This window comes from Gossypium raimondii, chromosome 2, assembly GCF_025698545.1.
Source record: "Gossypium raimondii isolate GPD5lz chromosome 2, ASM2569854v1, whole genome shotgun sequence".
Lineage (NCBI taxonomy): Eukaryota > Viridiplantae > Streptophyta > Magnoliopsida > Malvales > Malvaceae > Gossypium > Gossypium raimondii.
In genome coordinates, this window is record NC_068566.1 from 46,718,051 (window position 1) to 46,790,139 (window position 72,089).

Consider the following 72,089-nt stretch of genomic DNA (forward strand, 5'->3'; position numbering starts at 1 on the left):
GTATGCACATAAATTGAATCTAATTTTGAAAAGGTTGGATTAGCTGGACTAAAATTGGATGATGCAAGTGGGTATTCGACCGAATACTTGCAGCAAACTCTAGACATAGAGTAGCGTTTGTATAGAATGAAGCCAAAACAGTGTAGGGTGTCATGCTAAGGCCTATAGACATAGGCCATGCAACTCGAAAGAAATAGGTCACTTTAGGTCTCTTCTAAGTAGTAGATTAAGTACGATTTTGTTGAGGCATTATTGGAAGTAAGGGTAGATTCGTAGTATCTTTGCCATAGCATTCTTAGTTATTTATTTATTCGCTCGCATTTTATTCACGTCATTATTCTCATAATTGTCATTGCATTTTTACTCTTGCTTTGCCATAACATTTTCCAGTATTAGTCAATATACATTTTGCACTTAACCTTATTATTTTAATTTACCATTGTGTACTTAACTTGGTTTTACCGTAACATTAATCATTATCATAACTTGACCATTTCTATACATAATCTGATCCTTGTGGAGACGATCTCACTTATCACTTTATTACTTGATTCAACATCCACTTGCACAATTTACATTCCATTTCACACGCGACAAAAACTCTTTATGCAACTAAGTCTCTAGCTAACCGTTTAGTGTTGAAACAATGTCTATTTACGTTTCGCATGAACGAATGTAAACTTCTTAGAGATCACATTAGTCAATTTATTACTCTTTTGAATGATATAAAGAATGTTAAGGTAAAGATTGACGATGAAGACCAGGCTATGCTATTATTGTGCTCTTTACCATCTTCATACAAGTCTTTCAGGGAGACCCTAATTTATGGTAGAGACAAACTCTCGTGCGAGGATGTGAAGGGTCATTTGTTGATTAAAGACAAACTAAAAAATGAGTTTGAATCAGATAGCAAGGCTGTTAGGCAAACTTTCGTTTTGGTAGCATCAAAGAAGCGAGACAAAATGTATCGCTATTGTAAAAAATTAGGTCACGTCAAAGCATATTGTTATAAATTATTAAATAAAAGGGCTATTGAGAGTAACAAGGAAGACGTAGACGATGCTAATTTGGCCGACGAAATCGATGATAATTTCTTGTTAGTGTCAACGAACAATAATTCCAAGTAGATCCTAGATTTGGGATATTTTTTCCACATGTGTCCCAATAGAGAATGGTTCTCTACATACAGTTCGATTAAAGGTGGAGTTGTGCATATGGTAAACAATTCATCTAGTAAGGTAATTGATATTGGTACTGTTAAAATTAGTATGCACAATAAGACGATTAAGACACTCTCAGATGTCAGGTATACACTTGATTTACGAAAGAATCTCATCTCCTTGAGTATTTTAAACTCTAAAGGTTGCAAAATCAACATCGAGTCGAGCAGCATTAAGGTATCTCGTGGGGCTTTCTTTTTGTTAAAAGGTAAAAGGACTAACAGTCTTTATATTCTAGAAGGCTCTACAGTGACCGGTGAAACTGGACGTCCCTCGTCCATTACAGAGTCGAAGTGAACTTGTTTGGAGCAGAGGCATCTTGGTCATAGAAGGAAAAAAGGTATAACCATTTCGTTGAAGAGAGGTTCTCTTTTGGATGTAGGTTTTGAAAAGTTAAGGTATTGTATTCGAAAAAATCAAACCCGGGTTAGTTTTGATTTAGCAATTCACAAGTCGAAGGCTAGAAGTCTTCCGGCTTCTAAGCTCAAATTCGACTCAGTTAATTCCCTGCATAGTTCAAGATAGGCCTGTGGTGGGCTTTGACAAAGATGGCGTTGTGGAAATAAGAGTCAATGTGGAGATTTGTTAAGATGAGTCATATTTCAGTCAAATTTGAGAGATAATTTCCTAGTTAAACTTTGTTTATTTGTTCTAGTCGAACTGTAATTAGTCTAGATTGTTTTATTATTATTTGACCTATGAATTTAGCCTATAAATAGACTCTTTTACACCCTTAGAAAATACACCCATTAAAATATTAGAACTCATAACACTTTTGGATAATTTGTGTTTACATTTTGAGGGTTCTTTGTTTTTATCTCCATCTTTTGTACTATTTGTTCTTTTGTCATTATAGTAAAATTACCTTTGCCCGTGATTTTTTATCCTCTTTGGAGGGTTTTTTCCATGTTAAATTTGCGTGTTCAATTTCTCAATTTCTTCCGCTATTTTTTACTTGTTCGTTGCTTAATCGGGTCGATCCCCAACAACTTAATTTTATAATTTTATCCAATGTATTAGCTAATTATTCTATTTCCATCCAATTTATCCTAATAGAGTTTGATTACTAACCTGAGTACTAAATTTCCTTTAATTCTCTTCCAAGCAATTAAAGAACTAACTTAATCTAATTATCGAGCTATATTTTTATACCAATAATTTAGGCAAAATTTATTAAGAACAAACCCCAATTATGGCTACTCAAGGTAACTAGGTATATTCATATCCTAATTACAAATCAGAATTGACTCATTTAATTTAGATCAAGAATTATTCATTCGAGACCTAAAACGAAAAGCCATTTTCCAATTTCTTTAAGTTTTAGATTAATAGTTGACTAGACTTTTATCAATAAAGAACAAGAATGAATAAGTAACCAAATCTCTATCAAGAATAAAAAGAAATGAAAATAAAATTCAAAATATTCAATTAACTATGTGTTGAATCCATTGCAATCCTAGAAAGAAAACTTAGATCATGAAAGCTTTGAAAAACATCTTGAAATAAAAACAAGAACTAATCATGGGAAAAGAAACAAGAAATAAAATAGATGGAGAAATAGTCTTGTTAATGATTTCCGTCGATCCTTGATGCTTAAATGCTTTAACAACTTATCCTTTTTTCCCACACCTGTCTTGAGGTTAGGTCTCTTTTCCCCTTTTATATCCCATTAAAATTCGCAACCCCTAAAAATTGTCAAGTAAATCACCTTACTCCAACGGACGAATCTTTCGCTAGAGTAGAAAGTTGTCTATCACTATTTACATGATGTGCACGCTTCAACAGACAAATCTTCCGTTAAAGCAAAAAAAAAAGTTTTCTTTTCATAAATCAAACTATTTTTTCTTCATGCTTCGTTCGGACCTATAATGGATAAAAAGCACTTGAAAATGAGTATGAATTAACATTAATAATAATATGTAATTAAATTAAAACAAAAATTAAATATAAATACAAAATATTCATAAAATCTACTAAAAACTAACCTACAAAGTAAACTAAAATCCTAAAATTCTACTAGAATAAGAGTAAAATAACTATATGTTATTAGATGAAGAAGAAAGAGCATAGGCTAGCAAAGAAGATGGAGATGAAAGGCAGAAAGCTCTTTGTGATGGGATGATACTTGTGAAATTATTTTGGTTCAAAAGTTGGATTTTATTAAGGGAAAATTATATTAGTAGTCATTCAACTATTACTATTTTTTATGATTCAATTCTTTAATTTTGTCTTTTTTATCATCAGTTGGCTAATTGTGGTAGCATTTAAAATTGGCGTAATAGTAACTTTAACCTTAAACATTTATAATTTATGTCAACTTAATCTTGATTCTAAAAAAATTTAACCTTAAACACTTACACATTGTGCAATTTAATCTCTTTTTTTTTGCGCTTTGCTTTTAATTGTGACATTGAGGTTAATTTTAAAAGAATGAGAAAAGATAAAAAATTATTATCTTGGGTTTTTTAGCATTTTTATATATTTTTAATCTAAGTTAGCTAATAATTTTTTTAGCTTTTTAGGTGAAAGGGTCACAAAGAAAAGCAAAACTGCAAAAAGACTAAATTACATAATGCGTAAAAGTTGAGAGTGAAATGTTTTTTTAGAATCAAGACGAAATTGACATAATGTATAAATGTTGAGGGTTTTTTAAAAGCTAACATCGTTAGCCAACTAGTGACTAAAAAGACAAAAATGAATAGTTGGGTGACCATACTATAACTTTTCATAATTGAGTGACCAATAGAAATTTACTAATAATTAGATGACTATTTTGTAACTTTTTATAATTAGGTGACCCAAAAAATTACTAATAATTAAGTGACTACTAATGTAATTTACCCCATTTATTATTGGTTTGCCAAATGACCTAACATAATGAGCTCATTCTATACTATAATTTACCAATATCATATTTTTATAATAAAAGAAGGTAATCAAATGCCTTTTAACTTAAAAAGATCTTACAAAAGAATCACCCAATTTATCTTCTAACAATATGTTTTAACATGGAATGTAGGAAAATCAATAATCGTGAACTCAAAATTTCCTCTCAAACAAGTTTTATCTAACCAATCAACAATCATATTCCTCTCTCTTCGAATAAACGGAAACTTCACCATTTGAAAGTATTTCTTAACTGTAGTAATCTTTCATACCAATATCATCAAATAAGAATCCCCAAATCTATCCGTAAAACACTCTACTGCTTACCAATGTCATTTTTGATACACTACAAATGGAGAGAATAAATGCCAGAATATGAACCTTTGAATTTTAATGCCGAACACAAAACTTTTAATCACTTGTAGATATCATCTCCTCTTAATTGTAACATAATTAATTACTATTTTTGACAAATAAAATAATTTGAAATATCACATCAATCAATTAAATTAAAAATTAAATCCCATCCTTTAATTTACTACTATGTCTTTGCCTTCGTCAAATTCAACAAATCTTTAAGAAATCTCCTTGGAATTTCGAGTTTGAAAATAGTATACATGGTGGTTTTTATATTTATCCGGAAGAACAATTTGTACCATTTAAGTGGAGTGAAAGGGAAACATACTCTTTCCTTGGCTTTTTCCAATTAAAGGTTCTTTCAGCACACAGTTTGTGAATTGTCACTTACCTTGGAATACTGCAGCTAATGAAACAATCAATTAAAGCATCCATCATATTCCCTTTGGGATCTTCTTTTTATCCCCTAAACTATATATATAAATATATTATATTATCTCGAATATCATTGTACTATAGAGTTAAATTACATATTATCTTTTTACTTAAAAAAATAAGTAAATTAGTCTTTTCTGTTAAAATTTTTATCCATTTCTAATGTAAAATTTGATGTGGCTGATGAATAACTAAACAGTTTCACAGGGCATGCAACATGTACCTATACTAACGTATATGAACTATTCTTTAACAACAGAAATAGATGAATTTTTTAACAAAATAACCAATATGTTTTTTTATCTAACATACAGAGACTAATTAGCCTATTTGTTAAGTAGATGGGACAAAATGCATTCAACTCTTAGTATAAGGGCCTCCATAGTATTTTTTACCTATTTTAATTTAATAGTTTTTAAATTATATATATAAATATAATTTTTAAAGTTTACAAGTACATGATCACAACTCTATGCATTTCACCTCTCCACCAGAAATACTCTTTGCCCTTACTATACTCCAACTTGGTAATTTTCATCGCCTGTCCAGGGTTGAGCCCTAGGATTTGACAAGGAACTTAAAGAGCCATCTAGAGACGCTTTACGCCCAATCATTCCGGATAATGCTTACATCCTCTATATTATCGCGACTGTTGGCACAAAGTTAGCTGATGCTTATTCCCAAGATACCATCATTGCATCTTCTCCTGGAAAAGAAGTTCACAACCCGTGGGCCTTCTACCTCCACACGTCATTGCTCCATTAGGCTTTTTCCAATTGTGGAAAATTCTCCATTGCTGCCTCCCATAGGAGTCTGGGTCGTGTCTCAGTCCCAGTGTGACTGATCATCATTTCGAACCAGCTACTGATCATCGCCTTGGTAAACTATTGTCTCACCAACTAGCTAATCAGACACAAGCCTCTCCTCGGGTAGATTCCTCCTTTTGCTTCTCAGCTTACGGGGTATTAGCAACCATTTAACTATAAAATTAAACTATCACAGCACAAAAAAACTATGAATTAGATAAATTCATACTATAAACTGACAGAAATAAAATTTACACATGAAAATTGTACAAGCCCAATTTGCCCGGGCCCACTACCCAACTAGCCAACCCAATTATAAAATAACCCCAAAACCTCAGCCCAATTCCAAACCTACCTAGACCTAGCCCAAACCCGAAGCCCAGTACCCAATTGGCCCAATCCAATAACCAAAGTCAAGCTAGGGTTTCAGAAAAGAAACCCTAGCGCCGCATCTAGGCGCCGCACCTATTGACCCTTGGCCTTCTGCCACCGCTGCCATCACCTCGCACCAGCCCACCGCCACTATCCCATCATCCCACTTGCGCCGCCAGACCTGCAAACAAGCAAGAAAAATAACAGAAACAAACAGTAGCAAAATAGGCTATAAAAGCCGAAGGAAAATGTAACGGGAGGGGGGCTTTTTGGTTTTTTGATTTTCGATATAAAAAACCGATTATAAACAGATTGTAAAAGGGGGGACTGAAAGAAAAAAAGTTGATTTTGGAACAAAAAAAGAAATAAAAGCAGAGATAAAAGTTTTAGCTTCAAAAAACCTTTCTTTTGTTCAATTTTTTATTTTTACTTTTGTTTTGTTCAAAAATATATATGTATATACGCATATGCAGAAAAAAAAGTACCTTTTTTTGAATTTTCGGCCACCGTGTACACAGAGAGAGAGAGAGAGAGAGAGTTTTCTCTCTGTTTTTAAAGAAAAAATGATGAAACTGTTATTTTTTAGTTTATTTTTTAATATTTATATTAAGCATTAAACAGCGCCGTTTTGCCCCCCAGATCCGCGCGTCGACCCGATCCGACTCGGAGGGTCCGCGTGTTTTCGCTGAAGGGGATATTTGCGCAATTGATCCCTCCGCCTTTGCGTTGTTTTCAATGCGATTTCTTTATTATTTTTTATTTCGACCACGAATTTTCGCGCCTGTTTCAATTTGGTCCGTAGACCAAGCGCTTGGATTCCGATAGAACGGCACCGTTTCAATGACGTGGGAATATTTCGCGTTTGATCCTCATTCTTTTGTAGCGTGTTTTAATTACCCATTTTTATTTATAATTTGAGCCCCTTAAATTTATTCCTGATTTCGATTTAATCCCTTCCGTTTTATTTTATTTTATTTTATTTTATTTCTTTTTAACTATTAATTTCTGTTTTGTTTATATTTTCATTTATCTTATATATATGTGTATACGTTATTTTAATATGTGCTATTATTATTTATTATTATATATTATTATTAAAACTATAATAATAATAATAATAATTATTATTAGCATTATTATTAATATTATTAAATACCTTTTTACTTCAAGTTATGTTATATGTATATACATACATACAATTATTTTAGTATACATACGTGCGTACATCCCATGTTTCATATATGTTTATATGTACATATTTATTATTATTATTTTACAATTTCAAGTATGTATATAAACGTGAATAAGTTTTTATAATATATGTATGTACATATTTTTTTTAAATTTGTATAAGTATATATATATATATATATGCACATTGTTTTATCTTAGAATTTTTATATTCATGTACATACACACGTTCTTATAATGTACATACTTATATTTTATATATTTTTGTATTTTATAATCCATTTATATATATATATGTAAATACTTATATTTTCATATTTTATAATTCATATATATATCTTTTATTTATTTTCTTCATTTATTTATTTATGTACATATCTCATTATTGTTATTTTATCTTGCTTTAGTTTTGTCTGTTTAGTATTTGTCATGATGCCTGCACGATTGTTTTTATATCAGTCTTATTACTTATTTATATTTTGTTTTGCTCGTGATTATTTTACTTACATTATCATCATCATTCCATTACACCCATTTTTATTTCGATTTCAAAAAAGAAATTTTAAAAATATAAGTAATACTCGGTATTTGGGATCTTTGAGAGAATCGAGCCCTAACGTATTGGGTTCTGATTTTCTTCGTTGAATCTAAATAATCGAGATTACTCTTTTAAAAATGATAAAAAGCTCATTATCGGGAATTCAATATGTTATGTCCTATCGCATTGGATATGACACATTGTTTTCCCGAGATAAGGATTTTTTCTAAAAAATAATAAAGGTAATATTCAATGTTTAGAATTTTGAGAAATTGTGCCCTAACGTATGAGGGTGTGATTTCTTCATTTGACTTAAACAATTGAATATCCTTTTAAACTTTATTACACGAGTCTTTTTTTTTTAAAACCTAAGTTTTAAACGACCTCAGAGATTAAGAAAAGATTAAGTCCTAACTTACTGGGCCTGATCCCTTTGTTTTTAAAAAAAATTCGAGATAACTAAATATCTTTTAAATAAGCAAATTATTTGGCATTCATTCACGTATCGGGAATTCGAGACATTGTGTCCTAACTTACTAGATTTGATGCCTTTTTTTTCGATTAACGTGAAATATGTTTCGTTTCCCAAAAATTTTCAACATTTTAATACAAGGATCGTATTTTTAAAATTCTTCAAAGTTTTCAATCTTCGACATTAAGACATTAACTAATCAACTAGGTACCAATTTTGGGTGTTACGAGGGTACCAATCCTTCCTCGTACGTAACCGACTCCCGAACCCATTTTTCTGAATTTCGTGTACCAAACTCGTTATTTTAATAAAATTAAATTGTTTATTAAAAACAACCACTTTTACGAGGTGACCGATCACACATCATTAAAAAAAATTGGTGGCGACTCCCGTTTTCGTTTTCATTTTCAAAACCCAAATCGACCCCGTTTTATTCAAAAAAATGGTGTCAACAAAAACAACTCATAATGAGACTCGAAAACTAACAAATTTATTTATATGGATCTCGAATTTGAAAATTCTAAGACACTAAAGGTACTAAAACCTTGATGGCATAAATAAATATAAACATAGCTTTCAATGAGTTCTAATCGAGAAAGAAAAGGAGGTGGGGGAATATTGGACCCACAAACCTTCAATGTTGCTATATATTATGTGGTAGAGCCATTTTCTCTTTTGTTTCAGCATTTTACTTGAAATATTGTTCCACCGGTACGTCGTTAATTCAACCATAAATAGTAAGGGTGCGGGACTCCACCACTTTTCTTCATCGTCTGCACTGTTTTTATGATATGACTACTTTTATTGATCCATGTTGATTCAATGCGGGCTGCTTATGGAATATATGGCTTCTTGCCCAACCCATTCCTTTTCCAATCCCCTTTTCTTTTCTTAATTATCTAATTATATGATATGAATATCTCACCTCACTGTTTTTGAAAAGCACATAGCCTTTGCTTTTTGCCACCCATATTTTTTTTTTCCATTCACATGATTGATTTCAACATAAGATTTTGTTGTCTCTCGTATAGTGGGTAAAAAGCTATTAGTTTTGATTTGGTTGAATTTGGATTCATTCAACTTATTTTTTTTTTTTGGTATTTTGAATTGAACCAATTTCAAGTTTGAGTTAATTTTAGGTTTGAGACATTTCACGTGGATTCGAGTCATTCATATTTGAGATTTGGTTTTTTAAGTTAGTTTATTTCGAATTTTAATTTATTTCAGATTACTTGTTCGAGTCTAATTTGAATTCAAGCATGTGGTTATTTGTTATTAATTTTTAAGCTAAATCAAATTAATCAGATTAGATTTTCAAATTTGATATTAAAAGCTGATCCAATATTTTAAATACTCTCCTGTTAAATTTTGATCCGTCTAAGTTGATAGCTAAACTAATGAAAGAGTATAATTAATATAATATCGATATTTTAACTACTCAATTATAATATTTTATAGTTTGAAAATTAATATATTTATACTATTATAAAAATCAATTTTATGTATATCTTGAGTTAAAAGTCACACTAATTCAGTTAAAAAATATTAAAAGATTAAAATAATTAAAAATATTATTATAAGGGTGTTTATGTACTAATATGACTATGGTATAAAAAAATCACCCACTCTTATAAAAACATTACCAATCTCATAAAAAAGGAAAAATTGCATAGAAAGTCTCTATAATACTATGCATTTTTAGAGCTTTAATTCTTACTATAATTTGATAAAGTCTAATCTACTTTTTCAAAATATATATTTGGAGATATTTTAGGTTTAAATTATTTTGGGTTCAAGTAATTCGAATTTGAGACTCAATATCTCAAGTTAGATTATTTTGGGTTTTAGATCGTTTCAAATTACTTTTTTGGGTCTAATTTGGATTCAAACTAGCGATTATTTGTTGTCAATTTTTAAAGTCAAATCATGTTAATTCAAGTTAATCAGTTCGGGGTTTCGAATTTGATATTTAAAAAATTGATCTAGTATTTTAAATACACTCTAAATTCAATCTATCATTTAACACTAAGCTGGTGGCTAAATGGATGAAAAAACTCGATTCGAATGTAATATTTAGAGTTTGGAAACTTCCAGTATAATTAACCCTTTTATTTTATGAAAATATTTTTCAAAAAATATATAAATATGAATATTTCACCTCACTGTTTTACTGCTTTAATTTTAAAAAAGAAAAATTGGTATAATAATAAACCAGGAGGGTGAAGATGAATTTTGGTGTGGGATTTAATTGGCCATATAAGATTTGCAGCTAAAAGTTGCAAAAAGTAAGGCCTTTTACAACAATGGCAGAAGGTGAGTCAGGTTGGCCTGAGTGCCTGACTCGAATTGGCTCAGTTATACATTTCTTCACTAGTCAGCACTGACAATTTATCCATTTCCCATCATGTGTTGAACCAACAATGAGGGTCAAAACTATAATTCTATTATTACTACTAAAAATCAAACCCCAAACCAAAATAGTCTAATTTCTATATATATGGTTTAGTAATTAGGGTACCCACGAGCGATAGCAGTAATTAAACTCTTCATCGAAAATATTTTCTAAAGAAGTAAATGATTAGTCATAAAATATGCTCTGTATCCATGAATGGAGATCAAACTCTCAACCATAAAATATTTGTATCAAAATATTGGTGGCATCTATTTGAAGATTCAATTACTAGGGGATTATATGAATTTCTTTTAAATCAACGATTGAAATAAAAATAAAAAGGAAGAAAGAAATATCAATCTGTTGTTGATCAATTAACATGTTCTAGGTCACAAGCACAATTCTCTACTTTCTACGTGATGTGGCTTGATCAAACAGTTATAATATTCTCATTTTTTTTCTTTTAACCACAGTCGTTGATTTAAAAAAATCTCACTATAATAAGATCTCACCTTCCGATATTACCTCAAAAAATATATTTTTATGTTGTGGATATTAATGAAGTGCTAGGTAGAGTTGGAAGGAAGAGATTGTTGGTGTCAAATTCAATGCACTAATTTAAGATATTTAAAAAGGTGGTTGAACATCAAATGATGTGGCTTATTTTGTGATGGTCGAGTTTGTTCCGATGTTATTTCTTAAGATCAGATATTTTTCGTTTAGTATGGCTTAATTTTAGTCAAGCATTCAAATTAGTTCTTGAAATCCCTTTCCTATGTATTGATTTACATAGAGAAAAAATCTAAATGAAAAGTGAAAAAAATAGAAATTATCTAAAGAGCCCTTTAGGTGATATTTTTTATCATTTGGACAAATATTCTAAATTCCATATCTTGAGGGTTGGAATCTTACTCGATCTTGACATATCAAATTAATTGACTTAAAAGATATTCTAAATACGTCGCAATTTAATAAATAAAATAATTTTAAAAATGATAGATATATATTTTTAAAAATGATAAATTGAGCTATTCGATTTGAGTTAAATATAAACTATTTTTGGTGGTGGTCCATAGGATTATTCGCGATATTCAATCTATTGATTATAGATATTATTCTAATTATACATTATATTTATATTTTCCTAACCAGTCTAGTGATTATATTTATATTTAAAAGAATTATTTAATTTTAACTATTTAATGTTATATATAATATATAATTTTTTGTCTTGCTTTAATTATAATTTTCTAATCTATAATTTTTCAAAACAATACAAAAACACTTCGTAATGTAGTGGAAAGTTAAAATTTTATTATTACACGACATAAATTAAAATATGTTTAAATATGTTTTTTATTTAAAATTTGAAAAAATATAAATAGAAGTAAAATTTGTATAAAAATACAAAAATATTTTCCCAAAAAAAAAGACAAAATGATAGTTGGTTGCACGCGCCCAAGCGAGAGTGTAACAGTGAAATCGAAAATAGATCTAGACAGAAGAAAGGAAAAGGTCAAATTGCAGTTTCGGTCCTATAATTTGTAGTTATACACTAATTTCTCAATTAAAACAAAAACAGAAAGAGAAATCTATGTCTAGCATTATGGGTTTTAGAGAAATTTTAAAAGAAATAATAATTAAAAATTAAATTATAAAACTTGACAAAAACAAAATTAAGGGGGATGAATAACACGTGTCGGAGAGACAAACCAGGATCAGGTCCAAAATCCGGCCCCTACAAGCTGACCTGGCGGTCCACTCTTTCCCATGGTCCGGACTTGCACAGTTCAATGTATTGCTGCCACAATGAGTCGGTTCTTTAGCTTTCCATATTTTAGAACTTTTTTTTATTTTCTTTTATTTTTGCATTATCAATGCTGATTGTCACAATCTTTGCTTTGTTGCATCACTTTCATTACTTGGAAAACCATTCCCATGACAACAACAAAAATTAAACCACTTATTACTTTCAAGTTCTTTTTTTCATTTATTTTCTAATTATGAATAAAAATATTAACTTTTATTTAATATCAAAACTGATAGTTATAAATACTGAACTAAATAATTAATTTGTTGACATATAGTTTATATATAATGTTAGTTAAATCTTAATTTGGTTGACACTAGCATTGTTACTAATGCATGAGAACACGGATTTGAGCGTGTTCAAATATTTTTTATCATCCTATTTAAGGATTATGAAGGAGTTATGGGGAGTTGAGGCATTGTGACTTTAACTTTTTAGGTTTGAGTGTCACCTTATGTAAATTATGGTGTAGGTTTTTAGTTTGTATTTTGTTTTGGTTTAACTTAAACCCTGTGCGGGTTTAAAAGTGTCTTTGTATAGGCTCGAATATATATGAGTTATCAATTGTACATGTTTATTCTAGTGTTAATGATCTGAATGTAATTTTTTTTTTGCAATTGAATGTTGGGACCAAAGCTGCATAGTATTGATGTTTCGATTCTTGAGTTGTTTAAACAACTCCCTGACTGTGCCCTGGCGTGCATGCATCTAGGCTATGTAATCAACACAAATAGAATAAAAAATATAGCGGTTATTTGCAAGTGTGACAAGCCAGTGATAATATTTTTGTGTTACAACGGAACACAAAGTATTTCAAGGATCGGACCTAAGAAAGTTCAGGTGATAACGTGATTAACAATGAAAATGCATGCAAACAAGAAATCTAGCTAGCTACTCACTAAGTATTATATTACGAAAAATTATTATCAATGGTTAATTACACTATCTAATACCAAAAAGGACTAAATTGCAAAATAATCAAACGTGTACAAAAATCAATTCAAAGAGCTAAAGTGTCAGTTGACTTCCATGTTGCTAATTAATTCTTGGATTAGGGATCTAAAGGGTTCAAACTCCTAACTGATAAAATTTTACCTTTCTATCACCATTTTACCAAATTAGACAATTTAGTCTGGTTTATCTCTCGACCTCACTAAATTAAATTGGGACGATCGAATTGATTCCCAATAGGTTCTCCTCTTGGCCTCACCTATCTAATTGTTCACCTAAAGGTGTCAATTCTAGGTTTTGAAGTTTATTCAATTTAGTCTAATTTTTACGATTTAGTCTCTGATTCAAAAACTAAATATGTTACATTTCCATCAACCAGCCACCATAAAATTTAGTTATTATCCATAACCAACACAACAATATCAACTAAATACATACTCAAACGATTCATTGAAGAAAACATAAAAAGCAAGGTTAGAAAGATCTTAAGGGCTCTTTATGAGTTTTTTGGAGAAGATTATAGCAGCAACAATGGAGAAGAAAACACATCTAAAGTTAGAATTTTTACATTTTTAAAGGTGGACAAAGCTGAAATATATTAAATAACTTGAAGAGAAATCAAAATACAAAGTAAAATTTGAGTATCTATTTGCAAAAAGAAGAAAAGCTACAATAACTACCACTACAACCACTAAGCTCAGAAAAGTACAGAACTAAAACATAAAAATGGTGGAGAAGCTAACTACTAAGCTAAAAAGATGATTAAAAAGGTGGTTCATTTAAGTTTGATAGCCAAAAAAATCTTTAATACAAACAAACTTTAAACCTTAAAATTGACAAAAATGACCTTGAAATACATAGGTTGACTTGGGTTTGTGTTGGACAAAAGATTACCTCTATAGTATTTTTCCCCCGTTAAGTAGTGGTGTCGTGGTATCCAAGCTTCAGTGTTGCAACACTCTTGATTGTGGCACACTCTTGGCTGTAAGGTTTCTCAAATTCGCAACATTGATTGGTTGGTGGTGCGGCATCCTCGGTAGTGTCCATGACTTATTCACTTCAACAACCTTTAGTGATATCGCGCCCTTGGAGGCTTGGTGTTGCAGCTTTAGGCTCGATGTCGTGACACAACACCCATAGTGTTGCAACAATCTCAACAGTCAGCTCTAGGTTGATTTCTTGTTAAAGTATTGCACCTTTGAGGTAGTGGAGGCTCAGTGTTGCGACACTCTAGCATTAGTGTCGCGGCACCCATGTCAAATGTTGTTATCCTCAAGGTTTTGTCATTATCGTCTTCCTGCACAACTCAAGCACACCGTTAGATTCCTAATGGCACCATTTAGCCAATTTGAGTATCAAAATGAGTAAAACCAAATAAAAAATATAATTAGTATAGAAAACTAAAAACCAACAGAAAGTATAGAAAAGACTTTTAAATTGCTTGAGAACAAACTCATTAAGTGTCCTAAATAGCCTAATTTTATGTATCAAATTATGACATATCACTCCTTATTTAAACAACTTGACTAAACAACTCCATGTTTAAACAAGCTATCTAGACAAACTTTTGAACAACAGTCTAGACGAGACTTTAGGGCAGTTTAAATGATATTGGATGTAGACATTTTTGACTTGGACCTTCATGGTTGTTTTCTCCATAAGCAAATGTCGTCTATCAAGTATTGTTCACAGTCTTGTTCAAACTCATGTATGAACATTAGATTGGATTAAACAAGAAGCAATCTAACTGCTTTTAAAGTAACTATACTTGTTACTTAAAAAATGTATTTATTGCATTATTTTCTGTCAAGTATATTTTTATATATTATTTTACTCAAATTAGTTTAATCGTAAATTTAAATTTGGACATTGAGGGCCTAGGTTCGAGTTTTATTATATTTATTTTCTATCAATGTCATTTACATCCTCAATAGAAATCACTTCGATTACAAATTTCCAAGCAAGCAAGATTGAATCACCTTTTTGACAAGCTTCGAGTTTGAGTATTTTTTACCAAAGGAAAACAGCCTGATTTGAGATGTTACAAAGCTTTGCATAGAATTCAGATAAAATGTTAATCTTTTCCATTCTTAGAGTCCTTGATCTTGTTGTCAACATCTAAATTGTGGACCACTTAAAAATATTGGTCAATTTATGAGAAGTTTTGAGAATAGTCCAAGCTTATCTAGTAGTTGTGCATTTGGAGGTTTGCCTGAACTCATGATGATCAACTTTGCGTAAAATTGCATTAAGGGATTGTAAGTTTGCATTAGGCAGTTTTTCTTCATCACTAGTCCAAATTACTTAAGGTTTAAAAGTCCTTACACCAGATACATCAATAGTTGATGGTTCTCAACCAATCAGAATTGAGTGCCAAGCTTTTCATTCATAGACTTGATAAAAGCTCACATCTTTGCTTTCTAGTAGGCATAATTCATTTTGTTCAGCATGGAGGGGGTTTAAGACTAATTACCCTTCCATCTCAATTGATAATCAATGATAAGATCTTCACTTAGTACTTCAAATGTCTAGCTTTGATACCAATTATGAATTCGTTGAATTTTTCTTTCAGATTTTTGTTTAGTTGCAACTAGACGGACTTACTAATTGTTATAAAATAGGGATGGAAACATAATTTTGGTTACATAGTTTTTGAAACTTCCTACGTCTATAGGGCAATTCCTAGAGAGTAATCCACTATAGATCAACAAGTATAATGTATTATTAAGTTCAGCTCACTCACCAAGTTGTAATATCATTCATATACTCAATCTAGATCACTTTCCTCACAAAGTCTTTTCCCTTGAAAGCTTAGTTGTAAACTGAACAACAAGAACAATTACTTACAACAAACATGCACTATATCATAAACTATAACTAGCCTTATGTTAAATAGGTGTTTAATGGCTTACAAAACTACAATCAATTTGGATCTCTATCTCCTCAAAATAACCTTCGAATAAGTCTTAAATATGAAATGAAATTGCCAAGATCTTTTTAATGTAGTCTTTTAAGGAAAATAAATCTCTTCAATAAGGAAACTAAATCAATTAAAAAATATTTAATATATCCTTACTTGAATTGTGTTTATCCACATTTTGTCTTCAATAATGTGCTGTTAAAAATCCTCAAATATGTTCAATTAAAAGTTCTAACAATTTTGATCATAATATGCCAACCAAACAAGATAAGTTACAATGGCCTGTCAAATGTTTGTTAGGTTGCAACTTGAGTTGCATCTAGCCCTTGTAACTACTACCAACAACTATTATAAATACAATATACTCAAAAGTATTATACACGTAAAAAATAAGTTGAGCAACTACAGCACATGATCAAACCAACACAAAATACAACGAACAAAAATTAGAAAAAAATCAGACAAAACTCATCCATGGCATATGCAAATGTTAAGACTGAAGACCTACACATCTTAATTGTGAATGGTGAGACTTGAGCTTGAGAATTCAAGAACCAAATGTTTAACTAAAAATGCCAAACCCATATTGGCTTCATCTACTATTATTATGTATACTAGATCATGACACATCTATGATGCGAGTGAAAAATATATGTACAAAATATATATTTATATGAGATTTATTTAAAAACCAAATCAATCTTTGGTTGAAATAGTAAAGTTGGTTTAAAAATTGTAATTTTCTAGATCCAAATATCATATATGAATTTTGTTGATTTTATATAGAAATATAAAAGACAAAAGTATCCACATAATAATTTAGTTTACTTTGTATTAAGTAGACCTGATCATGGGTCGAGCCAATAGTGGAAGGGTTTGGGCAAAAAATAAGCCCAAAAATGAGCTTGGAAAAAAAAGCCCATTTAAAAAATGGGCCAAGCCTCAAGTAAGCTTTTTTTTTTGCCAAGGTCTGGCCTAGCCCGGCCTGAATTTGCAAAAAAAAAAATTGTTGCTATTTTTCCATAATTTTGCTACTATTTCACTATTATATTACTACTATTTTGTTGTTATTGTTTGGATATTGTATAACTCTTGTTTTATTATTATTTTTGCTACTATTGTTATTGTATGTGGGCGGGCTGGGTTCGGGTTTTAGCTTTTTTATTAGGACTGAGCTTGGACAAAATTTTAGACCTATTTTTTTGAGTTGGGTTAGGTTCGGACCTATAAAACGGGCTTGAAATTTTATTATGGCCAGGCCCAAACCCGACTTGAATTGGCCCATGATCACCTCTAATATGAAGAAAGATTTCAATTATTTTTTAATTGAGTAGGTGCTCGATTAACTTGTGAGATTAATTTAATCAAAAGTTTTATTTATCCTATAAATAATATATATACAAAGTAAAAAACCTATATTTTACTAGATAAAATTTTAATAAATTTCATGAAATTGTGTTTGGAAAGTTAAAATTTAAGTTGTTTAGTATTAAAATTAATTTAAAAATTAATGTTAATAAAAGGTGTATTTGCTTAACTATGTTGACCAAAGCATATGTATATAGTTTTTTTAGTACAATCAACATACAAATACAAATATAGATCTCAAAAGCAGTAAAATAAAATTATTACAGCACAATCGAGTATAAAGATATTTGAATAAGTAAAATTAAATTATTATAGCACAAACAAACTAAAAGTTAAAAATATCTATATAAAATTGACTAATTCGATTAAAATACACATATAATATTAATACATAATAAAATTTCAAAATTTATATATATAATTACACACGATAAACTTCAAACCGAATACTTAAAACTTCGAACATTTACCTTCACCAACAAGCTAAGGACTCATCCGCAAATACATAGTTTTCAGTTTTAGTCAAAGAAAGGGTATTATCTCTTATTGCTTTCTTTGGTTTTTGTCATAGTCAAAACTTGAGGATAAATATACCAATGCTGACAAAAGTTAAAACGCAAAAGGTTGAAAACAAGGACAAAAGACTGCGGATAAAATTCTTGATGACGCAGTAATTACCTCCCTAGTCTCCTCGGTCCTCAATTCACTGTCTTTTTAAACCTCTAATTCTAGTTTTATTCTTTCTCTCTGTTAAAATTTAATTTTTAATTTTAATTCGATTAATATAAGTATTATTGTCAATGCAAAATGATGTGGGTTCGAGTGCATTGAAGTTCACTATCCTCCTGTTTATAGGTTGAGGTAGGACTATGGGTAGTTCTGAGTATTGTATTAAAAAGAGCATATATGTGATGACCTAATGGTCAATGGTGTTCACTGCTCCAAGTGTGACATGGGTTCAAATCGTGCTAGTTGCGTTGGTTGTTCGGGCTTTATTCTGTTATTGTAATTCAAAAAAAGAGAAAGATTCATTGTTAAAAAATAATATTTAATTTTTTATTTTATTTTTATAGACTTTTGTTTTATTATTATTAAAGTGTGTAACTAGAGTTAAAAGAGATTCCATAGTTTAAAAATATATATAAAAATACTTTTAAATAAACAGTTAATTAAATTTACTAGTAAGCAATATTATAAAAATATACATTAAATTATATCATATTAATGTAGCTAAAATGATAATTAGACCGAAGTTTTTAAACCCCTTTCATAAACTTTTAATGTAAAAATAATAAATAAGTTAAATTAAATCATGTCGAATATTTTCTTTTAATTTATGGGTTGAAAAAATTATGAGTAGATGTAAATATTGTATAAAAATTATATCAATTAAAAAAATCTTGTTACTAATTTTTTAATTAACCTATCAATTTTCAAGGGCTTTCAGAACCAAATTGATAATCGAACTGGTTAGATCACTTGTTCTCAGTTTGGCTGATTTTGTTCAATTTCAATTGAATAAATTATAAAAATAGAAAAAAATTGGTTAAATCGTTGTTTCAACTTATTTTTAGTCTAATTTAATTGGTTTGATTTATCAATTCAATTGGATTATAAATCAATTGATCCAACCTTTTATTCATACCTTGTTCGATTCTCGATCCAATCGATCTAGTTCTACAAAATAGTTCTAATCTTGTAGGATACAAAACAGAGTTTGAACTCTTATTTTATTATTATTATTATAAATCTTTAAAGTGTTAGAGTGGGATATAATCACTATTCGCTTATGTTATATAATTACAAATGTATAAAAATTATATCAATAAAAGAAAAACTCTTATTACTATTTTTAAATAACCTACTAATATTCAATATTTTTAGAATTGGATCGACAGTCGAATCAATTAGACCATTGATTCTTAATTTATCTAGTTTTATTTGGTTCAATTGAATAAATTACTAAAAAAAAGAGAAAATTGATTCAACCAACTCTCAAGGAAATATTTTTGTTTGTTTTAATCGATTAGACCGATGGGTTCAACCAACCCAACCCTTTATTCCGGATCAATACCTGGATTGATTCTCGATTTCGGATGGAGTAATCCAATTTTGTTATTAAATCTTACTAGGTTGAATTACAAGTATACCCCAATCTCAAGAAAAAGAAAAAGAAAAACATAAAAAAAAGGAACTAAATTATTATTAAAAATGCGATAGTTTCAAGCTTAAATAAATAAATAAATAAAAAGAGGCTCCTCATTTTAGTAATCCATACCTTCTCTTTCATTTACAAATCTCTCAGTTTCAGAGCTCACTTCACAAATCTAAAAACCTCAAACTCCCTCGAAATCACCTTTACAACCCAAAGAAATGTATCTTCTTTAAACCCTAAATCAAATTTCACTTACAAATTTTTTTATAGAAAAATTCCATTTTTACTTCTCTCCATTTTTGATATGTTGTTATAATATTTTCTTTTGTTGTTGCAGCTATCGATTCGTTTTTTTTTTCGATGGAAAGAAGCGGATTGTGATCGAGATCGAGAGAGGAAAGCAAAAATGCGGGTGAAGGAAATGCATCCGTTGTGTTGTATATCGTTAGAGAGTCCCGGCGTCGGTGACCAGTCACCGGAAGTTTCGTTCACTCGAGCTAGGAGCATGCCGGCAGGGAGTTTATCCGGATCTGAAATAGTTAATGCGACTGCGAGGTTGACGGCGGGAGGATCCGAAGGGACTGTCGCTGGGATTCTTTATAAGTGGACTAATTACGGGAAAGGATGGAGATCCAGGTGGTTTTTGCTTCGGAATGGAATGTTATCTTACTCGAAAGTTCGTCGGCCTGAAGCTCTTAACCTCATCTCTCCGACCGATGATGTCAGATTGATCGGTGATGTCTCGAGCAATCGGCTTTCGAGGATGGATAGTTGTAGCGGTAGACGGAAACACCAGAAAACCGTTGGCATTGTTCATTTAAAGGTATATATATCAGAAAAAAAAAGAAAATCGACTTTCAAAAATTCCAAAAGAAATATAGAATTGAGCCTATAGAAAATAGATGATCAAAGTGATCCGTTTTGGCGGTAATATAACTTGTTTTTCGGAACGTAGTTAATATATTTTGATTCAAGATACTGAACCGATCTGTTACCATCTAGCAATTATGTCATTTTATACTAATTTTGGGTTTTTGCATCTGAAGATATTAAAATAGCAGGCATTGAAAACTGAGCTAATTAAATAACCAGAAAAGAAAAAGTAAATAGAAGAGCAAGAACCGTAGGTGAAGAGCAAGAACCGTAGGTTGCTTGCATTGTTCGGCATGAAGTTCTGCATAATTTGTTCAAAGGATCTTCAAAACAATTTTGCCGTGGACCTTCTTTTTCTCTCTCTTTCTTTCTATGTTGTTTTGTGATTTTCAATTTCATGTTTAACTGGTGAAAAAAGTAGAATAATTATTTTTAATGTATATTTTTACAGTTTTAACTGGTTGTTTATGTAGAGTGGGTCACATCAGCAGGTGGGCTTGGAGGGCTGTGATAGGGTATGGTGTAGGTCTAGGATTTAAGCTGTGGTCACATCATCGTTTAATCGGTTATCGATAGATGATTGAAGTTTTCAAAGCCATCAAAAACGATTCAACAAACTTGAAATGTGATCCTTCCCTTTTCGTTCCTTTATTATTTCATCTTTTTGGTTTTCCCCCTCACTTCCCACGTTTTATCATGCTCACTCTTTCTCTTCAGCTAAGTGCATTCCCTTTGCTTGCCAGCCGCTCTAGTTTTCTTTCTTTCAAGGTGATGAGGGAAGTATGAAGAGGGTTTCTTTATTTTTTTTCCTATCTCTTTTCAAAGGAAAAAAAATGATGTAATGTTGTAGAAATCAAACGGTGATGAGGATGGAGTATTTCTCTGAAATGTCGAAGTGGGTTTTTGTTTGTTGCCGTCCTTTTTTTGAGTTTTGCATATTTTGTCTCGTAATAGGGAGGTAACTTCTTTATTTTTAACATTTTACATTGTCTTATTTCATAGTTTTTATGGGTTTTATTTTTTAGTGAAATAAACATTGAGAAAAAGAAAAGGAAAAAGATCAGCGTGGGGACTTGAGACTTTTAGGTGGGGCTTGACTGGTTAAGTTTATAAAGAATTTTATGGTTGGACAGAACAACGTTTAGAAACGGGAAAACTCAAACGATAATATAATAGTAATATTTATTTTGAATTTGTTTTAAGTATATTCTCCTATGGTCGAGTAGATCCAAATGGCGATTCTTCATCTTTGTTTTATCCCTAGACAGTTGTAATCCTCAAAAAGTAGCATGGGATTAGGTGATGAAGTTTGGGTTTTGTTTTTCTGTAGCTAAGAGTTTGTTTGTTTGTTGCTAAAACAAGTTTTTCTTAGAAACTTACAGTACCTTTTTTCTTTTCTTTTCTTTTTTCTTTTTTTGTATCCATCTGGCGTTTGATGGTAATTGGGTTTGGCTTCTGCTGAGGTTACACCTTGATAGCCTAAAGGTTGGTTCTTGGTTGTCTAAGCTACAGATATGTTGTTTTTCTTCGGGTGATTCCAGAAAATTTCCAGCAGTAATGATCCAATCTTGGTGAGGGATACAAGGATTTAATTGAGCTTTTCAACTTGCATTATCTTGAATTGATTGTATTTCTTTTCCTTTCTTTGTTTCTTGAAATGGACTTTTTAGACATGTTTTGACTCATGCATATAAATTCGTCTTGATCAATGTGATCATGCCTCTTTAAGGGAACTCTTGCATAACTCATGGGGCTGTTAATTGGATTCTTGTAGCAGATCTCGTCATTTCGGGAGAGCAAATCTGATGACAGACGGTTTTACATTTTCACTGCAACAAAGACCCTTCATTTGAGAACCGATTCTAAGAAAGATCGGGTCGCTTGGATACAAGCTTTGGTATCAACCAGGAGCCTCTTTCCACTGCGACCGCTAAATGATAATCTCTCTCTTGTCCCCCGTGATTTGTCTATATCAACTGATAGGCTCAAGAAACGGTTGCTTGAGGAGGGAATCAGTGATAACCTTGTGAAGGACTGTGAGCAGATTATGCTTTCAGAGTTCTCGGAGATACAAGGACAACTTAAAGTACTTTGTGAAGAAAGATCTATTTTGCTTGACACATTAAGGCAATTGGAGGTAATGTGAACTCACTAATAATAACAACTATTTCTCATGGTAGATGGACTTCCCTTAATCTTAATTATAAATGAAAGCCCAAGTTGATCAACAAATTCCCAAATTCCTAATAAATATAATTGGGGGGGGGGGGCGGGCGGGGAATTTCTAAGGAGCGTCTTTTATCATCTCATCTCTTAAAATGTTGTCTTAATTAATGTTGATTTTAGGTATATCATCTTGTAAATTGTTGGTTCTTATATGAAATTGCATAATAACGTCATTTCTTTGTGGTTCACTGTACACATAATGGCACTAAGCTTTATTGTTTAATGTTAATGGTAAACTGAGATTGTGTTTTTGTTGCATGTGCAGGCAGCTAATATTGAAGCTGAAAGCTCTGGAATTCATGATGGAGACTACCAGTTGTCAAAGCATGAATATTCTGGTATAGGGCGTGGAAAATACAGTGGTACATACTCAACTATATTGTTTAAATTATGTTAGTCAAGGAAGGTAATCTTAGTCATTTTGTACATACCTATAGTCAAATGATGGTAGCACTTCATGGATAAACTAATGTCATACAGTTTCATCATGCTTTCTTGAATAAGAAATACCCTTGATTATCCGATGTTGTAATGGCAATTTCCTGCCATTTTGCTCTTATTGATCATCACCATTCTCGTTTTACTTAAATTTTAGGTTTAGAAATGTTTCAACTAATGTTGTTAAGGGTGCAAGGCACACTATATGCTCTAGAATTGTTGCATTTGTATAAGGCATAAAGTGCAAAAATCCCTTGCCTGATTAAAGTATGATAAAAGATGTATTTACATGTATTTTTTTATGAGTGTGTATAAGCTTATACAATTTTGATAAACTCTAAAGAGTGATCGAACTTATTATACAAAACATGCAAAATTTTCATCTTCTTTTGTTGGCTAATATGCTTGATTTCCTTGTAATCCCATGTTGAATACTCAAATATTGATAAGTAGAGGTTTGATATTGTCTTTATATATATATATATATATATATATGCTGTTGAAAATACAATTAATGGAAAAAACCCTTAGAAATTAAAGAGAACTTTGAGCAGAATTGCTTTATTTGCACCTACCGCCCTCAAAAAGTCTGCTTAGACACACCAGATGTGTGCATTATCAAATGTGCCTCACCTGAAAGAGTGTGTAGAGGTTGTTCTGTTTGATGCTAAGTCACACACACCTTAACATCATTGGTTGTATTGAGTTATTATCTTAGTGTTAAGATTTGTTTCCTTTTAATATTTTCTTGCCAAGTTCTCTTTAGTCTGACATCTTGTTTGGGTTTTCAGAAGGCAGCACAACAGAATCATCCGGTGATATTGAGAAACAAGAGCTTGAGGATGTGTCTGATGAAGATGAAACCTCCTTCCATGACACAAAAGAGCATTTTACTGAACCCGCTGTTATTTGTGGGTCTGTAAGAGGGGCGGCTGATCATGCAGATAATCAGAAAGAAAATGAAAATCAATTAGATGATGTGGAAAGGATGCATGGTGATAAAGAAGATTGTTATTCCAGATATGCTCAAATTGAAAGGAGAAAAAAGCTTCCAGATCCAGTTGAAAAAGAGAAAGGGGTTAGCCTTTGGTCTATGATCAAAGACAATGTGGGAAAGGATCTTACACGAGTTTGTCTCCCTGTTTACTTTAATGAACCAATATCATCCCTTCAGAAATGTTTTGAGGACCTAGAATATTCTTATCTTTTAGACCGAGCATACAAGTATGGAAAAGAAGTACGTTTTTCATACATTTCATCTTTAATATTTGATGGCTCTCTTGATATATGCACTGTTTTTCTTAGGGTAAAACCAAAATTTTATCTTCTTTTCAACAATTTTCAACATGTGGACTTCTAGGATTTTAGAAATGGCTGTTTGCTCTTGGCTGATATTTCTAGAGTGACACTGCAAATCTGTCAAAATGTTACTGAAGATACTTCAGGATCTCCACTTGCAACTCTCTAAACATGGATCTTATCTCTCTTATTGGATGGGTAGGAGTGTTAAGAAAATGGTTACCTAGTGCAGAAACGTCTAACTATTTTGACTCAGTATGAAAAGGCTCATCATCCCCTCTGTGTTTTGCCTTATGTTGGGCTGAATTTGTGGCTGTTCTTTTGGTCTGTAGAAGCAGACAGTTTTATACCTTATGCACTTATATTTTTCTGGTCAGGACATAATATTTGGAGCTAATTAATTGACTCATTTATGATTGGACCAAGGTTTTCCTTTTAAAAAAGTTTATACCCATATTATCACCTTTTATAAACAACATCATGAAAATTATGTATTAGCCATTTTGGCAAGTTGTCCCTTGCTCCCTTCTTGAGGGAGATGTTAGTTCATTTCTGAGTGTACCCCTTGGGTTTGTGTGCTTTGTGACTATTCTTGAAATCTTAACATATCCTGTGCTCAAAATTTTGGATTCATTGCAATGCTTATTAAGTTTTTGTCAACAAAAGATGGCGCTCTTGCATTTATGCCTCTACAATCTAATTGTATCCTCTGTTTGGATTTTTTTGTTAAATTTTCAGGGGAACAGTCTCCAGCGGATTCTTAATGTTGCAGCATTTGCTGTTTCTGGGTATGCTTCCTCTGAAGGTCGACACTGTAAGCCTTTCAATCCTTTACTAGGAGAAACTTATGAAGCAGACTTTCCTGACAAAGGAGTTCGTTTCTTCTCTGAGAAGGTCAGTCTTCAAGATCTTTCAGTACAGTTAACTTCATATTAGAATGGTGCAACCTTTATAATGAACTTAATTGATAAACTGGGAAACCTTATTTATTTATTTATTAAATTAAGGTTTTTCAATTCTCAGTAGTCTGGAGATACAACTCAGTGCTTCACTTTCCCATGCTCTCTGATAAATGAAATTAAACAGCCTTGAGAAGTAAATGACATATCTTGAAGTAGAGTAGATGCTTTTAAACCACAAAAAAAGGGGTTTATTTTCTTCTTTTAAGAAGAAAGTGGAAAGCGCTGTCATCTTTTTATTGTGGATAATGTTGTGAGAGAAAGGGTCTTGGGTAATATTTTGAACCATTTATCTGGAAAACAACAAGTCCTTGGATAGTTCCAGGAAGGAATATTTCAGCTTCAAACAATTATCAATTTTAGGTTATCAAAACAGTGAGTAGAAACAGTACAAAAGTGTTCTTTGAGAACTTAGGAAGCAAATGCAAATTATACTAGTTCTATAGGCCTTTGCAGTACTTACCTTTCCTAGTTGTTACTTCTGTTTATCTTGAAGCAAATATTTGCATTCCATAGCATAGAGGACTTACCTTCCAAGTTGAAACAGGTTAGTCACCACCCAACCCTTATTGCATGTCATTGTGAAGGTAATGGTTGGAAATTCTGGGGTGACAGTAACCTTCGCACAAAGTTTTGGGGGCGGTCGATTCAGCTTGATCCTGTTGGAGTTTTGACACTAGAGTTCGATGATGGTGAAATATTTCAGTGGAGCAAGGTATGCACAATTGGCTGTATATTTACTGCATGTGCTATTTAGGTGTTTCCATATTCTTAGCTTCTATTTCTACTTGCATGGTATAAATTATTTGAAGTTTTGAACTTCATTATTTTCAGGTAACAACTACTATTTATAATATTATCCTTGGTAAATTGTATTGTGATCACCATGGATTGATGCATATTCACGGGAATCGTGAATATTCATGCAAACTCAAATTCAAAGAGCAATCTATTCTTGACCGCACCCCTCACCAGGTTAGTTGGTGATCTAATTGTTTCTTAAGTTTTATTTTAGTAGCCCATTTCAGTTATCCAATCCGCGAAATGGGTTATCCAGGCTTGATTGCTTAATATATTTATTAGTCTATCTTCTGTCTTTAAAACTGTTATTTTCTGTAGTAAATTGTTTATCCTATCCTACATTTATTAGGTCCATGGTTCCGTTGAAGACCTTTCGGGTAAAAAGGTTGCAACATTAACTGGCAAATGGGATGACAGCATGTATTATATAAGTGGCGATTTCAGTGGAAAGCTGAAGGACTGCAATCCGTCAAATGCCTCCTTGTTATGGAAGAGGGACAAGCCACCTCCTAACCTGACTCGCTACAACTTAACATCATTTGCGATCACACTAAATGAGCTAACGCCAGGATTGCAGGTAGAGATGATGTATTGCATCACTTTCTCAAAACCATTTTCATGTTCCTCTTATGCATATCTAATTGTTTTCTATAGCGTTGTCTGATCCCGGGTATTTGATCACGGATTAAGGAGAAGCTCCCACCCACTGATTCTAGGCTTAGGCCAGACCAACGTCATCTGGAGAATGGAGAATATGATAGAGCAAATGCTGAGAAACAACGGTTGGAAAGGAGGCAGAGAATGGTATGTTTTCATCTCCTTCATTTTCATGTATATTGTTTTTGGGCAATTTCATGCATCTATGCTCATGCAGTCATTTGCTGATAAATAGTGTTGAGCCAATGCTTTGTCAGTTTGTTGTTCCCTCAAGAAAAACCTCCTTTGTTGTTTGGTTTTATGCGTTTTCTGGCTTCTACGCCTTCCCAATATTTTAAATTTAAGTCAAACTTAATATTTAATTTGTTTAAGATAAATTGCCTACGTTAAAAACCAGTTTGTTTTTGAATTGCGAGAACAATCAATGGTATCAAAAGTTAATTCAGTAAAATTTAGGTTTAATGACAAATTTGGCCATTAATGTTTATATGTTTTGTCAAAATGGCCCTAATTGTATTTTTGAGTCTTTTTGGCTATCAACCATTTTTTTCAAATTGGTTTTTCTAACATATTTGATGAAAGTATTTTTAACGAGGATGATGTGGAATATTTTAATGAGATAGTAATTTATTACTTAAGTAACCCAATAAGATAATTACATGTGAAAAGTAATAAATTAAATAAATCATACATGAAATTAAAAAATAACTCTTAGTTTAAAAAATAAACATAATTATCTAAAAAGGTTTCAAAATGAATACATATGTTTGTTTATTGAGAGGTTTCAAAAGATAATGAATAAATCAAACCAAAAATACTGAATGTGTGCATTCATTTTGAAACTTTTAAATAATTACGTTTATTTTCTTTAAATTAAGAATTATTTTTTAACTTCATGAATTTTTATTTATTTTATTATTTTTCACATGTAATTATCTTATTGAGTTATCTAAATAATAAATTATATCTCATTAAAATATTCATTAAAATATTCCACGTATGAAATTTCATATCATCTTGTTAACTTTATTAACAGTACTTTTATCGAATTTGTTAAAAAAAAGCAATTTGAAAAAAAGAATAAAGGTTGATGGCAAAAAAAGGTTCAATAATACAATTAGGACTATTTTAACAATGGTCAAATTTGTCATTAAGCTTAAAATTTAAACATGGTGATGATATCAAGTGGCCCTATGTAGTGAAAGACCATCAATAAAACTAAACGTGTGTTTCTCAGAATATCTTTCAGGCCATAAATTTAAACAGTGATATGTCAATTTCAGTACTGCTGATTCAAACAAATAATCATTTACTTCGGTCAGTAGTTATTTGGTGGATAAAAAGTTGGTAAGGAAATCCTGTAAATTTATGGGGTAAATCAACATCTTTTCCCCACCTTAAGTTATTAGTGTTGTGTTTGTGGTTATTTTTTTATCATAATCATGAGGTGTCACATACATGCATATATATATATATTTTAATAAATCGTGTTGTATAGATAATGACATAGTTTAAGCATACAATTTGACCTGATTAGCAATTCTTACTGCAATGAGAAATGAATCCCCTAACCAGTGTTGTGCATAGTGGCAATAAGTTCATTTTCTTTTTGTTTGGATAGTGGCAATAATTTCTGCTTCTATGTAGGGAGTAAATTTAGATTATTGATTTTTACTGCTGATCTTCACACTGCTTCTGATCATTTTTGCACAGTCAAGAAAACTACAAGAAAATGGGTGGAAGCCTAGATGGTTCAATCAAGATAGTGAAAATGGATCCTTCCGCTACACAGGCGGGTATTGGGAAGCAAGAGAACAAGGAAAATGGGATGGATGTCCAAATATATTTGGTGAATTCAATGAAGAATTAGTTGATTCCTCTGAATGATCCTGACTTCAATTTTAGGTGAGTTGTTGCATTTACTTCTGAATACTTTCTTTTTTTGTGCTACATATGATGATGTCATGGTGTGTGTATAGGCGTAGGTGCATCCGCGCCTTAGACCCTTTAAGGTGAGACTCATTTGATGAGGCATATGACTTGCCTGGTGCGCCTAGGCAAGCTTTTCAATAAGGCAAATAGGCATTAAAAAGAAAAGCCTGCAAAAGACATGGAACGTAAGGAAATCATGCATATTGACCAGAAAAAAGAATGTATGCCTTTAAGATAAACTAGACCACTCCTTATAGTTTATTATGTTATTTATATTCATATTGCACTTTACCTACTCGGGTGAGTGCGCGTCCGGGCAAGATGGTGTGGTTTAGGAGAAAATAGCAACAATGAAAGAACTAGGGCTGAAAAACAAGAAAGAAGTTGAGACCCTTGAAAATGTAGGGTTATAAAAATATTTAGTTTCTCTATTAATTCGAAGAAAAATAATAAATATAATGAAAAGCCATTCCGCATTAATTCCGCAAATAATAAATATAATAAAAATATTTAGTTTTAAAGATGAGCATTAGTTGTGGAATTGATTCACAAATTTATGCTGAAGTGGTAAAACTTATACTTATTTTATATTAATTTTTACTGAAATATTTATTAATTATTAAGTATATTATGGATGGTTAAGATATTTTAGGGTTTAAATCTAAGGACTATGGCTAGTATTATCTAGGGTTATAAACTTTATTTACAAGAAAAATATAGTATAAATAAGCTGTAAACTTCACGGCCAGCATTGTCGCGGTTGTTATTATTATCATCTTTGAATTATTAGAGAGAAACTAGAGGTTTCTTTAACATTAATTCTAAAGTTTCAACTTTTTCAGTCCTATACTGTTCTATTTATTTATAGTAAAAGTATGATGATGGCTCTTGTACTAAGAGTTGCATTGTATTTTTCTTCCTTAATTAAAAAAAATGAACAAACTCGTTTTTTTGTTAAAATTTTGTTCATTTTTATTATTAAAAACTAGCAACATGAGGTACACGTGACTTGTCATGTGTAATTATATGGTTATTCCGTCACATTAGTTTGTAACAATAGAAATGGATGGAATTTTAACAGAAAGGATCAGCTTGTTGTTTGATCTAATGTACATGGATTAATTTATGAAATTTTTTTAGTAAATGGAGGAAATGCAATTTGAAATGGCTTTTTACAGTAGTTTTGCCATTGATTTATTGCTGTCCCTCTTCCCCGAACCACACCACATTAGGGTTATAGCACTTAGGATGTGCCTTTTGCCCTTGAGGGGTATCTTAGTAAATATATCTTAGCGATCATTGTTGTTTTGATGGAATTATTTGGTACAATCTTTTTAATGGCAGATCAATATTGAGATGGTCTTTCCAGGAGACATTCAAGGTGGATCATTTGGTGGGGGTAGATAATGGAAAGGTCAAAGTGTAAAAGTTTAATGTAACAATTATATAATATATATATATATATATATATGTAGTGTGGGAATTGTTTGTGTAATGTAATCTCTCTCAGTCTCTCCATAGTTCATTTATTCTATAGCTGCTCCTTCAACTGAATGAGCCGATCGAGCTGAAAAATTTTACATTTCGTAATTATCTGTGTTTTCATCCAAGGAAATTAATAAATGAGAAAAAAAAGGAAGGTGCATTCTTGGCATCGGCTTAACATGTTCCAAAATATTGTATCATACTTGTTCATATATTCCAATAATCAATTTGACTATGGTTATGGTTTATTTATTATTAAGTGTGGTGTGGATAGATTTATCTTAGAGGGGAATGAAATATTGCTTGGTGTTAAGTGGTTTTCGGAATTACATGTTATGCATGTAGAAATTGAGAGTGATTCTTTAGTTGTCATTAGGTATCTAACAAGCACTAGTCATTTAGTGTCAAGCCTAGGGCACTTAGCAAGTGATCTTAGGTATCTTTGTGCTAGCTTTCGAGTGATTACCTTTAAACATGTTCTTTGGATAGGAATCAATGAGCTCACCACCTAGTTGATTGTTATGATAGGTAATGGTAATAGTCTTATTTGGTTACAACATCCATACATTTGTACTTGTCATTAATTATGTGCTAATAATCTTGATTATGAATAACCTCTATAAATGCACTCTTTTTTCACTTTTTGTCATAGAAGAATGATTTTTTAACGAGACATATTCAACAACCTGATAGATAACAAAAACTTGAAAAATATTTAAAAATAATTACTAGGATTAAAATTCATAATCTCTAATAACATGTAAATTAGATGACCCTTTCTCGAAAAAACTTGATTGATTAAAAAATATTTTTTTGGCTAACGACCTCTTGATCTAGTGGCAAAAGTATTTTGATGGCAAAAAAAGTAAAAATCAAGTTTAGGAAAATTGAATAGCATTGCATGTAGACCTATTATTTTGGCAGGTTAGATATTGGGGTGGTCTTTGGATTAAGTAAATCTAAATCAAGTGGATTCGAGTTTTAACTTTTTCATATCATTTTAAGTTTAGGTCAATTTCAGTTTCAAGTTATTTTAGGTTTGAGCCATTTAAGTTTGAAGTTTGGATTTTTCAATTTGGTTCATTATGAGTTTATTTTAAGTTATATTTTGTTACTTCAAGTTTAGATAATTTTAAATTATTTATTTGTGCTATTTCAAGTTCAGTTTTATTTATGTAATTTCCATTCAAATTTAAGTTGGATGAATCCAAAAGTATTAACTTTTATAATTAAAATAGATTGATGGAATTGAATTTTCAAATACCAATCAGAATTAATAGGTATAATTGCAGTTCAATGAAACCACCCACCGGATTGCTTCCGAAGACAAACCCACTAATCCATTACAGCCTCAAAAGACAGCAGCCCTTAAATTATTAGAAAGAGAAAGGGAAATTTTGGACTAATCTGAAAGATATTTTTTAGCATATGGGACCCCTTTGTAATTAATAATAAAAAAATTCAATTGAATCCCAAGGTTGAGACAAAAGCACCACAAATGGGGCAGCATCCAATTTGCTGCCCAACTAGCCGATAAGAGGGAGCAGATAATGTCAAGCAAAGGGTTTCCACGTGATTGCTTGCTTGCAAATAGCATCGATTCAATTATACCCCTCGCCATATTCCAATCGTATGGAATTTTGGGCAGTAATTAATGTTAGGGTAAACTACTCCGAAAAGTCATTAAACTATTAGTAAATTTACATTTTGGTCTTTCAACTTCAAAAAGTTACAAAATATTCATTAAACTATTCAAAAGTTTTCATTTAACTCACTAAACTTTTCGAAAATTTTTATTTTACTGCACTATTAAGTTTTTTGCTCTTTAAAAAAAGTCTAGATAGCGAGCTCCAAGTGACGATTTGACTATCGGTACGATGAATCAGTACCCATCAATGAGTAGAAGAACATACCTTAAATCCAAGTTGATCTGATGGTCAATGTCGGAGATTAGAGAAGAAATCTATTTGGATTTTGATTCACAGATTCGTGATGTTCAAACCTGTTTAATAAAAAACTAGATTGTAGAAGAGAAGTGGAAGAGATCTTTCAATTAGTATAGGTAATGTAAACAGAAAAGGCCATACCACAACAATTTTAACATTTCATTAACTTAAAAAAAATCTTTCAAATAGTTTAATGACCATTTTATAAATTTTTTAAAATTAAATGATAAAAACGTAAACTTAAAGTATAATTTCCCTATAATTTTAATGCATATTTAAGAGACAAGGAAACAGCTCCATGTCGTGGATTTTTGTGCTGTCATTCTGCATATTTGAGAGAATCATGCAAGTTGATGAGGTCCATGGATATGATTAGACAAATACCATAATCTTCATTACTTAAAAAACAATAATTTGAAGGTTTTAATTAACTTTGATTCTCTGACAAAAAGAATATCCAAATATTTCTCACTTTTGAGATCAACCAAAGGCCATTCCTTGCTAACTGTTACACGTTCACGAACATGTTCCCGACCTCGTTGTTTGCAATGTTTCATTTGATTCTACTTGTAAACAAATTCCCAATCAAAAGAATCATGTATTCTTGTGGAAAAAATTATATTACTCTTATTAAGTGTTTAGTAATGTTATCTATTAAATTTTGGATTGTTTGTGACTTATTGATTTTTATATTATCGGTTGAGTTTAATTGTTTTCAAAGTTTATAAGTACAATAGAATTAAAGTATAAATATAAATACATATTCGAGTAATCTATATGAATCAAATTATTATAATATAAACAGATTACTAATTAATTAACTAGATTAAAACCCACACATAACAACAATATATGATAGGATCGAGAGACCCACATATTTAATTACATATTGTAGATATCAGACTTGAATGCTTAAAATCTAAGATTTTCGCCAAAATTTCATTTTAAAATTAAATGAGTTAAATTATTTAAGGGTTTTGAAGTATAAATTTATAATGACTTGTCATATTTTAATAGGTAAGATTGTAGGTTTAGTTTTCATTGTTGGGCTTGAAGTACTTGTTGAATTTTTACTGTATTTTAAAACTAGTAAAATTTTTTTTCTATGTGTGATTTTGAAGCATGACAAATCAATATTTACAATGTTTAGAATTATCACTGTTTAAAATTTTACCCTCTACAAAATTAAATGCACAAGATCAAATAGTTCTCACTTACTAATTTAATTAAAATTAAATGGAACTTATTAATTGATCTATATCCTGTCTTGATTTGTTTGTTTGTGATATTAGAGAGTAAATGTATCATGGAGATCTTTATATTAAGAGTTTGATTGCATTTTATTTTTCTATATATTAAAAATTGATAAATTAATCTCTGCATGTTCAGTCAAAGAGTAAGCGAGTCATTCTATTAAAATTTCATTCATTATTAGTATTAAAATTAGTTCCTATACATTAACATGAAGTACACATAGTACACCACATGTAACTATTTGGTTATTCCGTCAATCACGCTAGTTTTTAATAGTAAAATGGATGAAATTTTAACAAAAATTAATTTACTCTTTGATCGACTTACATGAACTAATTTATTATTTTTAAATAAAAGAATAAAATACAATACTGCATGTTTTTACCTATATTAGAGTTAACAATCTTGACCAATTCATTCGTTTTATGTAAAACGTTAAACATCATGATTTAATTAATTGTTTTGGCTTACGAATTGATGTTAAACTATTACCCCCAATGGGGGTTCACGGATTGATTAATTTTTCATAGTTTGACAATCAAATATTGTTTTTACGCATAATATTGAGCCTTGGGTCAAAGCTAGTCCTCTATTTTTCAATGTCCATTTCCCTAAAATCACTTGAAATCATATGGTGGATGGCACATGAACTTTTATTACTCTATTAATATGCTGATTAATCAATAATGCGTTTAATAATAGCTAAGCAACAACCAAAACCATTCACATGCCAAAAGCTTTTTGCCTTTTCAAAGATGACGGTGACAGTAGTTTCTTTGCAAACAAAAATACACACAAGCCAAATTCAATTTACCAATTCTAGGCCGAACCCCAAACCTAGGATTGAGAAAAAAAAAATTCTGTAAAATCGAAAATCTATTGAAATAATGTTTGATTTTGTTTAATTCGATTATTACTAAAATTATTTAATTTATTCGATTTTTATACAATATTTACTTGTAGTTATAATTTTCCTTTTTAAAATTAATTTTTCTTTAAATTTTAAATTGAAAATATATATTTAAACACATTTATTCTTTTGATCACTGCAATAACAACAATATTAATAAAGTTAAAAGCTCACGACTATAATTTTTTTAACATTAATTTTATTATATAATCTTGTCATATCTCTTCTTTTTTATATAAGCTTAAAATTATCCATAGCCTCTCTCTAACTCTTAAATAGAAAGAATCTAAATATTTTTATGTTAGCAACAATACCGATATTAATTAAATTAAGACTTGAAAATTAATCTTTTCCCCTTTTATTAGTCACCTTTACCGACATTTGAATTTGCTAGTCTTTGCATAGTAGGTGCAATGTCTTTACTTTGATATCAATTGTCTTTTCGACATCATAGTACCAAATTGCCTCCTTGAAACCTTGATTCGATGATTATCAGCTTGTTAACATGTGGAGCTGGATTAATAATTGATTATATGATTTTGGTTAAAATTATTGTGTGAGTCAAACGAGTCATTTGATTTAATCTATTCAAATCAAAATTTACAGATATAATTTTACAAATTAAATAATTTTATGTGTGGTCAACATATATCATTGTTAGAAAGTTGAAATTTTCAACATTTTTTGCTAATCATAAAAAGGAAAGAAACTCTTATTATTTTTGCTTGGAATTCTACTTTTGCTACTTCCTTTCCCATATTCTTTTTGTACATCAAAAAGGGAGGGTCAAACTTATTTAAAGTTCGAAGCACTTGGCAACTAATTATACAAAGTTACATAAACACAAAATCTTAAATGAAGATTACTTTCGTTTAATGGAAAGCAGTTTCTGATTCTTCCAATTCAATCCCTTCATCAGCAAGTCTCTTATCCTTATACACATACCATTTAGCAAAAACCAGGTAAATCGCCAAATTCAAACAACTCAAAATTGCTAAAAGCCAATAGAAATCATAGAGTCTCCCTTGGTTCAAATTATCTGGCAGCCATGGATGCTTGTTTCCGGTCACCTTATGAACTATAGTAACCAATAATGAACTAACGAAAAACCCTAATGAAAGTGTACTTAAAAATAAACCCGTACTCATTGTTTTCATCCCTTTTGGGCACTCCCTTAAGAAAAAATCAAGTTGTCCTATGTATGTAAAGGCTTCACCAGCCCCTACAAGCAAAAACTGAGGGACCAACCAAAAGACACTTAATGGGATTTGAGCGGTTGGATTATTCGCAAGACCATTCGTAGTTGCTGCTCTCAATCGTTTTATTTCGGTCAATGCTGCTGCTACCATTGCTATAATGGATAAAACTAAACCAACAGCGATCCTTTGTAAAGGGGTTAACCCTTGTGGGTTTTTAAGTAATTTTCTAGCGATTGGAGCGATGAGCCTGTCGTAAATCGGAACTGTCAAGAGAATGCTTCCGACGAAGAATACAGTGAGTGACGCTGGTGGGATTTGAAATTTCCCTATGTGACGGTTCATGGTTGTGGCTTGTGATACTGAAAATGTTGTCATTTGGGCATATACGGTCCAAAATATAACAGTGGTTGCCCATATAGGTAACATCCTTAGTACCAATTTCACTTCTTCAACATCTGTTAATGTAGCCAAGTTCCATTTATTTGCCTGATCATTAAGAGATGGGTCCTTGATAGCTGCCCTATCCAAGAAACTGTATATAGACAATTTGAAACCAATGAAAAAATAATCAGCCAATAAAAAAAGAAAAAGAAAAAAAAAAAAGGGTTCTTATCAACTTTTTCAATTATTACACAACCAGCCGGAATTGATCAATTATTTCCCATTTCCAACCAAACACGTTTAGAAAATTTTATTTTTCAGATATCATGAAATGTCATTGTTTCTTGTCATTGGAGTTTGATTTTGATTGTTGAAGACTTTAAAGCTTCATTACTAGTCTCATTAAAATGGTGAGGAAACGTGTATGTTTGGCTATGGAAATAAACCTACAAAATCAAGAAAATTTCTTGATAGACCAAATCAAGAATTAATTGTGTAACATATAATATGTTTATAATATGTAAAAGTATTATGGATTCGTTACATGTCACATGTTATTTTTTTATTATTTTATCAACTACATCAAATTTTAACGATATAAATAAGTAAAATTTTAATAAAAATAACTAATTTACTCTTTGATGTAATGTATAAAGCTTACTATTTTTAGTTTAATGTGAGAAATAAAAAAAGTGTGATGGAAGGCAAGTGAACAGGCTTCGGACAACTAAAGCCAATGTGTCTTTAAAGTATTTTAACTGGGGAAGGTTTATTGGTGAGGATTAATTGGGCGACAGTCTGGCCTAATGTTCCATGATCTCTTTTTTATTTTATATAATCGTATGTCTTCAATAGTTTTACGAGATTAAGTTGAAGTGATATTTAAGTAAATCCATTTCATCAATAATGATATATTTTTCATGATATAAAATTTATTGTCTGTTTTTGGACATGAAACATGACACACAAATATGTTTTCCAAAGTAAAAGTTTTATAAATATTTTGTATTAAGAATTAAATTAAATTATATTTTATTTAAAAATTAGTAAATTAGTTTTATACGTTAAATTAAAGAATAAACAAGTTCTTTCAGTTAAAATTTTTAATTATTTCTATTATTAAAACCGTGTGGTTAACAAAATAATTAGATAATTACATATAGTATGTCACGTGTACCTCATGTTGATGTAAAATGACCAATTTTAACAGTAAAAATAGATAAAAGTTTTAATAAAAGAAAAAATCTACTCTTTAATCTAATTTATAGAGACTATTTATCCAATTAATTGTCACCTAAGCTTGAAAGGCGAAGATAGCGGTTGTATTTGGATTCGTGAATGAGCTATAAAATATCATGATCAGGTGGGGGGGGGGGGGGGGAATTGAGATAGGGTTGTCATTTATATATATCCACAAGCCCTATGAAATTTCAATAATTCTACTCTTTGATTGATTTCATATACCCAACTGATTGAGGATAATCTATCATATTGGACCCTACCATATGTTAGATGCTTGGCACCTAATGTTATTTTGGGAACATTAACATTAATGCTACTATTAATTAACTATAATATTTTGAATCTTTATCATATTCCATTACTTTGTAATCTTATTATTAGTGGTCCCCTTTCCCTTAATCCTTGGTTCACTACTCTATGCATTATGCTACTCTATCCTTTATATATGTTACCCTAAATAGATTCAATGTTGAAAATCATTAACTTAATCTTTAGTCTTTTCATTATTTAGCATCCCTTTGGATGAATGGTGGAAAGGTATAGGTTGATTAATTGTAGTGTTTTAAGTATTACGTTAGAAAAAAAATATTTGTTTGTATGAAAAGAAAGATTAATGAAAAAGTATTTAATTATTCCAGTATATATACTGAACTTTATGTATATTCTTTTAATTATTTTTTAGTAAAAGTATTATAGAAATTTTTATATTAGAAGTCAGGTTACGTTTTGTTTTCTATATGCAATAAATAGACATAGTAATCCTTTTTATTTTTATTTTTGTTTCTTTTCCCTTTTAATGAATCCATCGTCAAATAACATATGGTATCTGTTAACCAATATGCCAGATTGATAATTTTTGACCAAAACTAATATCGTCACGAATCATCTGATTAGCTTTTAAATTCAACATGAACTGTTAAACGAGTTTTTAAATAGATGACTAACCGGAACTCTTTGGTGTGGGGCAATTTTTGTTTCTTCTTCATCTTCAACCCCTCAGCTGCATCATCAATATTGAAAAGCAACGATGGATCCAATGGCAACTCCAAATGCTTCTTTTTCCAGGCAGCTACGAAGACTGTAGCAATTTGGGTCAATGGGCTCCCCACCAGTTTCTTAAACCGGTACCTCTTTGTACCCGATAGAAACACCACTAACCCTATCACAATAGCACAAGCACAAATGCCATATCCCCATTCACGTCCTAAATTGTCTTGGATGTAAACCAAAATGGTCACTGAACAAAGTGAACCTATGTTTATGAAGAAAAAGAACCAATTGAAGAAGTTGGTCATCTGGGATTTTTCTTGGGGGTCCGAATCATCAAATTGATCCGACCCAAACCCGGAAACACTCGATTTTAGACCTCCAGTCCCAAGAGCTGTAAGGTAAAGGGCTAAGTAGAGAACAGTGAGTTGGATGCCACTTGCTGGGGTACATATTGTGGCGTTGTCCCTTGTGCATTTTGGTGGCCTTAGGCTTGGGATTATTGTTGAGATTGTTAAGACGGTTACACCCTGCGTACATGATTCATACGATACTAATACTTTAAATAATTGAACTTATAATTGTTTTGCTTCACTTGTAAAGTAAAATGATGATAATGATCTTACTGTCGCTTGAACGGTGGCGAAGATTCCGATGGTGAGATACCTTCCAAGGAATGTATCGGCGATGAAACCACCGAGTAAACAAAGCATGAAAGATGTGCCGAGGAAGTTGGTGACGGTGGTGGCCGAGGTAGCATTGCCTAAATGCATGGTTTCCGTTAAGTACGTCACTAAGTTAACAGCTATACCTAAAGTTGTTAACCTCTCACATGCTTCCACACCTGTGAGACAGAAAAGACAATTACAAATTGTTTGTTTGTTTAGTGTCTAAAACTAAAGCCATAAAAAGACTCAAATGAAATGATGATGATGAAAGACGAACCTAGAATCATGGCGGCGCTGGTCCAGCCACCGGTGGTGGACCTCTCGGCGGGATGACCCTTATAGTCCCAAGCATCGGGGAGGGTTTTCCCTTGTGTTATAGGGAGGGACATTGGTTGATATATAAGGTTAAAATGGGTTGAAGATCAAAGGAGAGAAAAAGAGAGTGGTGGTGGTGATGGTGGCACAATGCGAGCAAAGGGTGGTGGTAGGTGTATTTATAGTAACGAGTGAACATGGAAGAGGCTTTAATTAATTAGACACGGATTACAACTACTCAAAATTGCATTTAATAAAATATGTTTTTCATGGAATTAAAGTTAAATCATATAAAAAATTTTTATGTATGTGAACTTTAACCTAAATCCAAAAAATTAATCTATTTAATATAAATTTGAACATAAATTTTATCTAATCATTTAATTTAATCTATTCAATCTGAATTCAAAATAACACTAATTAAAAATTATTTAAACTCGAAATAATCTGAAGTTGAAATTACCCAAAGTTTAAAATGATTTGATTGAAAAGCTAGACAAGTCTAAACCAAAATAACTTAAATCTAAAACAATAAAAATATCCAACTATGATTGAAACCTTATATAGCCTAAATTCAAAAAGTTTTAAAACCCAAATTAACCCAATTCAAAAGTAATCCCATCCTCTCTAAAAGAAATTACAAGATTAAAATTTGTTATTAGTCTTTCAACTTTGACAAAATTTGAGTGTTTTAATCTGTATAATTAAAAATTTAAGTTCTATTTTTATTTAAAAATCTCAATCCAATCATTAAAATAATAAATATTTTCAATTAAAATTTATTAATTTTATTTAGCTATTCTCATATTACGAAGTAAATTTTTAAATTGAAAAAGGAAGATTTACCAACAACAAATTTTAATAAAATTATAATGTAAATTTCCTTTTCTTTATCTTCTTGAATTCCATTGCTAATAATACTTGGCTGATTAATTGTGTTTAGATGAGATGAAATCCCATTCAGGAGGGAATGACAGCTCTACCCAACATTATAGACTTTTGTAGGACCATGTTTATATCAATGATTGGTAATTATATAAACTTCCACTAACACTTGGGAAGTTGAAATTTGGAAACCATGGTTAAGAAATAAATTAAGGTGAGTTGAGGGGATTTTCTAAGAGGTATCCCTTCATTATTTGTGTCCACGTCATCTTATCTAGAAATTTGAGTTTTTATTTTAAAATAAAATTTTAAAGCATTGAATAATAATATATTTAGAAAAAAACATTTAATACTTACTTTATTTTAAATATATAATTTTTATTTTTAAATTTGTTTATCGTTATAATACTGAAAAAAGATGACCGGGTTTAAATCAGTATTATTTAAATATCGGAAAAAGTTCAATCTTTATTTTATTTAAAAGAATGAATTAATAAAAATGGTTATTTAATTTTAAGTATTTTACATTATAAATATTTTTTGAAGGAAAGGAATTTATTTTGCATTATAAATATTAAGAAAATCTAAATCTTCTCCTCCTAACCACGAATAATGTAAATTTTTCCTCTTGCTCTCTAACAACAAGCATTTGTGTACGTGCATGGAAGTTGGTATACGATCATTTTAACTTAATAATTAGTACATTAAAAAAACTTAATAGTTAGTATAAATGCTATTAATTATAATAATAATTTGGCATCTATTCCTTAATTTGCTAGTCTTTTTCCCTTTTTTTAGTGGGAATTAACCTAGCACACCAAAAGTTTGAAAGCCTTGATTTCCACATGAATATAATGTTTTCAATTGTTTTCAAAGATTTTAATTGTATAATAAACATGTAAATTATTAATCTTTCTACCTAAAGCTTAAATTTTAATTTATTTTTGGGAAAATATTTATATATTACTAGTGGAGTTTTAAACTTCATAAACAGGGTTAAGGAGTTGATAGGCGTCTTACGGTATAGTAAATTATAAAAATATATTTTAAAAAATAAATGTCAATTTTTTTAATGTTGCTTGTGGATAAAAAAGTACACTACTAGTGTATCAAATATTCACCCTTATTTTTTTTGGTAAAAAGTAGTTTTCAAATTTTTTTCTCATAAAGGTTCACTAATATTAAATAGTTTATTAACCTACAAGTAGTTAGAAGAAGTGGAAGTGGATTTCTTCCATAGGTATTTGGACCGAGTTCGAATTATGGAGTTGACATTGTTAAGAGGACTTTACCTTAATACCATCCTAGGCCCGAACAAGACCAATTAAATAAAAATTTCAGTAAGAAAATAAAGCAAAGGTTTGTTTTACCTTGCAGACCAATCATTAGAAGCAAAATGCGTCAAATGAAATAAAAGATCAATCTTTTCATCCGATACTTAATTTCTAATCATTTTAAGTTTGCTCATAACATTTGTGAGACTTCCCATAAAAACAAAGGGAAAGACTTCCTTTTCAAAATTTTCACATTTTCCTTCAAATCAAATCAAAACTTCAACTCTAAACTTAGATTTCTTTATAAAATCAAGTAGGAAACTTGATTCCAAACTCATTTCCTCCGTAAACATCACCATTCAAGCTAAGGTTTATGGTGTTTCTAGTGAGAGAAATTATGATTAGAGAGAGAAAGTTCCATTGAAGTAAGATTTAGTTTTTTTCTTCCTCCCTAACATGATATTTGTTATGAGTTCTTATGAAAAAACTTAGAAAGCTTTTTTATTAACATTTTGGTATATTTTTAATGTATGAAAAATTAGGTTATGTGGAGAATGAAGCTTTTGAGCTATTTTGAGCATGGATTAAAAGTTAGAGAGGCATGATTTTGTATTTTAGAGCATCCAAAATAAGTAGACTTGGATAATTTTCCTTCTTCTATAATAATATGCTTAAGAAATTAATGAAAATGTATTGGGAATGTAAAATTGATTTCATATTATATATAAATTCCATGGTTTAAATGTGTTGATTTAAATTGTTGAAAATTTGTGATGAAATTTTTTATATGTAATGTCATATTAACTAATATCGTGAAAAGATAATTTGTTGCCATATATGACCGCTAGACGTGTTGAGAATATGTTAAATTGTGAAATATAATATAAAAGTGGTAATAAGTGATTAATGTGTTGAGGGGCCACATTGGGAAAATTTAATGATTAATATGTTGTTATCACCATTTTGATAAACTAATGAGATTGATATGTGATAAATTTTACACAAGTTAAAAATGGAAATTTGAGTTTGTAAATAGGTCATAATGATCTCTTGTTGAAATTTGTTATGAAAATATTCTTAAAAGAAGGAAAAATGTTACCTATGAACCATGGAAATCATTATGTGAAAATGAACATGTTAATATGACTTTGATTAATAAGTTGAAAATTAGGGTTGCATATGTGAAAGCACCTAAAGTGCTCTTATGTGAAATAAGTATATATATTAGGCACTCAATGTGCCCATATATGTGGTTAGACAACGTGCCGTCTAATAAGTCTCTAAATATGTTTTTGAATGATTAATAATTGTGCCATTTACCTTGAACGATATAAGTTATATGTGACTTTAAAGTGCCCTAGTAAACTTAGTGAAATAGTTAGGATACGATTAACATGCCAATAGGGATTTATGTGTACCTGGAGTTTTGTTGCCTTCAGGCTTTGCACATATTACATACACTTTTTGTTGCCTTTGGGCTATGCAATCATATGCATGTTCTGATGCCTTCGAGCTTAGCACTTCAGTGCTATCTTTAGTGTGTTTGATGGTTTGGCACTTTAGTACCCTTGGTGTGTTTGGGAGGGATGTGGTATAATACTTAGCACTACGAGCTCCTTAGTGTGTTCTGAAGGGAGTCTTATGTATCTGAGTCATTTCCCTAGTATTTACTATGGGCTATGTAATACCTTAAACCCGACCTAGACGTCCAAACCAAGTCCATAGAGTTACATTGGCAATACTAGGAAAATCACATTTATAAACACAGTCAAACGAAACCATTCCACATATTATAACTATCACAACCATTAGTTATCTATTCAATCTTCCCAAACATCATAATTTTGTAGAAAGCTGAAATTACTACTAATAATATTGAAAGAAAAGATAAATGGATTGACCTAGCTCCTACAGCGTCGGCCCATTCAAGCCTGAGAGCCACTTGAAATCCAATCAACAATGAAATAAGTTGTAAACCCAGTGCATAAAAACATTCGTTCAGTTAAAGTATATTTATAAATAATTCTCAAATTCCAAGTTCCGGTTGAGATAAAAAATATGCAGTACAAATTTAACGATTCTATTATATGACAGAAGCGATTTCAGTTTTAGATACAGAAAAAGTCAGATCCATACGCAGTGATTCCTACCCCTATCCGTTACACATCATCTCTAGCCATCCCAACACACTATTAAGGGCATTTGGTACCCAACCATCCCTGCACACCATATAGTGTCTGTTTGACATACTTACTAAGACGCAAACTAACTGTTAGATTAGAACGTAACAAAGCACCAGATTCATGTATATATGTATTGTGGCTTAGCCACTGATTCAGAGCAAATAACTTCCTCCTTTAAAAATATTCCAACCCATGCAAATGCAGATTACAGACATCAACATGTATTCAATCATTCCAATTCAATTCATAATAATTAATGTAGATCAGTATCATTAACAATCATCACAATTTATATACATTTATAAAATTCATGTCTCAGTCTCAGAGTATCAAATAGTTTTCATACAATAAAATTCAGATCATAAAGTTTGAATCCTATTTATATGCTATACGGCCTGGCACACACCTATGTGCTTGCCCGTGTGGCTCACACGGCCTAGCACATGCCCATGTCGTTTGGTCGTGAGGCTTTAAATCATGAATAGTGAGTCACACGGCTTGGAAACACGTCCGTGTGGCTCACACGGCCTAACCCTCGCCCGTGTCATCTTCCTGTGTGAGTCTAAATTGCAGACAGAGAGTTACACGGTTTGGACACGCGTCTGTGTCCTTGCCCATGTGGCTCACACGTCCTGGGCACACGCCCATGTCCCTGGCTCATATGGTTCTAATCCACAAACAGTGAGTTACACGGCCTAGATACATGCTCGTGTCCCTTGCCCGTGTGAACCCTGCACTAACATAGCCACACATGGCCTGGACACACAACTGTGTCCCTTTCCCGTGTAGCTCGAATTCGATGAACAGTGAGTTACACAGTCGTGTGGCTCACACAGCCTACCACACGACCGTGTGGAGTCGACAACCACATTTTTCAACGTCTAAAATTTCTAAAAATAGGGGTTTTCAATATGCACCTGAAGTAGTTTTGATGCAGGAACAACATAAAGAACTTCCGAGGCTTATAGGGGACAGTCAATAACCAATTAATGATAGATCATCACAATTACTAAGATTAATGTGTCATCGACACATTTTAACACGAAACCCCAATTCAACTTAACCATTACCTCACTTAGATGAAATTCACAAATTATGAGCGTTAAAGGAACCGTCGTTCTCGAGACTTTCTCCTAAATCAATAATCAAACATGCAACAAGAATTCCATCATTAATCATGTAACTACTTTCTTGACAAAAAGGGAATTTCAGAAATTGCCCAACCAACTCACAAAGTTTACCGAAAATAAACTTACCGACAACAATAATAGGTAAAGAGCACAAATCTAAACAGACGATACGAAGGAAAAAGGAAAAAAGTTAATAACAACGATGAGCAAAAGAAAAGAAAGAAAGAAAAAGAAAAGGAAAGGAAGAAAAAGAAAAGAGAGAAAAGAAAAGAAAAAAATGGAAAGAGGGAGAAGAATGTTAATTAATTGTTTCAACCTCCAACCAGAAATCTTTAAAATTTTTCTTAATGCATACGCTAGGACTCAAACACAGGACCAAATGGAATATAAAAGCTTAACTAGTGAACCAGCAAGCTCATTCTTGATATATATTTACACGAAATTAGACTTAAATATGTAACTTCAAAATATGGGTTATCTTAAAATAAAATAACAAAATTTCTAACGATGCAACTCGAACTCTTGACCTCAACCACATAAACAGAGTACAAAACCACAGATATAGAGATTTAATTACAACAAAGATCCAACAATCAAACATTAAAATTTTTGGGGCATTACAGGCTAATTGAACTAAAATCTTGATGATAAGATGTGCCTATGCCTATTAATTTCAAAATTTAGTGTAAGGTGGAATATGTTAAAATATTAACAAGTTGAAAGATCATGTGTTTAATAATAAGGTTAACTATAAACCATCAGACATAAATTGTGATTGAAAATTTGATTTGCTATGCCCCCTAATAGGTAAATAAACAAGTGAATGTCTGACTTGCATAAGGTACTAATGGCCATAAATGGAACTCACATGTGAATATGTTAGAAAGTTAAAAAATTAATAAACCAGGGATTGGAAAATATTGGTACCCTCAACGAAAACCTTGAACATGAATTCCCTAATATGAGTTGTCAAAGAACCATAAATCAGTAAGTTGATCTCCATAATTCAGTAATCATATTTGAATTTGTTAAAATGGCCTAGTATGACAAAAATAAACTTTGAAAATTATTGTTAAGGGGCTCAATGTCAATATAAGGATGGGATAAGTAGGCTTATCCTTAAGTACTTATTAAGCCTTTTAAGCTCACACGTTAGTAGTTTAAAACGTGTAGGTTTTTAGACTTGTTGAGAAGCTATGGATTTGGCTTGGGAGTTTTTGCCAAAAACGCCGCTAAAGTTAGACATTATCGGTGTTTTTTTTTTAAAAACGCCACAAAAGATTTCCAAGCTTTTTTGATACGACGTCGTTTCAGTTTAGGGATAAAATTTAAAATTTGGAAAAACGGCACCGTTTCAGTGGAAGAATAAAATCTTTTACTGGCGTTTTATTGAAAACACCGTAAGGATGTATAAGTGTTTGTGAAAACGGCGCCGGTTCTATTCAGGTAATTAATTTTTGTGGCTTTTTTGGGAAAACGCCACAACATTGCACTCTAATTTATTAAAACGGCTCCGTTTCTTTACGTTCTTTGAAATATTAGTGGCATTTTTTATTAAAACGCCGCAAGTGTGAATAAAATAACGGCGTTTGTTTTAAAAATGTCGCAAACGTGACTTAAAATTACCTTAAACGGTGTTGTTTCCTAGGAGGACATTTTTACTTAATCCCTCCGTCTCCTTTACCAAAATTTGAATAAACTTAAGTAGGGTAACAGCGATTCGATAGGGAAGGAAAAAAAAGAGCAAGAAAAAAAAGGAGTCGACATCTTAGGAATCAACAGAAGGCATTGGAAGGTTGGAATTGATCTTTACACCATTGTTGGGCAAAGCTATGAGATTTGTATCCCAGGTAAGCCGTTTCTGTCGATGACCGATTAAAATTTTAGGGTTTTGTTTATTTGGGATTTAGGGTTTCGATTAAATTGATTCTGTCATCAAAATAAACCTAATCCGTTTATGTCATTTACAATACTTGGGTTTAAGTTTCGTTTACATTTACTTTCTTAAGTTGTGTTTTTTGTAGGCGAGATTTGCTCTAGAGGTCTCCGATGCTTATGTAAAGAAGGCATTGGGAAAAAGATGGAGAGACCATAAGAGCACTTTAAAGAAAGACTATTTTAAGACAAAAACAACACTCGACGAGAAATTACAAAATGTCCCGCCGGGAATGCTGAGGTACCAGTGGGAAGAGGTCGTTAGATTTTGGACTTCGAAGAAAGGAGAGGTATGTGTAACTTATAAAATATAGTAATTATTTTGGTGTATAGTATTTACTAATTAACGTACTAATAATTTCATAACGTAGGATCGTGAACGAGTTGGAAAAAGTAGTAGGCAGAAACAAAAATTCACTCACACAGCTGGGTCGAAAAGTTTTGCGTGTATAGCTCAGGCCAAGGTATTTTGAATTTTTTAATACTGGCAGACATTTATTACTTTCTATCAAATAATATTTTTACTATTGTATTGTAGGAACTGTTGTCCGGTCAAAAAGTTGGACGCCTTCAACTTTTTGACATTACACATAGGAAGAGAGATGGAAACCCTATGACTCCTGAAGTTGCAAAAATTATGGTACGTTTGCTTAATACAATTTGACTTGTTTTAATTATTTACAGTGTTTATTTTCTAATGGTTTATTTCATTTCTTGTAATGAAAATATTGTTAAGTTATGTTGCATTTGTTTTTTTAATATATATTGCGTTCCTAACTATGTGATTTATTTTTTTACGAAAAACTAAAGGATAAAAAGGCGGAGCACGAAGCGATTACTTCCAGTGATAGTTCTGTTCATATTGACGACATTGATAACCGGATTATCATTGAAGTTTTGGGACCTGAAAGGTATGGTCGGGTTCGATTTCAATGATCTTTTGTTAACCCATCCCAATATTTTGGATCCAGCTCGCAACAATACATGCCTTCGGGGAGTCAAACTCAAGCTGAAGTTCAGAGGTTAAGAGACCAGATGGCTCAGATGCAAGCGACAACAATTGAGCAAATTACACAACTTAAAGCGGAGGCAACATCGAGAGAAGCTGAGGTTCAAAAAAGATATGAAGAACTCTAGCTACAAGCAGATGCAGTAGCGAGAGAAGCTGAGGTTCAACGAAAGTATGAAGAACTCCAGCAACAGTTTAAAGCAGATGCGGCAGCGAGAGAAGCAGAGGTTGAAGCGAGGGAAATAGAGGCTGCAGCGAGGGAAGTAGAGCAGTGTAAAAAGTATGATAAACTCCAGCAGCAGCTTCAGAGTATGATGAAGATGTTTCAGCAGTTGAAACAGCCGTCATCTTAGACTATCGTGTAAATATACTTCAATTTTGACTTTTAATTATCATTTTAACTTTTAACATTTTTGTAAGAATAATACGAATTTTATTTTATTTATTGATATTTATTATATATTATTCGTTTAATTTTAAATATTATATAGATTTATTGCTTTTGGTTGGTTTAGATTTAGTTTCTTCTGATTTGTTTTTGCAGGAGGGATGAAAATATAAAAAAATTTCTTTTACAAATCTATCAAAATTAGTGGCGTTTGTGGGAAAAGCGCTGCTAAAGATCACGATCTTCCGCGGCGTTTGCGATAAAAACGCCGCTAAAGATCAGGGACTTTAGCGGCGTTTGTTGGAAAGGTACCGCTAAAGATCAGGGTTTTTAGCGGCGTTTTCTGGAGAAGCGCCACTAAAGATCAGGGTCTTTAGCGGCGTTTGTCAGAGAAGCGCCGCTAAAGGTCATTATCTTTAGCGGCGTTTGTTTGGTAAGCGCCGCTAAAGACCATGACCTTTAGCGGCGTCTTTCCATGGTCTTTAGCGGCGTTTGTGGTGAAAGCGCGGCTAAAGCTCTTGGTCTTTAGCGGCGTTTATTTCTAAAAACGCCGCTAAAGTTAGCGACGCAGTCATTAGCGGCGTTTTTTGTGGCGCTTCTCAAAGCGCCGCTAAAGGCCTAAAAAAGCGCCGCTAAAAGCCTGTTTTGGTGTAGTGTTGTAAATGGTATACATTTTTCCTATAAAGGTATCAATTCAAGTTTAGTGAATTGGGAAACCTTAATTGATGTATACCAAGGTAATTAAAGAGCGTACCTAAGGTTTTTTGGGTATAAAACCTTAAGAGGATTAGACATGTTTTTGTTTCTTTCTTTTCTTTTCTTTTTGCTCAGAAATACAATTTTATTAATAAGTGAAAAAATACTAGTTGAACTTTTGTAAAATCTAGAGGGTTTTAGTTAAATCATAAAACTAAAGAGAAAGTTCTATCGTAGTCTTATGAAAAAGATAATACTTGTAAATGGTATACATTTTCCTATAAATGTATCAATTCAAGTTTAGTGAATTGGGAAACCTTAATTGATGTATACCAAGGTAATAAAAGTAGACGATTAAAATTGAACTACTATAAATTAATTGTCGAAGGTTTCTTTCTTTCTTTTTTTTTAAGTTTGGAAAAAAAATTAAATACCAAACTACCCATATTTTCCGGCCTATCAATATTATAATTCTTAAAAAAGCAATCACACAAAAAGCAACATTTATTTTTTGATCACTTATTTCCTAATAATATGAACACCTCCCAATTTCCTAACCACCTAGGGATGAAAAAGCACATTCCTTTTTTCATAAATAGAAATATAGAAGGTCAAAGTGTAATTTTCTTTACACATTGTTTTAGTAAACCAACCACATAGTGGCAAGGGTGGAGCTAAAGGGGCTGGCAATGGCCCCGACCCTTCTTAAAATGAAAATTTTCACTTTTAGTTTTTTTTTATAATTTAAAAAAATTTAAATTAGTATATGGTAAAATTAAACTTTGGCCTCCTCAAGAATGAGAAAAAATTAATTTAATCCTTTAAAAATTATAAAGATATAAACTATTAAAATAGTAAAATTTCACTTTTACTATTATAAAATATACAATTTTATTTCAGTCAATCCTCAAAATTTTTTTAACTCCACCCATGCGTGACATACCAATTGATTGAAAATTCTTGAAATGAGTAATCACAATGCCACATGCTCTGAGTATTTTGCTTTTTCTTTCATATCAAAATGAATGGTTATTGAAATACCAAGTTTTAAACTTGTGATATACATATATATATATATATTCTTCCCTTCTATGTGATAGTGTTACCAAGCATTCCCATATTTCATTGATTTTCTGCAGTTTTAGTCTCATAATATCAGATGCATATTGCTTTAAGTTGATGCGTTTGACACACATATAGATAGACACGTTTATGGGGTTTGCAGTTTTAGCGTCATCATATTAGACTTTAATGCGAAAAAGGGAAAAGCTTCAATATGGTATATCGCCATTGGATATAACACAAATCAACTATTCAACTTGGCCGTATAAGGCAAATATTTCAAGCAATGCGTCCAATGGTTTTAAATACTATAATTTTTTTATAAATTTATTTATTTCGGTATATAATTAAAATAATTTTATTTTTTTTTGTAATTTTTATATGATTAATATTTTAATAATTTAATTGTTAAATTTATTATTATTTTGTATTTAAAATGTATGTAAAATTTTGAACCGATTCGATATCTCTACTATATTGATATAAAATATTGTCTATATTATTATATATTTAACGGTTAAATTTTTTTACATAAAACAAATGGTTAGAAATTTTAATTTATGAGTACATGAGTGAAGTATGAAATATGACAATTGGATTGTTAAAATATAAATCATATAAAAATTACCGAATGGTGTAAAACCACTTTAATTTTACATTTTGTAAGTAGATCTCTCCTTTTTTTATCAATTAATATTTGATAAATTGTTTGGTACATAAGTCTTATGTACATCATTTATTAATAAGATGATACAATATTATTGGTGTAAAATAAAAATATTAAAAGACCCTTAAAAATAAATACTATTAAAATAATTTAAATATGATTAAAATTTAAGTTTAATTATTTTGCTTCTCTTTCTAGTTTTCTTTTGGATTTCGAGTTTTGAATTGGGTATTTTTTATGTTTAATAAATATAATTAATATTTATTTTTAAAATAAATTTATTTATATTTATTTTAAATCCTTCAATATTTTTTGTTTTATATCAATAACAATGTTTCATTTTATTATTAACTGTGGTGCATAAAAGCTGTACACCGACAATACATCAAATATAAATATATGATTATACTTGATGTTTATTATTTTAACAAAACTTATATAGCATCCTGCAAGTAAAGTTGTTAAATAAAATCGATAAAATATTAAAACTACAAATAAATTTTGATTTTATGCAATTTTATACATGAAATTTTGTTTGATTCAATTTATACAAATCACTAACAATGTTATCTAGGTAGCACATTTTTAGTTTATATATAGCACACACAAACAATTATATTAATCCAATATGAAAATAAATAGATATATATTTATTTTTTAAATATGTACAATTGAATCAAAATCAAAGTTCAATATATATATTTGAAACACAACCAAAGTTTCGTGTACTTAATTGCACCACAACAAATTTCATGTATAGTTTTGATACTTATTCCTAAATAAAATTATAAATCAATAAAGTTTTAACTAAATAATAAGACCAAAATCCTAAAAATTTGAGATCTTAAATTCAAATCCCAACCTAAATAGAAATGGTAGATTCTCTTCCAGATTTATTTTACGTAAGTAATTTGATTCATTAACAATATATTATGTAGAATATATTTTAATACATCAAATATAAAATTATAAATAATCCCTACGAAAGTTTATATTTCACATGCTTTTGCAAAATATATATTATATTTAGTAAACCTGTTACGTAAGGGGTTTGTCGTGCATGGACGTTACCAGTTCTATCAGAACAAGGAAATACCGTTTTCCTGATAAATCATTATTTATTCCAACTAAATCAAAAATTTAATTAATGAGTATTAGTTTGACTGTTATAAATATTATTGTAAATATAGGAGGATATTGGTTCGAGTATACTGAAGCGCATTATTCTCCTATTTATGGGTTGAGGGACGAGCTTTAGATAATTTTAAGCATTCTATAAAAAACAGATATCAAAACTCGTAATTAAAAAAATCTGAATATTGATAAATTTTTGAAACTTTAATTATGAGAAAAAATAAAAATTCTAAAGTTCTAAAAATTTTAAAAATTTTAAAATTCCAAAATAATCTAAACAATTGAGATTTCTTTTAAAATTGTTATATTTTTAAATTATAAAAATTAAAATAATCTAAAATTTCTATAAAAAAACCCCAGGACTAAACCATATTTGTCCAAAACACAATCAACACATCTTTAATTTGAAGGAGAAAGAAATTTATCATATCTTTTTCACATAACCTCATTTTAATACGATTAAACTCAAATGATGTTTCCCAAAACTCAAATTAAATTATAAATCAGAACAAATCTAGGTAAACACATGTCTAGGTTCATCTGCGGCTCCTCCCCTACTTTTTGATAATTAATTAATAAAATGATGTAATTATTGAAAACGAAAGATCTACACAAACATTGATATCAATGTAAGACTCATTCTCTCATCTAACTTTTTTTTTTTTTGTCTCTGTCTAATTTTTCCATTAAACTATATAAATATATATTTATTTCTCCAGAAATGGCTTTTGGGGGTTAGGGATGGTTGAATTTGCAATCGTGGCTAAAGATAGAGATCACCTACCTAGACCAACAATTCAAACACGTGACATGTTTGATTCCAATGCCTTACATTAGCATTTTGGGGACAATTTTCGGCCACGAAAAATTTCTCAATAAAGAACTTCTTTGGCCTCAGGAGTTGACCAAGAAAACAATAATGGAAGGGAATCGGCCTAAAAAATTAAGTCAAGAAATGACCCAATTGGACCTTTTATGGTTATTATTATTTATTATTTGATGGAATTAGATTAGTAAGATCAAATTCAAATTGAATCAATTTGAGTTTTAAATTTTTTTTGAAATATTTCAGGTTCTAATAATTTTGGGATTAAATCATTTCGAATTTAAATCATTTTTACTCGAGTTATTTGAATTTATGAGTTGAGTTATTCGATTATTGCGATTCAAATAATTCTAAGTTTGATAACTTTTATTTGTCATTTCGAGTTTGGGATGGACGGAATCGAATTGTTAACTTTTATAGTGAAACCGGATTTAATCTCATATTCATATTAATCGAATCAAAATTTCTTGTTTAGATCAAAATTAATAGATTTAAATTAAATCGTAATTATAATAAACAAATGAGAGATGCTTTACTTGCTATTTCATTTGAGCGAATTTTGCTAATTTAATGGTTTACCATAAAAACTTTCTGTTTCTCAATAATATGATGCATATGAGTGGGTCTATATACTCATTTATAAGGATGTTCATAATTATGTATAAAAAAGTCAACCAATTCATGAACCATTAGAATGCAAGAATCAAATTGTAAGGTGATCAGTCACCACACTTGGGGTTCCTAACCAAATTTGCTTGGAAGGATATGATAATAAATAATTTTGTGCCTCTAGCTACCCCCAATTCATGCACTAGTATAGATTGGTTTTTAATATAGCCTATGTAAGAAATATGGTAATTAATATATCTTCGTTTTTAATAAATTAAATGTAATATTTTATCAATAATTACATGCAAATGGGAATGTCTTTCAATAATCATATAAAAGGGGTAAATGAAGCCTTAACTTAATGGTAAAGTTGAAGCAATGAGAATTTTAATATCCCAAGTTTAAGTCTCATTATGTAAATATATAAATTTTCTAAATTTATTCTGATTAGTTAATTAATGTAAATTGAATTAATTGTTAACTTAATTATAAAATTCAGTGCTGGATTGATTTTATTGAAATTAATGCAATCTTAAAAACACCATATAAAAGGGAAGAATTGCCTTCCTAACTACTCATTCTTTACCACTAACTTCACCAGTTCGATTTGGAGTGAATTTATTAAGAAGTAAATTCAATAAATTTTATGCCGATTGAATCTTAACAATGTTGGTAATTATATTATTGTTAGTATAGAAAGACGTAGATATAAACACTTTCAAGTATAATTTATCTTTTACTTAAAATTAGTATAGAATTATGAGTAATTCGTATAAAAAACTATATTATCAATCAAACTTATAATGTGATAGTGAAGAACTTTCATTAAAATAAAATTTTAATTGATATCGGAAATCGAAATAATAATTGTGGCCCAGAAGAGATCTAAAGAAGAAAAATATTATATTGAAAACCCTAAGCCAATTATTTTGGTATTTTGTTGACCAAAGAACCCCAACCCAAAAAGATAATGAAAAGGTAAAGGTCGGAACTAATAGATGAAAATCATACTATAATATAATTTTTTTGGATAAACATACTATAATGTATTATGTTGGGATTCTTAAGGAATGCAATGACTTGCCACGGAATGTAGAATATTAGAATTGTAAAGAATTCGTTGGATGTATTGCTTCAAGTTCTCCAAGAGCCAATAGACTCTACAAGTTTTAAATAAATAAATATATATATAAATTTCGACAAGACTGACAAGTGGCTCAATTATAGCTGTTTAAAACCCTCAAAAAATTGGAATATAATAAACCACTTAGGTTACATTGATTTCTCACTATAACAGTTCCATATATAATAGAAGAGAGAGAGTGAATTAGTCGACTTGTAATAAAATGATTGGATATTAAACCAATTTTTTTGTTGGGCCAAAAAAATAATAAATAGGGTTTCCCCAAGGTTTTGTCCATTGAAAACATACGTAAGGGGTTTTGAATTGTAAGCTAAATATATAAAGCTTAATCCATGAATGGACGGCGATTATGATAAAATATATATGCTAATTAGAGGAAGTTAGATTGTAACCAAAGATTTCATCATCCATCATGCATTAAAATTCTTTTGGAGCAAATGATTTGTCATCTCTGATGTGGCAAAAAAACCAACATGCTTATCAAGTTCTTTCTACGAGAAAGTATTGTATGAAACATATATATTATTATTTTTTAATAGTTTAATGTCACATCAACAATTTCATCTTAAATTTTAAGATTTTCATTTGAATTTTATATTTTTAGGATGAAAATACTGAAATTCAGATTAAAAATATTGATGTGACATTAAATTATTGAAAAAGATATAGATAACATAGTGTATGAGATTACATGCTTAACTCATTTAGATGCTCATAACATCAAAATTTTATGTTAATGCTATCATAATATTTTCTTTCATGGAAATAATATTGAGATAATGGAGACTAGGTTTAAGGTAAATATTATCATGTATATTGATAGTGGAGTTTAAGCAAAAGAAAACAAAAAATGACACGTGAATTTGGCTTTTTGTTATTTGCAAGATACGTGGAACTTTAAACTCATGGTCATTTGTAGGCAAATTATTATAAGAGGCCTGACTCTTTTGTTTTCCATCCCAAAATTTCCTATTCCTGTGGTAAAAGTTTGAAATTTCTTTTTGTTGCAATACCTGCTGAGTGGCGAATTATTCAACTTCATAAATTTTAGTACGTTCTTTCCCTCCATGGATACTGATTTTGATTATTAATATTTTATCTACTTTTAAAGATGAATAAAATCATGTTTTAGAAAATTGCGCTTCCAAGATTAATAACAAAATTAACTCGAAATAAGTAGCAATGTTGTTTCACTTAATTTCTCTCTTGGAAGAATAACTCTTGTTTAGAATAGTTGTTGCTTAGAACAACTTTTGTTTGAGAATAGTTATGTTTGGAATAGCCATGTTCAAACCAAGGCTCTAGTTTAAAACTGTTATCATCTGATGTAGTTGTCGTTTGAGAATAGCTCATGTTGAAAACAAGTCTTGTTTAGAATAATTATGTTTCAAGAACAACTAGGTTTAGAAGACCATTGTTAAGAACAACTTCTATTTGAAACAATTGCGTTTTTTTTCTCTAGAAGAGCCATTATTCGGGATAGACTCTCTCAAAAAAAGCATCACCACGTAATAGCTCTTGTTTGGAACAACCATGTTGAAAACAATTCACATTATGAACATGTCAGAATAACCCTCATTCAAGAACAACTTTTTTTAAGAATAACTTGCATTTCACGAGATGGTTTGCGAAAAAATGTGTCCTTCACCAAAATAGAGGAAGTGCAGGGTTCTTAGGTTGTATTCACACTTGTAGTCAAAGATCGTATCCGTGTTTTGCTAAACACTATTTTGTCAAAAACTATCGTCTCCCTTATGCTACTTTCTATCAATGTGTTTTGTCTTTATGTGGTTTCTTAGGGATTTAGCTATATCCGCATTGTTGTAGTGCCATAGTTTTTTCATACCTCACATTTGGCCCTCTAGAATGAAGTTAGCAGTGTAACTGATGGTCACTAAACTAACTATAAATAAGACTAAGACAAGCGCACCTATCGAACAATAGTATAGTTATGGTAAGTAGGGAATATCGTATCCATGAGGACTATAAGTACTAGTAATTACCCTTTTTCTATTATTTAGCCGATAAATTGGAGTGATTGTTTTTAATCTAAAATTACTAAACTAATCTAACTAATAATGCAACAGAGAATGAAATAGGAAAATAATTGAAGATAACCAATGAGATCGACAATACCCAAGAAAGAATCCACCTAGACTTCACTTATTATTATAAATCTGAATTAAATGATTTATTCACTTGTGTCTTGATCCGTAAAAATCCCTAAATTATGTTAATATCTCTTTCGAGAGTAAGAACAACTAACTCTAGGTTGATTAATTGAAACCTCTTTCTAATTAAAACCCCTATCGTCGCATTAACTCAATCTATGGATTCCCTTATTAGATTTGACTCTAATCCGGTAGATTTATGTCGTCCTATTTCTAGGATTGCATACAACTCCACTCAATTATGCTAGATTTACTCTTAAACAGAGCCTTTTGTTCCACTGAATTAAGCACATTAAACATGAATTAATATCCCTAGAAATATTCAAACAAGAAATAAGCATACATAATTGAGAACAAGAATCAAGTATTTATCGCGTAAATCAGAAATCAAATAATAAGATTCATCATAGGTTTTATCTTCCCTAGGTATCTAGGGAATTTAGTTCGTAATCCTGAATAAAAACATCTCAAAGTTAGGATAACCACAAGACATAAATAAACTCAATAAAACTTCGAAAGAAATTAAATGGAGATCTTCGATCTTGAGGGAGATCCACTTTCGAGTTGATTCCGATGGCGTTCTTCGAGTGTTTTCTTCAATCTTCTCTGATTGCCCATTTATGTCTTCTTCTAATTGGTATTTATAGGCTTTATAATGCTCAGAAAAGCCTAAAAATTAGGTTTTTTTTGCGTATTTGGGAAGCTTTACGCTTTCTAGTTCTCTTCCTTTCCACTTGTGATGGCCCAGAGACCTTAGTCTTGCTTTTCTTAGCGCGTCTTCCCTTCCCTTTTGAGGAAGAAGCAACAACTATATTTGTTTCTTCTCTTCAGACAGACATTATGTTATAATCAAGGTTAAAATAAGTCATAGGTCCATCTATTTTTATAGATTTGAAATTTTAGCCCCTACATTATTGTTTCTAAGAATTTAGCCTCTTTATTTTTCAAATTTCAAAATTTAGGTTTAATTGTTAATATTGTTAAATATTTTGAAATAAAAATACACATTTGGTAGCAATGTAACTAAATAAATGATGTAATGAACTTGAAATTTAACAAAATAATCTTCCATTTTAATAATGTTAACATTTAAACCTGGATTTTAAAATCAAATTTAAAAATACTTACTTCATAGTAGTATAACTAAATAAATAATGTTAAAATTTTAATAATGTTTCTGTACTATATTTCTCTTCTCTTCTTCTTTTCTTTTTAAATTATAAGGTAATGGTTAATTTTCAATTCTAATCCTTCTATTTTTGAGATTATATAATTTGGTTCTTATATTACACTTAAATTTGAGATTTAATCAGATAATTTAATTTTTAACATGATTTGATACCTCAAGTTTTATAATATCATTAATTATTCTAAATAATTTATTCTGGTTAAAATACTTATGCAAATTTTAAGAATTGCTAACTCTGTTTAAATTCTTTGTTAAATTCTAGTCCATTACAATGTCATTTTTTGTTATATAACTATTAAGTGAGGTTTTTTTATAAAATGTCACATCAATAAATTTAATGTAAGAATTTTAATGGTGTTGATAATTGAACTTGAATTTTAAATTAAAAAGTTGAGAAAGTAAAATTTTGAAAACAAAAGTATAATAACTAAAATCTAAATATACAAAAGTACAGAAACATAAAGTATAGGTACCATTTAATTTTTTCTTTATAAATTAACCTAAAAAATAGTTAATCCAGACAAAGCTTTGGAACCATTTCAAAAGAAGATACCGCTCAACTTAATAACTAATACTACATTTAGTTGTAGTATTATTTTCTAGGCTTGTTTTAGTATATGAATTAGTAATAAATTAATTTAATTGGTAATATTTAATCACCTCAGCGGCTTATTTTTAGTAAAGAGAAGAAAAATATTTCAATTATTTTGAAGAGATCTTATTTTTACAAGAGTTTTGACTCGTCTTTTACAAGAGACCTTAGGTCTAACCATTATAATACACATGTAATAAATACTTTTTTCCCTATTTTATATTATTGTAACCAAACGAGACGTATCATGAAATGGACAATTAGGGATAATATTTGAAAAGGTCCAACAATAATTAAGAATGATTCCAAGTGTGGGAATCTACTGGTTTAGTCTTTCGATTCGGATACTACTTTTGATTTTTACCTTTCTTTAATTTTATATTATCTAAGATGATACAGTTGAAAATCTACATATTATTATTATTTTAATCTACGCATTGAGGATTTAATTTTGAAAGAGAAATTAATAATATTATTGTTTTTCTTACCTCCGCCACAATCAAAGGAAATTAGAAAAATAAACATATGGAAGAAATGGCAGAAAATAATTGGACATATTTGGAAAAATGTGACAAACGTGAGTAGATTTATATGATTATATTAAGTTCTTGAAGAGCTGTCAATTAAATAATGGTGAGTGTGAAAAGATTTTTGTTGACTTAAAATTTTCATTAATAGGGTTGAAATCCCAATAACTTGTTTTGTTATTAAAAAATTATGTCAAAATTATTAAATTATTAGTAAATTTATATTTTGATTATTTAATTTTAAGAAGTTATAAAATGTTTATTGAATTATTCAAAAGCTTTCATTTAAGTCATTGGGCTATCAAAATCGCTATTGTATGGCCTTCTTTGTTTGCATCGTTTGCACTAATCGAATGCTCCCATTCTCATCTTTTTAATGAAATTAACAACTTTAAATGGCATGAATCTGCGAGCAAAAATTCAAATAGTTTTCTTTTCCAACCTCCAACACCGATCGTCAGATTGACTTGATGTAGGGTATTTTCTTTCACTTATCATTGGGTATTGATCAATTGTACAGATCGTCAAATCACCATTTACAGCTTGCTAACCGGATTAAAAAAAAACTTAATAGCCCAATAAATTAAATAAAAACTTTTGAATCATTTAGTGACTTAAATAAAAAATTTTGAATAGTTCAATGACATTTTATAACTTTTTCAAATTGATTGATCAAACTTACTAAAAGTTTTGTTAGTAGTTTATCCTAAAAAAAGTCAAGAGCCAATAGGCTCGACGAGATATGACAAGTGGCTCAACTATAACTGTTTAGAGAGAAGGGATTGTATGAAACTGTGATTCCACGTCATCTCTATCTCTTCCTAATAGGAGAATGACAAATCAGATTTTTCCTCCTTATTTTTAGCATTTTTAGTTGGATTTGAATTTTTTCAGGATAAAAAAAATGAAAATCAGAACGAAAAATATGATTTGTCATTCTTCTATTAGAAAAAAATAGGGATGACGTGGAATCACAGTTTCATACAATCCCTTCTCCTGTTTAAAAACCTCATCAGACTTGATTCCTCATACATTATTTCGATAATAGAAGAAAATGTTTGGAAATTAAACCAATTATTTTAAGAAATAAGGTTGCATGTATCTGCCCCTTGAAAGAATACGTAGTGGGTTTTGGATGATAAACTATAAAAATATATAAAGCTTAATCCATGAATGGTCGGCAAAAACTGTTATAAGTCAACCAAATATTATTGGGACATTTAGGATAACCAAAGATTTCATCATCCACCACGTATCAAAACTCTTTGGGGACAAAGAATATGTCATCTTTGATGTGGCAATTAAACCAACATGCTTATCGACTTCTTTTGATTGATTAGCAGATGACATGCTAACTCATTTATATGGTCAAAGAACCAATTTTGTTATTGCTAGATTTATAGCTATAAATAGATTGAATTTTAAATTAATTGGTAATAATATTATTGTTAATATAAAAAAATATAGATTCGAGTAAAATAAATAATATTATTTGGGTTAAATCATGTTGGCACAAAATTCAAAATTTCTTTTAAAATCACTTCCATTACTACACTTTTGTGAATAATTAAGCATGATCCCAAGTGTTGGGAATGTACTGGTTTATCACATTTTAAAATCATACCAATTAATCCCTTTTCGAACCCACAATTGAGGTTTATTGCTGTTAAAGCCGGAAAGGGAACAAGAGAAAGTGGAGTGCACAAAGAAAATTAATATTATTTCTTTTTTCTTACTTTTCCCCACCATCAAGGGAAATAGAAAAATAAACATGTGAATGTAATGCCAAAAAGAGAATAGGGGAACTTTAGGGAATAAAAAAGTGATAAAGGTGATTAGTTTTTCCTCCTACATGAATGTAAACTTAAAAGTTGTTTTATTTTACTTCATATTTTTTAATAATTTAATAATATTTTATTATATATTGAGGTAGATTTTATACATGTCAAGTTTGGAATAAATTTAAAATTTTAACTATTTGTTTTAAACAAAAAAGTTCAACCATTAAATATATATTAATATAGACAATTTTTATATCGATATAGTATATATACCAAATTGATTAAAAAATTTAATATATAACAAATATAAATATCTTGATAAATTCAATGGTTTGATTATTAAAATATAAATCATTTTAAAAATTATAGAAATGTGTAAAATCACTTAAGATTTAAGTCAATATAAGTTGCTCGTTTCCATTATATAATGTCTATTTTCTTTAGTTAAAAATTCATAATTGTGAAAAAGCCTTGGTTTATAGTTGTTCCAATTTAATGTTTAAATTGTTAGTTTGTGATAAAGTGAAGTAAGAAGCAAAGTAATGAGAGAATAAAGACCAGCACGCAATATTTATTAACGTGGTTCATATTCATTAATCCTACTCTACGAAGCTTCCCTCAAAGAATTATTATATTCAATAATTGAATCAGATCACCTATTTGCTCCAGCCCAATCTACCATTGTAACAACTAATATTGCGGCCCCATTATTGAACCCAATTATTAGAATCACTCTCCAAGTAATAACTAAAAAGAGTGTCAAACCAAGCAACAAAGAATACAAAATAAAGCAATCGAACAAGACACTTAAAAACCCCTCATTGGAGGTGTGACTATGCTGCCTATTTATAATCATCTTCAAGTTCTCACCACGACCCGGTGTGACTGGATGGATAGACTATTGTAGTCCTACTTGGTGTGATTGGTTGGATAGAGTTGGTGTGTAATGGATGAGGGTGGGATTTGTGATTGCATCTGTATCAAAATTTGCGTTTGCATTTGTATCTGAATTTTATTTTGTGTCAAAATCTTAATATGCATCTGTATCCGATTATGAAATACATCTAATTCTATATAAGAGAATCTATTTGAGATTTTTTATGATAAAATTATGAATTTCGCTCTGATATATGAATATGAAAATATGATATTCCAATCTAACATATGTTTCTGGCAATTGTACATTATAAGTAAATTTTTTGTGATGGTTTTTACATTTGTGTTTGTTATAAATATATACTATTTGTGGGTCAAGTCACACACTGGGCTTCTAGCTCATCCGTTTATTTAATACGTTTCAGGTGACCTTCAGGCTTAGGACTTGGCGGCGATTCTGGAGTTCAGTTCACACAATATGTTATAAGTACGTTTTGAATTTTGATTTCGAACTTTACGGTCTTTCAAATTTTAATTTGTTTGGGAACGTTACATTTTAGTTTTTGGTATTTGTTTTTGCGGACGTGTTATTTATAACTCGTAAACACACCCAAGGCGACATAACTGATGAAACCCTAAGATCTTAAGGGATAAGAATTTTTAAAGTATTTTCTCGTTGTAAGGTTTTGAAATTAATTACGATGTTTTACAACTCAATTGGTTAAACGTTTGAGATTGTTTTTTATAAAATTAATAAAACAAGGTTTGTGTTAAAGTGTTCAGACACAATCTTCTGAATACTTGTGTTTTGATTAATTAAATAATTTTACTACTCTGAAAATAAAACTAAGTTTTCATGCAAGTTAATCAGTAATGTTTTTACGAATGTTGTAACCTTCATAATCCGACCTTAACATCTAGGCTAGGTTTGGAGTGTTACAATTTTACATTTTATTCAATTTAATCCCTAATATACAAAGCTGTCAATTATGCTTTACAATTTAGTCTTTTTCTTAAACTAAGCTTAAATCAAATTAACACCTAGAACTTCTGATTCCCAACAATGAAAACTTTTTAAAAATTTAACAGTTTTACAAATTACTACATGGGCAAGCTAAATCAAATTCCTATGAGTTCAAATATATAAAAATTACAAGAAAAGAACTTGAATTACTTACCTAATGCTTGGTCGAATGTATGTTGTAAACATGGAGTTTTTCTCCTTTTGTTTTAAGTGATGGGCGGTAGAGAAGATGAAGTTTCATCTTTCCATCCACTACTTGCTATTTATACTAGGTTTACTCTGTAAAAATATAACTTTGGTAATGACAATATATCGCAAAGAAAATAGAAATAGAAATAAAAATAAAGAACACACAGATTTTACGTGGAAACCCTTTCGAGAAAAAACCACGGGCAGAGAAGAAGAAAATTCACTATGTCGAATTCGAATTGATTACAAGTGGAGTAGACTATGTCTATTTATAGGCTTGTAAAACCATATTCTAATAGGAGTGAAACACCTTATTCTAATCAATATCAAATAAATAGAGTTTAAAAAGGTTTAAAAAACCTTATTCTAAAATAAAATAAAAGAAGTATAATTCTATAGGGATTTTACTTTTATTTTATTTTACCACAGTATTTTATTTAAATAAGGATTCAGATTACTTAATTCTAACAATCTCCACCTTGACATGAATTCTTAATGAACAAGTTCTTCATCGCGAACTCTCAACGAATAAGTTCTCCACCTCTTCCATAAAACCCCTTAAGGGTTTATCTTCAACAAGGAACACCAACCAAGTCTAAGCAATGCTCAAACTTGGTTATAGGAAGTGACTTAGTCATCATATCTGTAAGATTTTCATGAGTACTAATTTTGCTCACAATAATATCACCACGAGCAATAATATCACGAACAAAATGATACCGAACATCAATGTGTTTTGTTCTCTCATGAAACATTTGATCTTTTGTAAGGAAGATGGAACTCGATCGTCACAAAATCTCGTATTGATTTGAAGGTCTTCATTGAGTTCACTAAAGAGTCCCTTCAACCAAATAGCTTCTTTACAAACCTCAGTAATCGCCATGTACTCAGCTTCAGTGGTAGACAAAGCGACTGTAGTTTGCAAAGTGGCTTTCCAACTGATTGCACAACCTCCGATTGTAAAGACATAACCTTTGAGAGATCTTCTTCTATCGAGGTCTCCAGCAAAATCAGCATCAACATACCCAATGACTCCATCTCTAGTTCTTCCAAACTGTAAGCAAACATTGGTAGTACCTCGTAAGTATCTTAAAACCCACTTAACTACTTTCTAATGTTCTTTACCGGGATTTGCCATGTATCTGCTAACTGCACTAACTGTATATGATAAATTTAGACGTAAACAAACCATGGCATACATGAGAGATCCCATTGCACTAGAGTATGGAACATGTGACATGTACTCAATCTCATCATCTAATTGTGGAGACAAAGCCGATGAAAGTCTGAAATGGGTTGCTAAAGGAGTACTAACAGGCTTAGCATTCTGCATATTGAATCTGCAAATAACTTTCTCAATGTACCCATTCTAACTTAGGTATAATTTACTTGCTTTTCTATCTCTGAGAATCTCCATACCAAGTATCTTCTTTGCTGGTCCCAAATCTTTCATATCAAATTCTTCACTTAGTTGGACTTTGACCTTTCTTATCTCTCATTTATCTTTGGCTGCTATCAACATGTCATCAATATAAATGAGTATATACACAAAAGAACCATCACTATTTTTCTTAAAGTAAACACAACTGTCAAAGCTACTTCTTTTAAAATCATGAGAAGTCATAAAGGAATCAAACCTCTTATACCACTGTCTTGGTGACTGTTTCAAACCGTAAAGAGACTTTTTCAGCAAGCAAACATAGTCATCTTTTTCTGAGACTGCAAAACCCTCTGGTTGTTGCATGTAAATATCCTCCTCAAGTTCTCCATGCAAAAATACAATTTTTACATCTAACTGCTCAAGGTCCAAATCATACATGGCCACAATACCAAGCAAAGCTCTAATCGAACTATGCTTCACAACTGGAGAGAACACATCTGTGAAGTCCACTCCTGGAATTTGACTGTAACACTTTGCTACAAGCATTGCTTTATATCTGGGTTCTTCAACTCTTAGAGTTCCCTCTTTCTTCTTAAACACCCATTTACAACGAACAAGCTCTTTACCTTTAGGAAGTTTCACAAGATCCCATGTTTTATTTTTTTTGTAGTGATTCCATCTCCTCTTGTATAGCAAACATCCACTTTTCTGAGTCTTCACAACTAACCGCCTTAGAATAATTAGATGGCTCTTGGTTTGCATCTATATTTTCAGCCACATTTAAAGCATAAGTAACTATATCAGCCCCGGCATACTTCTTTGGAGGTTTAATTTCTCTTTTAGTTCTGTTTTTGGAGATAGAGTATTATGCTGAAGAAGCAACTCTATTTTGAATTTTTGTACTGGCTTCAGTAGTCAATTCTGTTGTAGATTCTGTATTAATCTGATGCTCCACCTACTTTTGATTTTCTTTATTGGAAGAGTCTTTAAGAGATAAGTTAGGTAGCATAGTAGTTTCATCAAAAACAATATCTTTGCTAATCACAACTTTTCTATTTTTAGGACATCATAACTTATACCCTTTTACACCAGCTTTATAACCAAGAAAAACACATTTAATGGATCTTGGTTCTAATTTTCCATTATCAACATGAGCATACGCAGGAGAACCAAAGATCTTTAAATCAGAATAGTCAGTAGGATTACTAGACCATATCTCTTGTGGAGTCTTTTTCTCAATGGCAACGGATGGAGATCGGTTGATCAAAAAACATGCAGTAGAGGCTGCTTCGGCCCAAAATGACTTTGGTAAGTTGGCATTTAACAACATACATCGAACCTTCTCCATGATCGTTCTATTTATTCGTTCTGCAATACCGTTTTGCTGTGGAGTATAACGAACTGTCAAGTGTCTCACGATCCCTTCTGACTTGCACAGTTTATTAAATTTATCAGAACAGAACTCTAAGATATTGTTTATGCAGAGGTATTTTATTTGCTTTCCCGTCTGTTTTTCAATCATGGTTTTCCAAGACTTAAATGTGAAAAACACATCGCTTTTCTGCTTCAGGAAGAACGCCTACACTTTTTTGGAAAAATCATTAATAAAAGTTAGCATATAATTAGCTCCACCTCTCGAAGGTACTTTGGATGGCCCCCACAAGTCAGAATGAATATACTCCAATGTTCCCTTTGTGTTATGGATTCCTATAATGAATCGAACTCTCTTTTGTTTCCCAAAAATACAGTGCTCACAGAACTTCAGTTTGCAAATTCCTTGCCTATCAAGAAGTCCTCTTTTGTTCAATTCTGTCATGCCATTCTCACTCATATGCCCTAGGTGCATATGCCAAAGTTTAGTAATATCATCATCTGGCAAGGAAGAGGATACGACAGTTGCATCATCAGTAACAGTAGAACCCTGCAAAAGATATAACTTGAAAGCTTTATCTGCCCTTTCATTACAACGAGAGAACCTTTAGAAATCTTCAAAACCCCACTTTCAGCTGTGTATTTGTACCCTTTTGAATCAAGAGTACTCAATGAAATTAAATTTCTCTTCAATTCTGGAACATGCCGTACGTCATTAAGTGTTCTGACAACTCCATCAAACATCTTAACTTTAATTGTTCCAACACTTGTAATTCTACATGGAGCATTATTTCCCATCAAAACAACACCTTCAGACACTATTTCTTAAGTTGTAAACCAATCCCGATTGGGACTCATGTGGAAGGTGCAGCCCGAATCAAGGATCCACTCCTCGCTCACTTTAAAATTGTTCACAGAAGCAACTAGAAGTTGACCATCGCTGTAGTCTTCTACAACATCAGTCTTACTAGAATTTTCTGGTTGTTTTCCGTTTTGATTCGCAACTTCCCTTTTGATCTTGTTCTGTAGGTTATAGCACTTAGATTTAATGTGCTTTTTCTTCTTGCAGAAGTTACAAGTTTTACCTCTATTTGAAGACTTCGATCTACTTTTAGATTTATCGCGAGGATTCTGTTCCTGTGTCCTTCCACGATCATCATCAACATTTCGATCTTGTCTCCCACGAACAATGAGACCCTCTTCTTGAGAGTCATTTTTAACCACAAGATGCTTCATCTTATCATTCGAGGTTAAAGAATCATAAACCTCATCAACTGTGAGACAGGGGCAACAAACAAAGTAGAATAAGACAGGGGCAACAAACAAAGTAGAATCAACCCTAGATCTTCCTTATCATACTGAACCTCCATGGCCTCCAAATTTGAGAGAATTTCTTTAAACACTGTCAAGTGTTCGTGCACAAACGCATCTTCCTCCAAACGATGAGCATAAAGACGCTGCTTCATATGCAGCTTACTGGTTAGAGTTTTCGACATACATATTTGTTCCAACCTCTTCCATAATCCAACAGCGGTCTTCTCCTTCATCACATCCTGTAAAATTTCGTTAGACAGATGCAGATGTAACTGTATTAACGCTTTTCGATCCTTACACTTGTTCTCTTCCTCCGTCAATGTTGAAGGCATCATATCTACCCTTAGTAGGGCTTCCTCTAAGTCCATCTGTGCAAGAACTGCCTGCATCTTTATCTGCCACAACGTGAATCTGGTGTTGCGATCTAACAACGAAATTTCATACTTCAAAGACGTCATTACCGTGATTGAGATGAACAACCCAGAAGCTCTGATACCAATTTGTAGAAATATAACTTTGGTAATGACAACATATCGTAAAAAAATAGAAATAAAAATAAAAAACACACAGATTTTACGTGAAAACCCTTTAGAGAAAAAAACCACGGGCAAAGAAGAAGAAAATTCAATATGTCGAATTCGAATTGATTACAAGAGGAGTAGACTATGTCTATTTATAGGCTTGTAAAACCATATTCTAATAGGAGTGAAACACCTTATTCTAATCAATATCAAATAGATGAATTTTAATAAGGTTTAAAAAATCTTATTCTAAAATAAAATAAAAGAATTATAATTATATAGGGATTTTACTTTTATTTTATTTTACCACAGTATTTTATTTAAATAAGGATTCGGATCACTTAATTCTAACATACTAAACTTAGTTACATTAGTTAATTATATTAGTTTACTTAATTAATCTATCATCATTATAGCGTCCACTAAGTCTTATTTTAATATGGTCTAATTTTCGTTTTGGACTTTTGGTTAATTGTAATTTGGGTCCCCAAGTTATTTTCTAATTAAAATCTATAGCAATTAAACTTGTACAATATAGTCCCTAAACCTTAATTAATCACTAATTCGGCTAAATTATTTATTCAAAATTCAATTCATCGATACCCTAGCTCCTTGAATATCCTTATTTTACAGACTCGATTTACGAAAATAATATCTCAAAACTGCATTTTTCAACACAACTGAAACCAGGTCGTTATAGAAAACTATTAACAAAAATGGAACTTGAAAAGCTCATACAAACATTTTTTATTGAAATAATTACAACTTGGCTGGTGTTGGAAAATATGATGTCATCAATGTTGTATTTAATCAAACTAATAAGATGGATGAATCTAGGGAATCTAGTAGTTATTTAATTAACTATATACATGAATGTACATATCTAAGATGCACGAATATAGTAGATCAAGAGTCACATTAAGATGTATGTGTAAAAATTAAGTCACTTGTAGCAATTATATAAAGAGTTGTAAGATGAGCCATTGTGAGAATGTAGAAGAAGATTGTAAGAGAATATGATGTGAAAAATAAAATGAAATTTCATTTCATCTTGAGTATCTCTTTCCTTCACCATCACTATCTCTAGAATTCTCTCCAACAAAGTCAACAATGAAATGAACATAGTAATTATACAAAGTTACAAACACAAAGTCTTAATGGAACCTACTTAATTTAGTGGAAGGTAGGTTCTGACTCTTCTAATTCAATACTTTCATCAGCAAGTCTCATATCCTTATACACATACCATTTAGCAAAAATCAAATAAACTGCCAAATTCAAAGAACTTAGAATTACCAAAAGCCAATAGAAATCGTAGTCTCCCTTGGTTCAAATTGTCTGGCAGCCATGGATGCTTGTTTCGAGTGACCTTGTCAACTATAGTAACCAACAAAGAACTAAGGAAAAACCCTAACGAAAGTGTACTAAGAAATAAACCCGTACTCATTGTTTTCATCCCTTTTGGACACTCCCTTAAGAAAAAATCAAGTTGACCTATGTATGTAAAGGCTTCACCGGCCCCTACAAACAGAAACTGAGGGACCAACCAAAAGACACTTAATGGGATTTGAGCTGTGGGGTTGTTCGTAAGGCCGTTCCTGGTTGCCGCTATCAACCGCTTTATCGCGGTCAATGCTGCTCCTACCATTGCTATAATGGATAAAACTAAGCCAACGGCAATCCTTTGCAAAGGGGTTAAGCCTTGTGGGTTTTTGAGTACTTTTCTAGCGATTGGGACGATAAGCCTATCGTAAATTGGGACCGTCAAGAGAATGGCTCCAACGAAGAACACCGTGAGTGATGCTGGTGGGATTTGAAATTTGCCTATATGACGGTCCATGGTTGTGGCTTGAGACACTGAAAATGTTGACATTTGGGCATAAACGGTCCAAAATATGATAGTGGTTGCCCATATAGGTAACATTCTTAGCACCAATTTCACTTCTTCAACATCTGTTAAAGTAGCTAAGTTCCATTTATTTGCCTTTATAACAGATGGGTCCTCGATAGCTGCCCTATCCAAGAAACTGTACACAATTCGAAACCAATAAAAAAAAGTAGCCAATAATAATAATAAACTCACTGCCAATTCATATACACGATCCCCCCTGTTTTTTAATTCCTTAAACACCCACATAAATATTTTATGGTATAAAATTCGTTGCCTGTGTTTTGTTTTTCAATTGAATCGAGGACATAAAAAATGACAGTCAGACATGTTTGTCGAATTACATATCTGGTTTCATAAAATTAACTTAGATTTGAATCTGAGACTAAAAAGGCAAAGATAGAAGAAGCCAAAAACAAATAGAGGGTTGTCTTTGGATTCATGAATTGGACTATTGATATAAATATCTTTGTCCTGAAGTGAGATAGGGTTGCCAAATAAATATAAATACCAGAAAAAATAATATTTTATGTATAATTTTCTTTACAAGTGTTTGATATATAAATTTTATATTTTAAATATCTTATATACATAAAAATTTTCAAAATAAAATTTAAAATTTAAAGTACATGAAAAATAGATTAAAAATCAAAATATAAAAATAATTCATAAAATAAAAATATAATAAATTTTAGTTTTTTTGTCTCTATATATAAGCTCTAAAAATTGCAATAATTTAAAAATATTTGATACAAAAAGTATAACAAAATTTTAAAAATTGAAAAGGAATTGAATTAAGAAAAATAAAAAAGAATATAAATATTTATTTATTAGAATTTTTTCAAAATCCAAAAATATTAGTAGTTGACCGGTACTGACATGATAGAATTTTGAAGCTTTATTTTAAAAATTATTTTTAAATTTTTAAAAATTATAATTTTTTCTGTGAGAAAATAATTTTAAAATTTTAAAAAATTATAATATATAAATTATTATATTCTTTTTATTTTTCATAATTTAGTTATTTTTCGATTTTAAATTTTTATTATACTTTTTGTAAAAATATTTTTAAATTATTAAACTTTTCTTGAGCTTATATTTATAGACAAAAATCTAAAATTTATTATATTTATAAATTATTTTTGAATTATTTTTATAATTTTTATTTATTTTATAATTTTAATCTATTTTATAAAGTTTTTATTTTTTATTTTTTTTGAAAATTTTATGTATTTTTATATGTTTATTTATTGTAATTATAATTTTTATGAATTTCAAAATAAAGATTAAAGTAAAGGAATGTGTAAACATTTGGGTTAAATTTGTAATTAAGGGCTAAATATATTATTATATCAATCAAAAACTGGCCACGTCATCATTTCGTATGGGGACTAATGCATTTTAATAGTGGAGTGACTAAAATAAGAAATTAACTCAACGGGAGAGACTAAATTAATAAAAAAAAAAATTAGGTGACCAAAATAAAAGCACCTAAAACTTGGGTGACAAACTGAGTGGTTTACTCTATTTTTTAAATTAAAATTATTGGGAATTAACATCAATATTTTTTGTCCTATTTCCGTTGATTTATGGTATACATACTTTTTTAAGGTAAACTAATTCCAGATTGAAAATCAATAACTTGTTTTCTAGTCTTTGCGTTGCTTAAGATGCCTTTGGACGCATGGTGGTAGAGAATGGTTGATTCAGGGGCAAAAGTTTGGGAGGTGAAAGTTAAAAAATTTGTTGAAAAAAACTTAAATTGAATATCTCATAATCAAAAGGGACTAAAAGGGATATTATGTTCCTTAGCTAACAAAGCCTAACTTCGCCCTGAGTTGATTAATTGTAATATTTTGTTTAATAATTGTGGGTATCCTCGTTTGATTTACAATTTAATAATAATTTTATTCGGATAAGATGATATTAAGATAAACCTTCCTAATAGTGATGATTTCAAGACTATTAGTTTTAATGGTAGTGTTTGAGTACTGCATTAAAGAGATATTTGTAACCATAAAAAATATTGGGTTTTAAATAGAAGACTAACCGGAACTGTTTGGTGTGTGGCAATTTTTGCTGCTTCTTCATCATTAATCCCTCAGCTGCATCATCAATATTGTTGGTTTTTTGATCAACAACAAGGTTAAAAACAATCAAAACCGATTGTTTAAGTGTTTGAAAGATTAAAACAGAAGCAAAAACAGGAAGAAAAGCGAATGAACAAAGTGTTTTCTTCATTACCGGAATAAGAACAATGTTACATACATAAATAGTTCAAAAACACATTGAAAGAAAACAAAGCTTGCTTGTGCAAGTATCTAAAGGTTTACATCAACATAATGACAACCTAAATGACTACTAAATCAGCTAAGCACACAATTAATCTTAGCTAACCAAGGCAAAAAATGATTACAACATTAACTAGCAAAAGTCAACTGAATAAAACAGGCTACTGTCGAATTGCACCATGGACATTAGCATGCTTCAGCTGTGTTCCTGGTTCCCTGCATGCAACGTCTACCTTGCATGGTTTCTTGCATGTTGCTGCTGTTGTTGCCACCTTTGAAAACTCCTCCTTGGCTACAAAGCAGCAAACTCCTATCTCATCCTTCAAATGCTCAAGTCTCAGAGCAGCTAATGGTTTGGTCAATAAGTCAGCAAGCTGATCTTTCGAGCAGCAGTGAACTAAGTTTACCTCTTTGGACATTTTAGCCTCCCTCACAAAGTGATATTTGATTTTAAAATGCTTGGTCTTTCCATGAAAAACTGGATTTTTAGCAATGGCAACAGCAGATTGATTGTCAACCTTAATCACTATTGCTTCCTTTTGATCAGCATTCAAATCACACAACATTTTCCTAAGCCAAATGGCTTG

At 30.7% G+C, this 72,089-nt stretch overlaps 2 protein-coding genes and 1 pseudogene across 10 annotated transcripts; 1 reads left to right on the forward strand and 2 right to left on the reverse strand.

Moving 5' to 3' along the window:
• The first annotated feature begins 19,945 nt into the window (after positions 1 to 19,945).
• LOC105789239 (oxysterol-binding protein-related protein 2A) lies at positions 19,946 to 30,733 on the forward strand. 9 transcript variants are annotated; one of them, XM_052627693.1, is made up of 13 exons: positions 19,946 to 20,093; positions 20,211 to 20,696; positions 21,220 to 21,261; positions 22,521 to 22,883; positions 23,238 to 23,334; positions 24,202 to 24,647; positions 25,448 to 25,603; positions 26,216 to 26,383; positions 26,503 to 26,643; positions 26,819 to 27,045; positions 27,153 to 27,273; positions 28,840 to 29,031; positions 30,403 to 30,733. In XM_052627693.1, exons 2-12 carry the CDS (start codon positions 20,280 to 20,282, stop codon positions 29,011 to 29,013), a joined length of 2,352 nt encoding a protein of 783 aa, XP_052483653.1. In that variant the 5' UTR covers positions 19,946 to 20,093; positions 20,211 to 20,279; the 3' UTR covers positions 29,014 to 29,031; positions 30,403 to 30,733. The 9 variants fall into 9 exon arrangements, 8 of the variants coding, with proteins under 8 accessions (XP_052483653.1, XP_012471985.2, XP_052483647.1 ...); XM_012616531.2 differs by lacking the exon at positions 21,220 to 21,261 and having other exon boundaries at positions 26,819 to 27,046; positions 27,160 to 27,273; XM_052627687.1 differs by lacking the exon at positions 21,220 to 21,261.
• A 4,616-nt stretch (positions 30,734 to 35,349) lies between these two features.
• Positions 35,350 to 39,606, reverse strand: LOC105789241 (protein NRT1/ PTR FAMILY 6.3). Its single transcript, XM_012616541.2, has 4 exons — positions 39,408 to 39,606; positions 39,089 to 39,306; positions 38,421 to 38,992; positions 35,350 to 36,384 (listed from the first exon to the last, which is right to left on the reverse strand). The coding sequence occupies exons 1-4, from the start codon at positions 39,517 to 39,519 to the stop codon at positions 35,526 to 35,528; spliced, it is 1,761 nt and encodes a 586-aa protein (XP_012471995.2). The 5' UTR covers positions 39,520 to 39,606; the 3' UTR covers positions 35,350 to 35,525.
• A 28,890-nt stretch (positions 39,607 to 68,496) lies between these two features.
• The window catches only part of LOC105789243 (protein NRT1/ PTR FAMILY 6.3-like), an 8,918-nt pseudogene continuing 5,325 nt past the window's right edge, over positions 68,497 to 72,089 (reverse strand).

Bases quoted from the DNA above. Each gene is read 5' to 3' on its own strand.
- LOC105789239 (XM_052627693.1), top strand. From the start codon at position 20,280: ATGCGGGTGAAGGAAATGCATCCGTTGTGTTGTATATCGTTAGAGAGT. The intron at 21,262-22,520 runs GTATGGTGTAGG...GGATTCTTGTAG, and splicing joins GCTTGGAGGGCTGTGATAGG to CAGATCTCGTCATTTCGGGA. The intron at 22,884-23,237 runs GTAATGTGAACT...TTGCATGTGCAG, and splicing joins ACACATTAAGGCAATTGGAG to GCAGCTAATATTGAAGCTGA.
- LOC105789241 (XM_012616541.2), bottom strand. From the start codon at position 39,519: ATGTCCCTCCCTATAACACAAGGGAAAACCCTCCCCGATGCTTGGGAC. The intron at 39,307-39,407 runs GTTCGTCTTTCA...TCTGTCTCACAG, and splicing joins CAGCGCCGCCATGATTCTAG to GTGTGGAAGCATGTGAGAGG. The intron at 36,385-38,420 runs GTTAGTCATCTA...GTCTATATACAG, and splicing joins CCCCACACCAAAGAGTTCCG to TTTCTTGGATAGGGCAGCTA.